Raw genomic sequence first — 70695 nt, 5'->3', positions numbered from 1 at the left:
GGTTAAAGCCTCTGCCTTCAGCTCGGGTCATGATCCCAGGGTCCTGGGATCGAGCCCTACATCGGGCCCTTTGCTCAGTGGGGAGCCTGCTTCCTCCTCTCTCTCTCTGCCTGCCTCTCTGCCTACTTGTGATCTCTGTCTGTCAAATAAATAAATAAATAAATAAATAAATAAATAAATAAATTTTTTAAAGATTTTATTTATTTGACAGACAGAAATCACAAGTAGCCAGAGAGGCAGGCAGAGAGAGGTGGGGGGAAGCATTCTCCCCGCTGAGCACAGAGCCCAATGTAGGGCTCGATCCCAGGACCCTGGGATCATGACCTGAGCTGAAGGCAGAGACCCTAAACCACTGAGCCACCCAGGCACCCCAATAAATAAATCTTTTAAAAAGAGAGAGAGCGAGAGAGAGAGTCAGATGCTTAACTGACTGAGCCACCCAGGTGCCCTGCTACTACTAGAATTTTTATTTCTAAACACAACATAGATATGAAGTGCTGGAGTAGTAGAAAGCCAAGGAGGAAAATGGGACTGACATGGTGAGGAGCCAGAGTTAGGGTTTCTTGGTGCTCAAGGAGCTGAGATCTCAGGCTATGTGCAGTATCTGAAAGCTCAGGGAACTTAGACAATCTCTGGGGCCAGCATGTTCCTGGCTGTCAGTGCAGATGCCAAGTGCTTCGCAGCCAGGGGCGTTAGGATGATGCCTGCCTGCGGCCACATCCCTAAGTCACGGGGTCCCACTGCTGAATGTGGACCCAGTGCTGGTTGCCCCCAGTCCACTGAGCAGCCGTCTTGATATTTGTCATTGGTGTGTGTCCCCAGACACTTCTTAGTCCTCCTTTCCTTTCTCCTGGGTCTTGTCCTAGTCAGGTGTTCTGCTTCCAGTCAGGTACCCGGTCTGTGTCCTATTTTGATTCTCAGCTTAAAGAGAGCAAACCTCTGCAAAGGTATTTGCTGACAAGGTGGGACCTGTTTATTTGGAAAAGAACTCTCAGAAACCAGAAGAATTACATATTCATGGCAGAGCGATAGGCAACAGGTTGATGTTTGACACCCAGGGGCTCTGTCTAATCTGGGTGATTAGAACACGTCATGATGCTGTGGCCAAACTTTCAGCTCAGAAGGCCACTAGTTGCCAGAAATAGTGTTTTTAACTCTCACCAGGAGGAGGGAAATGATCAGGGGAAGGCTTCAGTGCAGGGAGGTATGGGTTCATCACCTGTTCCCTTCCAGCCTGATGCATTTTGGGCTGACAGTGACTTTAATCGCAGAGCAAGGCGCTTGTGTGATGTACACCGGGTGCCTCATCCATCTGCTCAAGTCCGGAATCCCACGCAAGGGGGTATCATGTAAGGGGGTGTTCCCTCTGACTTCCTGACGCCTGTTGCTCTGCTCTGCTGGGAAGGTGCTGGGAAGAGGTGCCAGGGAAGTGGGCAAAAAGGATTCTATAAACACGAAAATACTACAGTGGGAGAGTCTTCTCGGGGACTGTTGATTTCTAGGACAATGTGGAAATTATATTACTACTACCTACATTTTTTGGGATCACTTTCTGGTTTTCAGGCTCTGTGTTGAACACTTTCCATGATGTACTACTGAACACCTGTTGTTTGTGCTTTCCCTGCATTCCTTGTCATCTTCTGGTAAAACCACCTGGGTTTTCCTCTTGGAACTCTCCCATCCCCCAGTGTATGTGATCTTTGGGCACCTGTTTTATTCCCCTCTTCTTCACCCCATTTGTGATGATTATAGGAATGGCCAGACACACCTGGTATGTGTCATGGGATTGTATGTATATATGTATGGGATTGACAGCAGTTTCTTAGTCATATATACTCAGGGGGGAGGAGAAGACCGCATGTCACACAGAGCCACAAGGAGGTTACGCTTGGGAGTAGAGTAAACCAGCAAGGGCTGTGGGAGGCAAACTTCATGGTATCAAGAGGACAGGGTGGCCCTTGGTTCTTACATGGAGATGGATTGGGTTGTTTGAGTAATTCCATGAGTTGGCAGGGAACTGAAGCCAGCTACTCAGGGATAAACAGGAATTGCACTACATAGTATCTGTTTGATACAAAGGTTCATTTGACTAGGGGACCTTATTTGCAAGAATGGAGTGGGTGGAGAATGAATTTGTAGTTAGGCCACTTGAGGTCCTCCATGTTTTCCCCAGATGTCAAGGCACAGGTAATATTGGATATTAATTTTATACCACACCTGTGAATCCAAGTTCTATGCCTTCCCCTGGTAATGAGGATGGATGTGTGACCTATTCTGGACCAATCAGGGTCTCTCCCATGGAAATACGAAACTTGAGTTCAATGAAACAAGATGGTAAAGATGAGTAGGGTTGATTAGTCCAGATAGGGCTGCCCTGGGGAAATTGTTCATTTATGGAACCAAGAATATTGGCGTTTTCCTAGACTGTACTTTTTCTGGGACCTAAGCATTCCAGGGTTTCCTCTTGAGTTTGGGAGCTGTCTCATTGGTTAAGTTGTCCAGAGTTGGATTCTATAGTTTTCAGCCAAGAACTGTAATGTTTCACATTTATTTGTCACAGTAGTCCTAAAGGATAGTGGTTTTTGTTATCCCTGTTTTAAAGATGAAGAAACTGAAGCAAAGACATTGTTAGGACTTGTGGAGTTCACAAAGCAAGTAAAGGGCAGTAATGAGGCTTGAAAAAAAGAATTAACTTGACAGTAGTTTGCAACTTGGTATCCTCTTCTTAAAGACGGAGAATAGGGAGAGCTTGTCAGAACCAAAATTCTAACTAGGTAAGGAAGTGCCAGTGAGATATGATGTCATTCAGTACCTTCTCACCCCACCATTGTAGGTACCCAGCCAGCCTTTGGCCCTACAGTTCACTAAGAGCTGAGGAAGCTGAGTGCCTGGGTTCTAAGGCAATTAGGTGAGAGGCGCCATACTGATGTGGAGACCATCATCAGACCATAAAAGAGAAATGTCATCCTTTCAAAGGGCTCTGGTGAGTTTGAGCCAAACATTGTGGCTGAGTGGGAAGAGCTCGTGTGTGCATAGCTCAGGGATTCTTGTGTCTTTTCCCTTAGTTAAGCACCATGCCTGGGCTTTCGTGAGCAAAGAGAGATGGGCTAGGAGAGCAACATTGTAAATGATGAGACCCTAGGGTTCCCCACTAAGACACAGACCCATAAAATGGGGATTTTGTAAGAGAGGTGTATGATGTCCTATAAAGTATAAAAAAAAAAAAAAAAACAACCAACAACACAGCCCTACAAGTACATAAAAGCACATATGCAAAAGGAGGAGAAAAAGCAGAAAAAGGATGAGCCACTAAAACCAAAAAAGAAATGAGGAGAAGGAGATATGTGGAAAACGAGAAAAGACATTTCCGTTAGGTCACTCTTTCTAGGTCAAAGGATGTCGGCTGTCCCGGCATTCCACACAGGTGATTCTTCCCTTCCCCGTCCTCTTCCTGTGGAGAGCTGCTGAGGGGAGCTGTGTGTCAGTGAGCAGATGTTAGGGCAGCAGTGTCTCCCTGGATATTCTTTCAGAGGTCCCGGCCTCAGGCCTGTGGTCAGACAGGAAGCGGTTTCCTGCCCATACATGGCTCTATCCCTTAGGGTGAGAGCTTGTGGTAGTCCCGAGCCCTCTTCGGCCCTGAGGCCCAAACTTTCTCCCCAGACTTTGCAGTCAGTGGTTCTCCGCGGGGTCCAGGAGCCTCAGAGCAGAAGGACATAATTGGCCTCTGTCTGGAGCCAGCCTGGTGGCGGGAGAGATGGAGCCGTGTTAAGACACGCAGAGCTAAAATTATCCGCCCTTATTTCTGCAGCTGAAAGACACATGCTGTGAAAGTCATGGGTATTGTGCTGTCAGTCCATTGATGGCTTCAAACCCCTTGTCTGAGCCATGATTTCGTCTCAGGGGTGGGGGAGCTCAGACACGCCACTGTAGAGAGGACTGCTTTTCAGCACAGGGCTAACCGTGGCTGGGAGCCAGGTCTCGCCTGTCCTTCATGCATCTCCTTGAAGGACACCACAGGGCCCACCAGGCTTTCCTCTCTACTACAGCCTGGGACATACTATGAGCAAAAATTCTTTTGGCAGGTCACATTGGGAAGAGATGAGGTCACTGGGTAGAAGACACACAGCAGGAAGCAGACTTTTCCTGGTTGACCTTCAACTAACTAGCACTGCTTCCCAAGAGTTGCTGCTGTCTCACCTACTGGTTATAAATTTGGAGTTGGACTGCCTTGGTTCAATTCCAGCTGCACTAGTTATAAGCCGTGCGACCTTGGCTTAGCCTCTCTCAGCTTCATTGTTATCACTGGGCAATGATAAACTTACTCACATGTTGTTGTGATGATCGTAAGAAATGATCCACATAAGAAATGTAGCACCATGAGGACAAATAGCAAGTGTCTAATACCTGCTACTTATTGATGATGATGACCAGAGAGTTGTCTTAGGTGCCTCTGCCCCTTGAACTTTTTTCTGACCACAGCATGAAGATCATTTTGGTTCCACATTAGAGGGTTATTGGAATGATTGTCCTGATGGTAGGTAGAAGTAGGAGTAGGAAAAGGAATAAAGATGGTTTGACAAATACTGAAATCAAATTCTTGGCATTTCTGGCCACATCTTACCCTGCTTCATTCTTGGATTTGGACTTCTAGGTCAAAACCAAGCTCAAATGCCCAATATTCTTAGAATGCTGGACTTCTAGGTTCAAAGCCAAGCTCAAATGGCCAGTGTTCATAGTTGCTCCAGTGTTTTTAGTGGGCAGGAGGCCATATTCCTCAGCTGGACCAGCTCCAAGCAAAAAAGCAAAGTAGAAAGGCTGACTTTGCCTCTCCTGCCATCTTTGTCAAGGCCTTGTTTACTATGGTGGTATCCTCCAAGACATGTGGGGTCTTCATGATCCTTTCTAGTTCCTATCAGCACCTTATTTTAGAAGATGACCTGAAACAAATTCACATTGAGATGTAAATGACTGACAATTTAAAGTGTTACTTCTTCAGGGGAATTTCTCCCCTATTAATTTTAAGAGATGGGGAGGCATTCTGGGGACATCAGGTCTTCCTACTTAGGTGGTTAATTACCTGCTTTATCTTGGTCCTCAGATCTCTTCTGTGTGGCTCAGCTTTCATGGGTGGCATGATTAGCCCTGGTTGAACAGGAGACCCAAATTATTACCCTGATTTATAGGATCTATTTCCAAAAAGTTTCTTGGGGATTCTAAGGCACTGGATCTCACCTTCTCATTCCCTGACTTGTTCCTAAAACTCTTCAGTTATAGGAGAACCTAATAATGTCAAGGGCTGCTTTTTCCTTGCTGAGTCAGGGGAAGGAGAGGCATTTCTGGAACTTGAATGTCTTCCAAGAATTGGAAAGGGCCAACAGTTCTCCTATACAGACTTGTTTTAAAAGAAACCTTAAGACTATACTTTCAGGGATCATTTCTATAGTTTGTCATAAAAGAAACCTCACCCTCCACATCCCTTGTCCTTTTATTTATGTTGTCATTTGCTTTTACATGTTCAAATATTTACTCTTACTGTAGCATTGATTCAGTGAATATTATGGGATCATTTCTAAGGCTTTCTGCTTCAACGCTCACCTATACTAATGGTGCATACTATAGATAGAGTTGCTTTAAAAAAAAAAAAAAAAGCATGATACAGAGTAAGAATACCCATAATATTTGTCATTTCACTTAACAATAGTTACCTTCACTGTCTGTGAGAAAAATGTTGTTTGACCTCTGAACTCCACTTCAGAGGTCAAACAACATTTTTCACAGACAGTGAAGGTGTGAAATGGAGTTCAGAGGTCCCTTGCTGTCAGGAGGCCAGGACTTACGTTTGTACCTGGCTTGCATGAGCATCAGTGGTGATGGGTATAGTGAGGGCCTCTGAAAACGATGCTAAAAATGTTGGCCCTTGGTAATCCTGGCTGGAGGTGCCTTCCATGAATTCTTCAGTCATTCGTTACATGAGGACACTCTCCTTGGAATCTACCAAGGATGTCTTGAGTCTGCGATGGGCTCCTAGAAATGGGGGCAGGAAGAGTGGGTCTGGGATTCACAGCTAACAAGAGACATGCACATAACTCACATAGCCATTTCCCTTTGGTGTAGTGGAAATGACAGAGAGGGAGTGGGAAGGAACCAGTTTTAGTGGGGAGAACCGGGGTGAAGGTTTAATTCATGGTGCTACACGTTTGTGCCACTTTCCCTGTGGGTCCAAGACAGCTCCCTTACTTGCTTTTCCCAAATTGGCATGCTTTACATCTGTGAATGACTGAATTGGGGAAGGCGGAAGGCCTCTGCCCTTTGAGGGGGAATGTAACTGATTCCAGGCACAGGGATATAAACCAGAAGCAAATCTGTGGTGGGGCTTGCCTGGAAATCGTTAAACTGAGGACAACGTGAGACATCAAGTATTTGCTTCCTCAGTGATTAACTTGTCAGTGAATTCAGACGTTGAGTCTCAAGGGGAAAGCTCTCCAACCCATTATCGTGAACGCTCATGTACTTTGGGAAGTGATTCCTGTGCTGTTTCATATAAGCTGAAATACTTGCATTTTATAAGCGGAGAAACCTGGAAATCTGTGTGGTTTCTGGAGGAATTACTATTTATCTGCATCCCACTAGATCACCTGGACCCTGTGGATATTTGGGTTAAAAACAGTGCTCTCTATGTGTGCCAGGGTGGCTTAGTAAGCTCAGCATCTGCCTTTGGCTCAGATCATGATCTCAGGGTCCTGGGATCGAGCCCCACCCCCGTATCTCCCCGCTTCTCCCTCTGCCCTTTCCCCTGCCCGTTCTCTCTCAAATAAAAAAATAAACTCTTAAAAAAAAAAAAACCAACCAAAACCATTTAGGCTCGTGTTTAAAACTATAGTGAAATCTCAGTTGTATAAATGCAGAGTCTTTACGCACTCTTGTTAAGAAGGTGGAAACTTCTTTAGGGCAGAGACTATCTCATTCCTACTGTGCATCTCCTGCAAAGCCAAGTGCCATACTATCCCATTTGTTACTGTTCAATAGATATTTGTTAAGTGAATGACGCAACTGGAGGTTTCATGCCTATAAATTTTTATCTCAAACCAGCTTTTCTGAACACTCAGCCCACGCCACGGCCCCCTTCTGACTTCTCAGTCAATGCACGTTGAGGGAAGGCCACCAAAACCTAATTAGGAAGGTAAATCGACTTTGAAATGGACACATATAAACAAATGTGGGCCAAAGCCAAATTGAAATTATTCTTCAGAATTGTCTGTGGTTATTATCCATGACCTGTGCTGACCCAATTTTTACAGATAATCAGGTTATAGTTGATATTGTTTCTGCATTTCTACTTTAGAACAGAGGGGGAAATGGGAGGATGCTGTAACATGGATTAGGAGAAAATAAAGTTAGAGAAACCCGGGAGTTGTGGTGAGTTGAAGATCCCAGATAAAAGGGTAGTATTTTTCTTAGCTGAAGTCTGTACAGATTTACTGTTAGGTCACCCCTGGATGATTTCTATTTGCTCTCTCTCCAGGTTGTTCAAAGCAGGGGGTGGAGTGCGGGGTATGGGTAGGATCCGAGAGACCAGAGTAGTTTGTCATTCGGACCAGATGCCGTAACTTTCCCAGCCCTCAGAGGACAGTTCTGGTTTATAGCTTCTGCTACTAAGCAAGCATTTTCCCCAGAAATTTGGGTGCAGGAAATAGTGTCCTTCCCTTTCGGAGGAAAGGAGCTGGGAGTTTGTAGAAGTTGAAGCCTAAGAGGGAAGGATCTGTTTTTTTTGTTTTGTTTTGTTTTTTAGCATTTTATTTATTTGACACACAGAGAGAGAGAGAGAGAGAGAGAGAGAGCACAAGCAGGGGGGCAGCAGGTAGAGGGAGAGGGAGAAGCAGACTCCCTCCTGAGCAGAGAGAGCCTGACATGGGGCTCGATTCCAAGACCCTGGAATCGTGACCTGAGCCGAAGGCAGATGCTTAACTGACTGAGACATTCAGGCCTCCCTAGAGGTGGGGATGTTTGAAAAAGTTATGTCAGGGCTCTGACTTGGAATTGTATGCTGAGTCTGGAGCATTCTGGACCCCTCTATCTTGTCCAGCATTGCGGAGTGCAGGGTACATAGCACGTTCTCTGGTGAATGAGTATCGGATGAGCTCATGAATGAACTTGCTGGAAACAACCAAGGTGCTCCTGCCCTTTTGTCATTTGCCTACTTAGTCAGTGACCTATGGCACTCACATTTAGAGGAGGTGACTTACTGGGCCATGTGCTTGAGCGGACAACTGTGATATAAGTAAACAAGATACCACGAGACAGAAGCTTTTATCTCTTTGAAAATATTGGGTCGGGGCGCCTGGGTGGCTCAGTGGGTTGGGCCGCTGCCTTCGGCTCAGGTCATGATCTCAGAGTCCTGGGATCGAGTCCCACATCGGGCTCTCTGCTCAGCAGAGAGCCTGTTTCCCTCTCTCTCTCTCTGCCTGCCTCTCCATCTACTTGTGATTTCTCTCTGTCAAATAAATAAATAAAATCTTTAAAAAAAAAAAAAAAAGAAAGAAAATATTGGGTCCTCACCATGCCTTTGACCTGGTCTAAAACTCCTATCACTGTTATCACTTAGGGGTTAGATAACAAAGTTAAAGAATTGAATTTCTTTAGGAAGTCACAGAAAAATGGAATATGTGCTTTCTTAGGACATCAAGATAATGGAAATACTTTACTTAGGATGGGACCCTTACCCCTCTCCCAGGTTAGCTTGTTGATTCCTTTGTTAACAAGTACATGACATACAGGGCAAGTGCTTTAAAGGCAGAGAAGCCATCAGTGATGGAGGAAAGATCAGAGGACAGGTGACAACTCAAGGATTTCAGCTCAAGGATTGACTGGACTTTTGACTCTGTTTACTTAGGTAGAAGAACCTGCTTCCCAATTTCAGCCAGGCTGTGCCCCATCACCAGCTGGAAATCAAGATCCTTTGTGAATAGCATTCAGTTTTTCAGGCTGCTGGATGTGACAGATGCTTCTAAAGACTAATCCTGAGGTCATCCCTGAAGTCGTAGCTCATCCTAGGAGCAGCTGCAGGAGCCTCATTCATGGTATGCTTTGAGGAGCAAAAAGTTGCATTTGTCCCATAGCAAGATTGGGCATGAATACAGCCCAAGAGAAGTGATAACTGTGATCTGCTTTTCTTCAGCATCTAGTGCCTTGCTCCCAGATAGAGTTTCCTAAAATAATGTTGTTACAAGGTCACAGTTCTGCTCAAGGACATCCACAGACTGTCTGTTGTCCATCAGCTCAAACTCCCTCTCTGCCACCACTTTCAGCTTTTTGCTTCATTTGAGATAGAGCTGCAGATAGAGGAAGAGGGGCCTGCGTGCCACGTGGGCACCATGTAACAGGTTTGCAAGAAAACATGACACACGTGGTAGGTAAACTTATATGACAGTTTTTTAAAATAATGATGCATGAACTATGTAATTTATTTATTAAAATTGGAAACTTGAAGAGGATATTCAGCTGGGATTGGGACAACTCGAATATGAATCCCAGCTCTGCTATATGACTACAATAAATCCTTCGATAATTTCGTTTTCTCTGGTGTCTCAATTTCCTCAAAGGCACTTAGCCCACTGGATTGCGGTGGTGATCCAATTAGTTGATTGCCAAAGAGTCCTTTCAAATATTAAATTTTAAATTCAAAGCAGTTTCAGATATAAAATCCCATCAGTTAGTAAAAATTAGAGATTGCATTAATTCTTAAGTAAAGTGTTGTTTCAGGTTTTGTTTCTTTTCTTTTTTTTTTTGGACTTAATAAAATGAGAATCTAATAAAAAGTATTCAGTCTTCCTGACACACCTATGACTTCCAGCCTCTCTGCTATTCCATGAAGACTATGGAAATTCGACATCTGGAGAGCAATCCCACAACTGCAGACAGAGTGCGCCTGAGGAGAACCTGGAGTCTCATCCAGGACACCGCCGTGGGCTGGCGTTTCCTTTTTCTTGTCAGAGAGGTCAGAACAGGGCTGCCCTCGGTTGCATTTTAGGGAAGGGATGCGAAGGGGTCAGAAATTGGCACGCTTATTAAAATGTACAGGGACAAAGTAACTCAGTCAGTTGTACAGTATACGTGGGGGCGGAGGGGGACATTTTGGGGGGTCAGGTTGGGGTGAGTGGTTACACCTGCTTCCTTCCATTTTCCAGGGCAAATGGCTTCAGCTGCTGCCCAGCAACAAGCCGGTTCATCAAAGCCTTTGAGAATGGCTTTCAAAATGTGTCAGCCAATAGCCAGTCAGGACCAGCCTGACAGCTGAAGGGTGCCCCCTCCCCTTCGCTGGAGCAGAGAATGGGGAAGGAGCAGATGGAGGCCCTTCTCCCCTTGGCTGGCTCTCAGGGCACATTGTTATGCATTCAGGACTCAGAAGCTGAGACCAAGGCACACTCTTCCCACACTTCTGCCCTGGGCCCAGAGCTCCGGAAGGAGTCTCACCAAGCCCTCTGCGGTCCTCTTCACGGGGGTGTGAGGTGTCGGATCTTATCCAGGGCACGCACCCTGGAAGGGTTTGCTCTCCTATTAAATTTGCCTTTTCATGTGGCATTAATCAAACAGCTGAACCATGCTGGCGGCTGGAGCACAGCATTCATTACAGGCCCCGAGGGATCCCTTTCTCCAGATTTCAGACCTTCAGCTTCTGGAATAGAGATATCCGTCCTGCCGGGAAGGCCCCTCGCTCTGCAGCCGCTCAGGAGATCCTCTTCCCCTGCATCCTCCCTGCAGTCCCCATGGTGCTACGACTCCCCTCGGACTGCTAACATTCCCGCAGCAATCAAGCTGACTTCGGGGAGCCACCGCACAGGGAGAAGAGCCTCCAACAGGGACATACATGAGGGTTTTCTGAGGACGCAGCCATCTGGCGCGTGCCTAGCCCCTCCTGTAAAGTCCTTTCCATGCTCCCTGTGGCAAGCGCTGCTCCCCAGAGGCTGGAGTGGGGAGTGCCTCCCTTGTCCTGCCACGGAGGGTTGGGTCTCTATACTCGTCTTCGCTCCCTGGGAGGTGTCTGAGCAGCTAGGGTCTGCGGAAGCCCGCCTCCTCCCTCCCCTCTGCACTTCCTGCGCACACACTGGAGGGAACTTCTCTGGTTTCCAAACACTGGGCCTTGCTGATAAAAACTCCCACTTGGCCATAGCTCCCTTTTCAATATCTTTAATGTCGGATGGAATAGATGAAATGAATGAGGGTCTGTTTCTATCATGATGTGGAAAACCCTCTGGCCCAGGGGTGGAGGAGCTCGGGGCGATAAACATAGAGCAGGAGGGGAAACTGCCGTATGTGTGTGTGTGTGTGTTTAAAAGATTTTATTTATTTGTTTGAGATTGAGAGAGGGAGCGCACAAGTGTGTGAGAAGCAGATTCCCTACTGAACAAGGAACCTGTTGCAGGGGTCGATCCCAGGACCTGGAGTTCATGACCTGAGCCAAAGGCAGACACTCAGCCGACTGAGCCACCCAGGCTCCCCTTAATTCCAGTGTAGTTACCATAGTGTTATATTAGTTTCAGGGGTACAATGTAGTGATTCAACACTTCCACACAACACCCAGTGCTCATCACGACAAGTACCCTCCTAATCCCTGTCACCTATGTCACCTATTTCTCCCATCGCCCCACCCACCTCCCCTGTGGTAACCGCCCGTTTGTTCTCTGTAATTCAGAGTCTGTTTCTTGGTTTGTTTCTTTTTATTTCCCTTTGTACATTTATTCCGTTTCTTAAATTCCAAGTATGAGTGAAATCATATGGTATTTGTCTTTCTCTGACTTCTTTTACTTAGCATAATACCCTCTAACTCCATCCATGTTGTCGTAAATGGTTAAGATTTCATTTTTTATGGCCAAATAATATTCCATTTTAAAGATAGAAAGATAGATTGCGCGATCGCTCGATCTCAGATCTTCTTTATTCATTCTTCTGTCTGCAGACACTTGGGCTGCTTCCATAATTTGGCTATTATAAATAATGCTGCAATAACATAAGGGCGTTTTTGTATTCTTCATGTAAATACCAGTAGGGAAATTACTGGATCATAGGGTAGCTCTATTTTTAATTTTCAGAGGACCCTCCATGTTGTTTTCCACAGTGGCTGCACCAGTTTGCATTCCTACTCATAGTGCACAAGGGTTCTTTTTCTCCAAACATCCTTGACAATACTTGCTGTTTTCTTGTGTTTTTGGTTTTAGTCATTCTGACAGGTGTGAGGTGATAGCTCATTGTGGTTTTGAGTTGCATTTCTCTAATGATAAGTGATGTTGAGCGTCTTTTCATGTGTCTTTTGGCCATCTGTTTGTCTTCTTTGGAGAAATGTCGGTTCATGTCTTGTGCCCATTTTTTTTTTAAGATTTTTTAAATTTATTTATTCATTTGACAGAAAGATCACAGGTAGGCAGAGAGGCAGGCAGGGGGTGGGGGGAGCAGGCTCCCTGCTGAGCAGAGAGCCCGATGTGGGGCTTGATCCCCTGAGATCATGACCTGAGCTGAAAGCAGAGGCCTAATCCACGGATCCACCCAGGCGTCCCTCTTGTGCCCATTTTTAATTGGGTTATTTGTTTCTGAGGTGTTGAGTTGTATAGTTCTTTATATATTTTGGATACTCTTTCTCAGATATGTCATTTGCAAAAATGGAGAGGCTGCTTTTAATATGAAAGAATAAATCAGAATGCACTAGTCCTGGCTCTGTCTATTCAATAACCCGTCTTCTGTTTAATCTTCTTCAGGTCTGTAAAAAAAAAAAAAAAAAAAAAAAAAAAAAGTCTAATTTCTTCCAAATAAATAGTTAATGTTTCTCTGAGTGTTTTGTTTTGTTTTCTTATGTTTTTGCAGACATACAGTATGTCTCTGAGCACTTACATAGACATGCTGACTATAAGGAACTACACATTCGTTATGAAGATGTGTGCACACAGTTGCTAATTCCTCCTGTTCCAATTTCCTCAGTAAATTCTGTGCGTAGGAAATAAGACTTACTTCAGGGTTAAATGAAATAATGATGGCATCTGACTCGGGCTGCGACCACTTGGTCTTTTCTCATTTAGGACTGGTAAAATTTTGAACACTGAAAAAGGACTTAGCCCCGTAGCAAATTCACCTTCACCTGAATAATATTGCTGTGGTTTTTTTTTCACCCACAAAAAGGAAAAGTCCTGGGGAAAGGTATATGTGACTTTAATCTTGGAAATAATTCTCCATCACGGAAGAATGTAAGTTTTTTCTAGGATTTAATGGCATTCTTTTTCAGCTTTCCAGAGAGAAGGGATTGTTTTTCTTTAAGGAAATTTCAAGTAGGAAATAATAACAAATGACCTATTGAGTGCTTCTATGTGGCAGACATTTCTGTAAGTGTAAAGGTATCAACTCATATATGATCCCCATTTAACAGATAGGAAAACTGAGGCACAGCTGGGTTCAGTCATGTGCCTAAAGTCACACAACTTTTAAGCAGTAGAGCGGGGATTCAGATGAAGACAGTGTGGTTCCAGGACCGTCCCTCTTTAGTCCTACGATGGATATAATAAAACAAAAATATAAACAAAGAAACAGACCCTACAATGACCCAGATGGTATCAGCTCCTTATTCAAAGTCTATCAGCTAGTTTCTAGAATCTGCATGCCTTTGGCTTCTTTCTTCTCCCTGATTTTATGTTGTTCTTCATTCTGTTATGCAGTAGCTCCTGTGCCAGAGGGTAGCAGGGGAAGGAAGAGACAGGAGAACTCAAATCCATTCACTTCCAATGATCATCAGCCCTTATAGAAACTGTCAAGTGGGGAAAATGAGTATTTATGCCATCCTTCCCAGTGTTACCTCTGGTTCCCTGAATTAGAGACATTATTAATGCATTAAAGATTTTGGAAACTCTACGCTTTCCCGTGGCTTTTCTTTTCTCCTACTTCAATTTCAGTCATTTTATTAAGCACTCACTTGGCCTTTGGCAATGAAGAGTCATGGCCCATGACATTTTCTCAGTTATAAGATTCCATCAATTGAAAGATGAGTTATGTTTTTAATACAGCTTTATTATTTGAGGGCCACTGACACGGATGGGGGTCACCAACCTTACCACATTATAAGTATATGCTGATTATAAAATGTCTTGCTACAGAAATGTTCAAATGTGAGGGAAAATGTGTTTTATAATTGAGAAAATGTATTTTATTTCCATCTTTCAAATAAGGAATAAGCCTCATTAAGGTTAGTAGTTTGTAAGAGTTCCTCTTACGTGGTCTGCCCTCTCTGGGTATCAAAATTTTGATTACAGTAGTCAGCTGGAGTTCAGCCTGGTTCAGATATCTATTTTTAACAATAGCTGAAGGGTTGCTCTTTTTCAAGACAAGAGAAAGATTATTTAAGAATAAGAGAACTGACTCATGGAAGGGTCAGAGCTTCCTTCTTGTTAGGAAGGGGCTAGCTTCCAGGGTTGCCCCTTAATGGGCTGGAAATTGAAATTGAGTGGAGATGCCTACCTAAGGCAGAAGGATTGGAAAAGTCAAGAGAGGTAAGGCAGGTTTGAGATCACCTGGGCAAGTAGAGAAATTCTCTACTTTTAGAATAAGAGTTTAGAATAAGAGACTAGGTTTAGAGAAACAACTGAAAAACAAAAGATGGGCTTATTAGGTCATCTTTGAGAAAGACCTTGGGATATTTATGAATTATCTTCAGGACTAGCTGGTGGATTCTGAAATTAGGTGGGTTTTGACAAAGGGATGAAGGCACAGTAGGGGAAAAGAAAAACTAGAGAAGAAGTCAAGATTATTTTTCTTCATGGGAGTATTCCTAGCAATGGCATCCTTGGCACAGTGCCTGATCCATAGCACAGTGTGCTAAATAAACATATGTTGATTGAATTAATAAATAACCCATATCTCATGTAGAGGTTCATTTGTTCATTCATTCATCCGTTCAACACATTTTATATTGAGTATATATGGTATAGATGCTCATAAGTGGGTAGATGCAGGTGCCCGATCCTATGGAAGTTTTGAAATTCCACATCTACCAAACACAGGATGTATATAAGTGGTTGACTAAACATGTATCTTAAGCATGTGGACAACATGTACCCTGAACTGGAGTGTGTTCTGCTCTTTGTGTTTAATGTCTCATATCTAAGGGCAGGGTACAGGCTGGGAAATCTCTCTTCTGTTCAGGTAGTGACTCTCTTATTCTTTCATTTGCTTCTGCATTGTCTAGTGACCACTTCTATGTACTGGCCATTCATGATCGATATTAGTCTCAGAGGGAATGCTTTCCTAAATGTGTATTTAAGAGTGATTGTAAGCCGTGTTGCAGTTTCTCAAAATTCAGACTTGATCCACAGAGTCCCCTCGATAAGATTCCTGATCTCCATTAGCTGTACCGTTCTGAGTGTGCTGGAATAAAAGAAGATCATTTTCCCTCAACTGTGTTCTGGGAAAATGCGAGTTGGCAGCTATTTGTTATAACATGTCCACTTTTATGGTGCTGCAAATTTATCTCACTTGTATCAGCTGCAGTGGTGGGAAGGGTCAGAATCTGCTCTAGTGTAGGCTTCCAGGTCAGTCCGGAAAAAAAACAACCCCTTTAGTAGAGGTTATGAATGTTAAAATATCCCCTAGGTGTTCTACCACGCAATTGTTTTGTATATGCAGTGTTGTAGGCTAGTGGTTCACAAGTCAAGTCCATCCATAGGTGCCAAAGGCAAATCAGTGGTCAGAGAAAAATGAAAGAAAAAAAATAGCACAGTGTACTGTGTGTGTCTTTGTGTGCATGTGCGTACATGGGCATATGCATCTGTCTGTGTTTAAATATTTCCTTATATTAATATTTATGTAACTAAATGTGGGTGCTGGGTTGCCAATTGTACTTTCATGGGAAGAATTATCTTTCATTCAGAGATTATGTCCTGTATGTTTTGGCATCAAAATTACCTTTATTTTATAAAATGATGGCAATGGTAGATAAATTTTTAATGTTCTTATTTGGAAAAATAATGGCCTTGCAGTTGCCATTTGGGAATTTTATAAATGTATCTGGGCCATGATTTACAGGTCTGGAAATCACCAAAAAGCTACCCTAGGGACTGTGATGGGCAAAGAAAGATGACTTTTTGCTCTCTAAGAGTAAGCAATTCCGGTGGAAAAATTAGACACTTTGGCAAAATCACCTGCACAAAGTTTACTTCCAAAGCTGTGCTTGATAAGTGGCTTCTGCCTTGATAGGTGAATAAATTTGTATATCTATTTATATATTATATAACCACCCTGAGGCAAAGAAAGATTGTCCAAGGTTTCAGAAGAAACAAACACAAATTGAATCTCTCATAAAGCCTGGATTTCATTTAGTTGCCTATGTCACTTTTTGCTTTTTAATGAAGTTGGGGGGGGTACAATAAAAAAGACTGATGTTCAGGAAATGGAGCTAGAAGTACCAGAATGGGCTTCAAAATATGGGCTACTCTATGATGTATCAGTGAGCTTTAACTGTGTAACAAAACCTCCTAAAAACTTCTTGACTTTAAACAACAATCATTTATTGAGGTCATAATGATGTAGGTCATTTGGGCAATCTTGGTTGGGCTGGCTTAGCTGATCTTGTTCATGTGTCCACAGTCAGCTGGTATATTGGCTGGTGACTGGATTATCTAGTATGACTTCACATGTCTGGCAGTTGCCTGGCTGTTGGTTGGTAGGACAGTGGTGACTAGATCACATGTTTCTATTCATCCAGTAATCTAGTGTGGATTTCTTTACATGGTGGCCACAGGATTCCAAGGTAGCAAGAGACAGAAAACTCCAGTTTACAAGTGCTTCTCAAACCTCTACTTGTATCATATTTGCTCTTGTCTGATTGGTTAAAGCAAGGTACATGGCCACATCTAGAATCAGCGCAGGAGAGAGTGTCCAAGGGCATGGGTACAGAGAGCTGTGAACAAACCAAGGGCCATCACTTCCACAGTCTACACTCCTGGTGATAGATAATAACTGAGTAGTGGTCTTATCAAATTACTAAGCATCCTTTGTCCAAAGTCTTCCAAGGATTTATTCCAGATGAGCAGGAGAAATATAGTACAGGATTGTAGAATTATGGAAATCGAAGAAAATGTATAGATAACCTAGCTTAGCGCTGTCATATAATAGAAGAGGAAATAGAGACTCAAAGAAGTTGGATAGTTTGCCCACAGAGAGCTAGTACAGATAAAAGTTTTAGACATCTATGCCTATACTCTGGGAATTAAATCTTGGGTAAGAAAGAAAACTCTATTTCATCTTTGATTTTTTGAACACATGAATGAGATTAGGTGAAAAAGGCAGAGTGAAACAAGATATAGCTTCTGCTTTTGTGGGGCTTATAGTCTAGTGGGAATATGCAGACAAGAAACCAGGTAATTAAAATTGTACACACACACGTACACATTTGGATAAGTATAAGATGCTATGAGCGATCAAGGGGGATCGTGAATCCTGAGGGAGCAGATAGGATATCCATTATCCATAGTCTAAACTGCTTACATACAAACCCATGAATTTTCATAACATCCTTATGAGGCAGGTGCAATGAATATCCCAATTTAAAGGAAAAGAAATTGTAGCACAGAAAGGTTAAGTGATGTGCTCGAGGTCACAAAACTGGTAAGTGGCTGAAGTGGAATTTGTATACAGAGTACCTGTTCTTGATGTACCAGAATCCATGTTCTTTATCATTTCTATCTGCTGCCTGTGGAAGTGGGGATAGGGGAGAAGTGTGTATGGTTGAAGGATCATTCAGACCTCCTACAGAATGATCTGGTCGAGAACAGAATTCCTGGATAGATATAAATCCTATTCTCTATAAATAACCTCCAGATACATGCACGTTTCAAACTCTGCGAGATCACTCGCATGTGCTCATGTGTGTGTTTGCACATGAACATGTGCAGGCCTGTGCCCTTATGCATCCAAGTATAAGGAGGGTTGAACTCTAACAGACCTCTATATAGATTGGCCCACAGGGTGAGGCTCAGCAGCTCTCTTGGCCCCTTTGACTAACCGTGTCTATCCATTCTTCTATTCTGTTTCCTTCCTATGCAGAATCTACTTCTCCTACCCTGGGACAGAGTTATTTTGATTTTGTTTCTGTTTGTTTACTTTCTTTGTTCAAGTTGGCAGCCTCTGCTTTCTCATTGTCAGAGGCTCTCCTCTGCTAAAGGAGGTGCCCCGCTCTCTACTTTTCTTCTCTTAAGCCTTAAGCATTAACTGTGTTTCCTTTGACAGGTGATACTATATGTGAGAGCAAAGAAGGCCTTCCTCAACAATGGCTCATTAGAGAGAGGTAGCCACTTTTGCCAGAAGTAGAATATGCCTGGGAAGGGGAGGGAGCCTAATGAATCACTTAAGACTGAGCTCAGACATTCACTTGTGGGGCGTGTGTGTGTGTGTGCGCGCGCGCGCACAGGTATGTGTGCACACGCACACGTGTGCTTATATTTGCACATGTGTGCGAGGATGACATACTCTAAGGGAGATATTTAGACTTTGCACCTCACTAAAATGAGGAGGTTATCTAATTTCTGATGTTGGTTCTTCCATGGTTTCTATATGTCTACACTAAGCAAGACATGTCCTAACTATGACCAAGGACAGCTCCTCTATATTATTTTCTACAGCTGCTGTAACAAATGATCCCATGCCAACTGTTCTGTAGGCTGGAAGTCTGACACGAGTCTCCCTGGGATAAAAGCAAGGTGTTCAGAGGGCTCTGTTCCTTCTGGAGGCTCTAGGGAAGGGCGTGTTTCCTTGCTTACTGGGGTTCTTTAGACTCATCAGGTTCCTTGCAGGGCAGGACTGAGGTCCCCTGGCCTTTGAAGCCAGTTTTCAAATGAGAGATTGTAGGGCCATTCTCCATTCCTTCCTACCCTTCCCTGTTCTGAACTCTCCCTTATCCCTCACATCAGATCAAGTCTAGCTGATCTAGCTGCCCCAAATCTCTGTACCTTGTTTTTTCCTCTTGGGTATACTGTTTCATGTTGGTGCTTGTCTACTCACTTGAGGATTTACAACATAACCTTGGCTGGATCCCCCCCCCCCCCCGCCCCTGCCCAGTCCTTCACTCAGTGTCTTGTCAAAGTACAGGTCTGATCATGAAAATGACTTGACCATCATTCTTTTATTTGAAGTTTTTCCCTACCTGGTCACAACGTGCCCCTTCAATCACATCTTCCACCGTGGCCTCCTCCTATCCCACCTCATGTCCCGCTCCAGCCTCTCTAGAAAGAACACTCACTATTCTTCACACCATACCAGGCACCTCTAGACTCCATCCCTTTGCCCAGGCTGTTCCTCTGTCTTGAGTTCCCCCCATTAAACTCAGGCTTGTCAAAATCCACAGGTCACCTTCAAGGTGCAGGTCAGATGAGACCTCCTCTGGGAGGACGAATGTGACGGCTCAGGTGGCTGTCTCTATTCCCCCGGTGTGGTGGTGGCACCGAGTCTTCCGCTTACTTATCCATGCGTTAGAGTCACTTAGGTAAGTCTCTCTCCTGTGGATCATGTCAGACCTAAGTCAGTTGTCTTCATTGCCTTTGCTTCCCCCCCCAACACGCAGTAGGCTCCGACGACGGCTTGCTGCATTGACCTGATTTTGTTGAACTGCTGTGATGTTTAATGCATCAGTGAGCTGGTGACTGTGACCGTCTGCAGAGGCAAGGTCCAGCTCCCCTGAGGGGTCACCTGGGGCAGCGCTTGTCAGGACTCTGGAGACAGGCCTGAAGAGCACCAGGGGTGGGCAGCTCGCTAGAGCAGCACACTAGTTCTCTACCCCCTTTGCCTCCTGTCCCCTCCCTCCAGAGAAGCCCTTCTCCGAGATCTCTCTTCCCCTCATTAGCCAAGCTTGTTGTGTGTTATCCCAGCTGCAGCTTCCTTTGGTCTTCTCAGGCTTCCACTGTTTGTTTATTTTCTTCCCTGTCAGCCTCTTCCTCTGCTGTGGTTGTAAACAGAGCAGATGACTGTCAGCTCTGGGGCCTGAGCAGTGAACCCCGCTACACGCCAGTGGCAGGTCAAGTAGACTAGCATCAGATGCTATGGGGTATCCCTCAGGCTCAGAAGCTTCCCCAGGCACTGGCCCAAGCTGCCCAGCAGATTTTGCTCGTGACCATCCAAATAGAACTTCACAGACAGAAGCATCCCAAGACACACTCCATCCCCTCCTGGGGGTGGGGTGGGGTGTGTGCTGCCTCTTTCTCCTGTTCTTAACACCACAACCTCCTGGTCAGAAGTTGGGCAGATGACAGAGGGGGCACTTAGACTTGCCTGCAGGGTAGAGTGACATATGACACCAAATAGTTCACGCATTACACTCTTTCATGCCAATTCTTTTTTCTTCTCTTTGAGAAAGTTGGAGCTGTGCTTGATCTAAAGTGTCTAGCCGTTCCAAATTCCCAAGGCAGAGTGGCCTTGCTGGTTGGCTCTGGAAGGGGATAGAGACCACCTTGAAGGCAGGCCAGGAATATGGTGCTCCGGTATCTCCCCCACACCGCCTCATGAAGGGATGTTTCCAACCTGGTCTGTTTTTGAGCCAAAGCAGGTCATCCTCTCTCTCCTGTGCCAGTTACCCCACGTCACCTCCTCCCCCTGCACAATCTGGGGACCTCCTCCCTCTCCACCTGCCGGCTCTGCCGCCCCCTCTGCTCTCTGCCTCTCCCTGAATTTTCCAGAGCAGCCGGCCCCTCAGTGACGAGCTGTCAGCGGGAGAGCCACACAAGGCAGTGCCATCCTGCTCGAGGCTTCGGTCCTCCCCCGACTCTGCGCATCATCTGTCAGAGTGCCCCTCTCCCTCCCCCTGCTTCCCCACCCCCTTCCCTCGCCGCCCGCTCTGCTCGCTCTTTCCCCGTTCATGAGATGCAAAGCCCCAGGCGAGCAGAGCCAGCGGGAGCGGGGAGCCACGCGAGCGGCATGGTGCGGCAGCTCTCCTAGGGGCGCTGAGGTGAGGGGGGCCGCCCTCCGCCACCTTCTCCCCTGTACCGGGAGGTGGCTGACTCTGTCACTCAGGGCCTCACCGAACCATGCCCAGCTGGGGCCGGGGCCAGCCACACCTTCCCTGCTGCGCTGCCACTGCCAGACAGGTAAGAGAGAGCTGCTCCTTCCAGCAGGGCCTGGAGGGCTCCCTGGACTGGCCATCCCCAGCCTCAGTCTTGTGAGAAGGGCAGGGCACCTCGGGGCAGAAAAGGCACTGTCCTCCCATGGGTCCTCCTCGTTCATTCTCTAACAGAGCTCTGCAGCAGGGGCAAGCCTGTCACCCCCGCAGGAGCACGAGTGCAGGACTTTGCCATTCTTCCCACTCAGTGGGTGCCAAGCTGCAAAGGTTCTTTTTTTTTGTTCTCCCTTCTCCTCAGTCCTAACTCCCCAGGTCCCCTGAAACCCGTTTTCTGGCCCTGGAGAGATGCCGTTTCTTCCCTCAGATCCCCGCAGGCTCTGAGAATATTGTAGTTTGCTATCTGGACTGTGACACTGTCTCTTTTCGTTCCATTCATGTCTTTTCTGCTGCTGTTTTCAGTGGATTGCCTGCCCAGCAGTCTGGCTGCCCACGGCATCTGTTTTGTTTTTTCAGCGTGCAGGTCTCCAGCGTTGCTGGTGACTAACCCCGGTGACACATGCCGGTGCACAAGGACTCACTATCCCAATGAGTGGAGGGAGATTTAAAGTACATCTGAGGTCACCAGTTTCTTCTGTGTCCCCCACCCCCCCAGCTTTATGGAAGTGTAATTGACAAAATTGGGAGATGTTTCAAGAGTACCATGTGACGATCTGATACACAGAGACATTGTGAAAGGCTCCCCACCATCAAGTGAACTAACAACCATCGGCAGGTCGCCGATTTCTTTTATTTTAACTAAAAAGATTTTTTCTATTATTATATACAATGCTGAAATAACATCATAGTTAAAATTTAGCTTACCTTCCGGATTGTTTTCTTAGACATATTCTTAACACTAGACTTGCTGGGGCAAGCGTTCTTTTTTTAAAAATATAAATATAATTGATATGTAACATTATATTAGTTTCAGGTGTATGACATAATGATTTGATGTACGTATGTGTTGCAAAGTGATCACTGCAACAAATGTGGTTAACATCCATTTCCATACATAGCTACCATTTATTTATTTGGGGGGGGGCAGGTCACCAATTGCTAAGCAGTGAGTTGAGGGCACATTTGCCACTTACAGGAGGTGACGAGTCCCAGGCATCAGCTAAATGGGTCCTTCTGAGGGCTGTGTTGGTAGTGACTTTTGGAAGGCGTGGGGGAGGAGAGCGGCTTTTCTCTTTCTGTGTTAGAGCCACTCACTCTCAATGCATTGTTTCACACATACAGGCTTTCAGGTCCTTCTAAGTCTTGATCTTGGGGCGCTTTCAACCTAGTGAAGTAAGGAAGGCCTACCCCAGCCTGCAACTGGGGCTGTTTTTGGATTATTTGTTCCTACAGATTTGGAAACCTTGAGGGTTTTCTTGGAAGATGGGGGGGGGGGTGCTAGAAAGTGGGGCAGCGAGGCAGCTGTTATCCTGAGAGCCTATACATGTTTGGGGAAATCTCAACACTGTGAACGCACAATGTGATATTTATGATGCTATTGATGGCTCTTATTATTTTGGAAATGATAGCCCCGTGAGCACCCAGTCAATCCAGTAAACTAGCTTTTATTAACCATTTGCTTTCTGCTCAATCTTCAGAGTAGGTCGATAGGTCTGGGGTGAGCAGGGATTGGAGTCTGTAGAGAGCCCTGTAGCCCACTGTGGCCAGGCATTGGTAAGCTGCCCCAAGGAACCTGGTCCGACAGGCACTTTTTTTCTTTAATTTCACCCAGTGCCAAACACACGAAGAATCTAAAACTTTCTTTTCTGCCCCCGCCTTTTTCATTTATTTTGTTTATTTGAGAGTGAGAGAGTACAAGCAGGGGGAGGGGCAGGCAGAGGGAGAGGGAGAAGGGCCCCCCCTTCCGCCTGAGGTGAGCAGGGAGCCCGATGCACTGTTCAGTCCCAGGCCTCTGGGATCATGATCTGAGCTGAAGGCAGACTTAACTGACTGAGCCACCCAGATGCCCCTGAAAACTTTCTCATGATCGTTGTCTAACTGAATTAAATCTCTTACTGAGGTCAAGATCTTTCTTTCATGGGTCGGTTAACTCTGACCTATAGATCATGGTTGCTTGGTTAATGATAACCATTTCCCAAGCGCGAGGTAGTCCCAGGGGATTGAGTAAGAATGTGGTTGGATGGCTGACCGAAACCCATCATATTTCCATTAAAAAAAAAAAAAAATCCTCCAAATGAGGATTTCAGTGATGGGTATGCAGCAGCAACTGAGTCTGCTGAAATGTGTGTAAAGTAGGGAAAACCCTGGGGGTCCTGGTTTCAAATTTCCCTAGGGCTATTACCTTCACTCAGGGCTGTTGGACAGCTTTGCTTTTGTGGTTTGTAAAATGGGCACAGGAACAAGCACTCAGCTTACCTCTAAAAGGAATAGCGGTAGCTCCATTACCAGAGCTAGGTATTTTCCCTGCACTATGCTGTTTCATCTTCTCAACTTCCCAGAGCAAACTGAGGCTCGTGGAGGCTAAGAAACTTGGTCAAATTATGCCAGAGAAGTGAAAGCTATTGTAGGTTGTGACTGCGCCGTGTAAACCTGAGTTTTGCTGTGCATAATAACTTTATGGCTTAGTGTTTTTGTGCTGCCCATCTGATCCCAGGCTCTCTGTTTTGTGCTTTTTAATTTCCTCTTTGTCCAAACACCTCCATCTCCAGAAATGCTCCTTGCTTCTGTCTCTGCCTCAGGGATCAGGAAGTTTTTCACTGTCTGGACAGCATCAGCCTTCCCATCAGGGCCTTTATTAGTGTGCTGTGTATGGAATTTCCAAAAGGCTTTTGAGGTTTTCAACAAAATGTCCAAGAAGGAAGAAGGCCTCAGAAAAGCTGAGTGGCTTAAGGTAGATTCCTACCTTCCTACCAGGCCTTGTCTCCCAAGGAAACATGTCAGAATTTGCTCAGCATCTGTGTGCATCAGAGCACACCCACACAGCCCCGGCCCCTCCCCCTGCCCCCAGTGCAGACATTAATGTGCACCCCGCACAGGCACAAAAGCGAGTCACCTCCACTCCCTGAGGGCTCTGTGCAGGGAGGAGCAGATCCCAGAGCAAGATCTGTCCTTGGAGGTGGCCCAGACTCCACTCCACTATTTCCCACCACTATCCTGCTGCTCCAGGGCCGGAGCCCATCCCTGGTCTGATGGCTATGGAGTTTCCTTTTTGTGTGACTCTAAGTGGCTGGCCAGAATGGAGCTGGGAGGAAGGCTAAAGTCGTTGAAAATGGAGGATTAGCAAGAGCTTGTTTTATATTCAGAGGCGGGGACAGTGCTGGAGCTGCTTTCTGCCCGCAGCTGTAGACCCTGATGGCAAGTGGTAAAGCTTTTGTGCCTGCCTCAGGAGGGGAAGAGATTGATAGCCAGTGCCCTGGCACTGTGAGATAGGAGAGAGCCACACTGCAATTATGATGGCCCCTCGTACTGACATCGCAGCCCCAGGGCTTTGAGAACGAGGTCCTGCTGCTTCATTCTCGGGCCTGCCGCCCCTTCCTCTGCAGCCTCCAGCCCCGCCCCCATTTGGTGCTGGGCCCCTGCTTTCTAGGACTAAGATGCTGTCAATATGACTTCATGTTTTCATGACGCTGAGTAATGCACAATCCATGTTTGCTTACGCAACAGGAGGTTGGCATGGCCTTAGGAATTTTGATTTCATAGATAAGAAAGCAAGGTCTTCAGCCAAGATGACCCAGCCATGAATGGGCAGAGTTGGAACTTGAACCCTTGTCACCAGACGCTGGAGCCTATGCCGTGTCTATGACCTTAAGTTGCCTCTCCCTGCCAGCATCCTGCTGTAAACATGATCTCACTCGCCTGTCCACCGTCCTCTCCCTGCCAGCATCCTGCTGTAAACATGGTCTCACTCATCTGTCCACTGGCTGGCTCAGTTATGTTCAACAAACATTTGTGGAGCATCTTCTTGGTACCAGGCACTGTGCTAGATGTTGGAGATGCAGAGATGAAAAATACAGCTTTCATGTATGCAGTGTGCATAGATAATGTACTATGCCTGGTACGCTGCTTGGCACTTAGGAGATACCTAAATGTTAGCTGAATAAATGTATGAATGAATGAATGCATGAGTGAATGAATGAATGAATCCACTTTCTTGCCCTGGGTGGGGTTAAGAGTCCAGTTAGGAGAAGAGAGTTGTGGGTACCTAATCACGGCATGTTCTGATGTAGAGAAGCATGTCTGGATCACAGAGACCAAAGACAATGGAAGTAGGAACCAGGAAGCATGGAGCAGAACATGGAGCAGAGCAGTACTAGTAAGGATGGAGAGGAGGGGACAGATGTGAGAACTGCCGGGGAGATTCAATCAGTGTGATTTGGTTAACTGGCTGACTCTAGGAGATGAGAGAAAAGGAGTCCAGTCTAATTACTCCCCTATTTCGGGCTTGAGTTACTCAGTGGATGGTGGTGTCAGAAACTGACACCAGGAATTCCAGAGGAAGAAGATTTGTATGTGTGTGTGAGGTGACAGGGGGCTGGGGGATAGAATGGGTCAGGAAAAGAAGGGACGATTGTGTTCTCGATTTTTAGATGAATGTATATCTGTTGTGTCTGTAGGATACCTGAGGGGGTGTGTTCAGCAATCCACGGGCCATGACAATTTATATAATTAGAAGACGGTCTGGAATTAGTGGAAAATATTCAGAAATGATCAGAATACCTGATACGGTTGGGACTCTGAGCAAGGATGAGATTTCCCAGGAGCATTTAAGGAGAAAAGTGCAGGAAGCCAAGGCTGGAGGGCAGGAGAATGTCAGCATTATGGGGGAGCAGAGGAGGGGCCAGCAAAAGAGACCCACGGGAAGACCAGTTAGGAGAGTGTAAGGCTAAGGAGGTCAAGGGGATGGAGGTGCCTGGCCTGAGCGGTCACCATGACAAATGAAGCTAACAGCCCCATAAGGGTAAGGACCGTTGGACCGCTGAGCCTCACAATACAGAGGTCGCTCTTTCAGCAAAATGGTAGGGATGGAAGTCGAAGTGTAAAGGTCTGATGAAAGGGTCGGAAGTAGGGAAACAGGAAATGTTTTGGGTAGTTTTCCTGACAATATGAGGACCCCTCCCCTACCCCCAGGGAGAATTCTTTTTAAATGAAAGTATTTTTATTTGTAAGTGTAGAATAACGTGGGGGGAAGGACAGAGTAAAGATAAAGGGTTGGTGAAGCCAAGCAGATGGGAAGAGGGGCTCAAGTGCAGAGGAGAAAGGATCTACCTGGAGTAGACACATCTGGGAGTGGTGGGTAGGAAGTAAGCTCGTGTGTAAATTTGGATAGACTCGCAGGAGAGGAGACAGGGAGAGAGGTTGAAATATCTCATACTTGAGGGCTTGATTATCTTGGTGAAACAGATCGGGCTGGGGGTGTGTGGAGGATCGTGCTTGTTGCTCTGTCTGTCCCTGTGCTGTGGCTTCCTGCCCCTCAGCTGCTGGCCTCTGGAAAGCTCGTTCATAAAAACCAAGTTTGCTGTTTAAGGCTCGATTACAACAGGAATGGAGAAGGCTTGAGGAGGTAAACAAACAGATCATCGTTTGCAGCCTCGTCTGCCGCCCGAGATTCCAGATGTGCGCGTGGGCAACTCGGGAGTGGGAAGAAAGGATGTAGTGGGATTCCATCCCTGGAGCTCTGGGCTGGAGTCCTGGCCATGCCTTAAAAAATGTGATCTTGGGCAAATTCTTTAAAATTTAATTTCTGCAGGTGATATCTAAGAGTCATACCCATTCTAAGCCTCTACGGATTTTGGCACCTGCTTCCTGGAAGTCAAATAAAAGGCTTTTCTGAAAATGGATTTATTCATGGAGAAGAGAACTTACAATACAGGAAATAAATACCCCATTCAAATTGCCTCTTTCTATATTTCAGTTTCCTTACACTAAAAGTTTACACTTTGTAGGCTCATTTTACTGAAGCACATATTGTCAATGGTCACACTATTTATAACATTTTTATGCACAATTTCAAATATACACAAGTCAAGAAAATAGAACAATGAGCATCTGTGTACTACCTCCTGCTTCCCAGCCTAGATGATTTTGAAGCAATTTGCAGACAGCATAGCATTTCAGTTCTAAATATTTCAGAATGTATCTCTAAGTAAAAAGTTGCTTAAGAAAAAAAAATAACCTCAATGTCGATATCATACTAATAGCAATATCTAATCAGTGCTCAAATTTCCCCAAATTATCTCATGATATTTTTTATGGTTTTAAATTTGAATCAGGATCCAAAATATATTCCACATACTACATTTGGTTGATGTGTTTCTTTAAATACATAGATATATATCCAACGCTGCTGACCACTGTCGGAGAGACAGGCCTGTAATTCCTATAATCCTATAATGTCTTCTGATTTTGTGTCGTTTTGCCCCATCTTCATGTGCCATTTAATTTAGGAGGCCTAAGGAACAATTTCCGTTTAGAATTCAAAGTCTCTGAAGTTTAATTTTAAAATTCCTTCTAGACACACTTAAAAAGAAAAGCATAAAGATAGTAAAGAGAGAAAAGAGGGAGAAAAAAGAAAAGGCTGCAGTGAGTAGCAAGGAGACAAATGACGGATTGAGAGGAACAAAAGACAATGAAGAAGGTGGCAGAGACACTTGTCACCCCTCGACGCCTAGACGCCTAGACATTTGAAAATCCTCCCAAACGTGTTTCACTTTTGTTTCACCTCTGCTAGCAGATAGTAAACATGAATCTTTAAATAATAACATTGTATTTATTTAGTACACTTTCCAAAGCAGTTTATCAACTAGTTGAGCAGGTGTCAACCAAATAATCTATGGGAAGTAGGGAAGGAGCAGGATTTCTAATTCCCATTTTACAGATGACGAAGCTGATAGCTAATATGACTGGCTCACACTAAACACTCATTTGCCATTTGCCAAGCATTGCTTGAATCCCTCAGTGAAGCTGTATAACAATCCTTTAACAAGCCTACGGCAGCGGTGCTGTGATCTTCCTCTTACCTGTGATGAAAATGACTCAAGGACAGTAACGTGCCATAGTCACAGATCTGGAAGATTACAGAGTGGGGATGGAAACTCAGCCTAGTCACTCACTCTTCTTTTTTCCAGGTCAGTCTACTTACCACTAACTCAGCAATCTCTCTCTTTCTCTTTTTAAAATTTTTTTGCATATACTTGCTTGTTGGCAAAATTCCCTTTAAAGAGAAGCTCAGAGCATCACAAAACGTAACACAGATTTTCCTCCATTTAGGATGGGGTTATGTCCCGAAGAACTCATCATAAGCTGAATATCCTAAGTTGAAATATCATAAGTTGAAAATGCATTTAATGTACCTAACCTACCAAACATCATAGCTCAGCCTAGCCTACCTGAAACATGCTCAGAAAACTTACATTAGCTATCGATGGGTAAAATCAGCTAACAGAAAAGGCTATTTTAAAATAAAGTGTTGCATATCTCCTGTAATTTATTGAGTATTGCACTGAAAGTGAAAAACGGCAGGGTTGTAAGTGTACAGGGTGGTTGTAAGGGTATCAGTTGTTGACTCTGGTGATCAGGTGGCTGATTGGAGTTGGGGCTCGCTGCCACGGAGCTGTATCACCAGAGAGCATCCTGAGATCGCCACGTATCAGCAGCCTGGGAAAAAGAGCAAAAGGCGAAATTCAAAGTGTAGTTTCCACTTAATGCGTATCACTTTCTCACCATGGTCAAGTCAGACAATCATAAGGGAACCCTGATAGGTGGAACGGTCATAAGTGGGGGACCGACCGTGGTAGGGTATACAGTGGACTAGAATTTGCAAGTCATTTTCCTTCCCAGAGACACTTTCATTACTTTCTTATAACCATTCTGAGAAATAGGCAGGTAATTGTAGGTTTTACAGAAGAGGAAATTGAAATTCAGAGCTCTTCATCATGTTAGTGATTGCATAGCTATCTAGTTTAGGTAGTTATTGTCACAGAGCTAGTTAAGGTAATTAGCGTCACAGAGCTAGTTAAGGTAGTTAGTGTCACAGAGCTAGTTAAGGTAGTTAGTATCACAGAGCTAGTTAAGGTAGTTAGCGTCACAGAGCTAGTTAAGGTAGTTAGCGTCACAGAGCTAGTTAAGGTAGTTAGCGTCACAGAGCTAGTTAAGGTAGTTAGCGTCACAGAGCTAGTTAAGGTAGTTAGCGTCACAGAGCTAGTTAAGGTAGTTAGCGTCACAGAGCTAGTTAAGGTAGTTAGCATCACAGAGCTAGTTAAGGTAGTTAGCGTCACAGAGCTAGTTAAGGTAGTTAGCATCACAGATCTAGTTAATGGCGGAGTTAGGACCAGAGGCCCTTTCTTCCCATTCCAGTTCCTGCACTTGTTCAGTTCTCTTGGCAAACCTCATGGGCCGACACCTTTGCCTGCTGACTTCTTTCCACTACCCCTCTGATGTTCCTTGTGAGAAGTTGAGCAGACTTATTACAAATTAAATATCCGGATGCTCGAACTGATGAGCAGGAAATGAGGCTGTTAATACTCAGAGGAATGAAATCGAGACTTTTTTTTTTTTTTAGTAGATTTTTGGGCCGAGTGGCCTCTTTCTGTCCTTCCTTTCCCTGTGTCCTTCCAGTCTCCATGGAAACCCCAAATCAATGCAGCATATGTTGATTCATGTTTCTGCTGTTACTAGGAAGCTACAAAGTGGAAATTGCTTTTAAAAGATTTGTGGAAGAGCTTTAGCATGCTGACCAGAATTCAAATCTAATATCTGAATGACTGTTTTATTAAAAGCTTTTAATATGGTACTGTCCTAGGTGGTATGTTGATTAAATAACCACACAGGGGGCGTTTGGCAATAAACCTCCACCTCTACTAACATGGCTTTTAAAAATATTATATTGCAGACTTTAATTCCCTTTATCTTCAATTTAATTACATTTTTGTGGCCTGTGTGACAATGCCAGGTGCTCCTTTTGCTCTTGATTAATTCTAGCCTGCCCTAACCGGGCTGTGGGGAACAATAGTTTCCAAATGCCTTAGGTACCCATGCTGCTGTCCCGAGAGTCATTAGCATTAGACCGATTTCAGACTTGACCCAGAGACCGCGGAAGTCTAACATGTTTCCTCCATAAGAAATCCTCAGTGATTTTTCAGATTTTTTTCATGAACTCAAAATCAAATGCAGCTGACATTTATTAAACACCTGCTTCATACAAAGCAATGAGAATTGATAGCAAGGGAGTAAGTCATAGAGTCTTCGTGGAACACGTAGTCATTTGGGAGGATCAGAAAACATAAATCACAAGGATAACCTACAGACTATGTTATGGGCTGTCAGAGAGTCACGCAGCAGTGTGGTGGTATTCGGATGGAGGGATTCCTTCTTATTGAGACCGTTCTGAAAAGCTTTGGAAAGGAGAATTTTTATCTCGAAGGTATTAGGTTTAGAGAAGGAATTGGGAGTTAAGAGGCAGATCGAGGGGGGCAGGGGGAACATTTTGGGCAGAGGGGGCAATGGAGAATCAGGTGTGTGGGTGCATGTGTGTATGCACAATGGGATACAAGACTGGATAGCTAAATGGGACCAAATTGTGAGAATTTCAGGCAGGACAAATCGTTACCATGAAGTCCATCAAAAATTACTCTATGGACCATTTATGGTACCTGATCGGTGGGTAACTCTGGTAGTAGTGTAGTGTGCCAGGAGGTTAATGGGGATGGGGAGGCCATGACATGGGGGCAGGAAAATCAGCTGCTTAGGAGGGGGTGGATGAGACATACACCATGGGAGGTGCCCGGTAACCTCTGAGGGGCCGTGTCAATTAATGGGGGGGGGGGCGGATAAAATTGAGAAGTGTTTCAGAAATATAAAGAAAAGTTTAAAAAATCAATTCAACAGGGCAATAGAGAAAAAGAAACCAGAAATACTTACACTCATTACCCCGAGGGACTAGGACAGTCATTTCATGAAGAAGCAGAGGGAGCCCGGCAGGAAGGGAGGACTCGGAGGGCAAAGTGGGTGTTTCCGACACAGTTGCATCTGCTGAGTCTGGGAAGGATGGAATTGTCTAGCTGTCCCCTGGAAAAGCCAGTCTGGAGCTCATGAGAAGCAGGAGTGAGCATCCGTGCCAGAGAGATGCTGCAGCCCAGGCCTGGGAAGGGTGGGTTTCCCAGGAGGAGCAAACCAAGAACGGGAAGGGCTGAGGTGTGCGGGGCAGCCTGGGAAGCCAGAGCAGGGCTCGTAATGCCTGTTTGGCTGGGAAAAACCATGTGTCACCGCCAGCGGAGATGTCCCGTGCCCAGTCTCCAGCCAGAAACTCAGGAGTAGTAACGAGAAAAGAATCTAGAGCTCTGTATTCCTGGGCCAGGGCTAGAAGTCCTGGGACACAGAGTCCAAGGAGACCAGTGCGTTTCTCACTAGCACTCCAGCCTGCTTGCCTTTGCGTATCTCTCTCCTTCAGGAAAGGAGACCATGCCAGAAAGCTCACGCTCTCCGTTCTGCTTCATCTCTGCCTCCCCACCCCGCCCCTGCCCAGCACCTGGAATTCCTTATGCACCTGCCTCTATGGAAAGGAAGATTTAACTTAGAGGCCTCCCCTGAGAGGGGGCCAGTCCTAGGTCTGTGCTTCTCAAACTAGGGTGCTGTGTGGTTACGTTGTGGTGTTCAGGAACATTTCGGTTAAAAAAACAGTCTTAATTTTTTCTTTCTACTCGTGCCGAATGCACGTCCACATACTCTTGTCTCTCTGCTCTTCCTATTCCTGCTCTTTCTTGAAACTTTGTTAATGATTTTATCTTTCCTTAAACATTCGGGTTGGTTTATTGACTTCCTATGACCATATTATTTCTCCAAAAGCTAATCGAAGATTCCAATGCCTTAATATTAGTCAGCCTCCATCTGAGACTTGGGTCCCTCTGCAGCCCTGCCCTATCTCCTCAATGCCTTTCAATCCTGCTTGCCAGATGGGACAGCATGAGACTTGGAGGGGCCCTTTACCTCACCATTTCAGCACCGGACAAGGAGTCCCGTGAGGATACCACCTTTGTGTTAAAGCAAAGGGCAGAGCAAGTGTTGGGAACAGGAAGCTTAGTAGCAGGCACCCGCTCTGCCACTGTAACTGGCTTGCCTCTGTTTCTCTGTCTGTAAAATGGGGTTGATAAAGATGTCAGTCTTGGAAGTTTGTTGCGAGAGTTAAGTAAACAGCGGTGCAAGTTTAGCCCCGTGCCTGGCACATAACGAGGGCTTGTTGGACAATGGCTCTGTGCATGAATTGGAGAGGCTCCACCTTACCATAGAACCTAATCTTGGATTAGGGAAGTGCTTGTCAGTGGGCTTTTATTCCCCGTTTAACTCTGAACCTGTTTTGTACAGTGCAGTGTATGAATAAAATATCCAGAAGCAAAGGATTCGCTAACATCAGCATGCAAAGCAGGGGTTCCAAAGAATGGGAAACATTTCTTTGGCGTCTCATTTCATAACACTAAGTTCCCTTTACCTAACAGAGGCACACTGTGGACACTTTGCGAGAGAGACAATGAGTCACTGTGGAGGCAGCATCAGACTTTTTATTTCATCCCCTCATCCCGCAGTGTGGGGTTGCGGCAGACTCATGTCACTGCGGGAATACAGGTCATGCCACCAGTAGATCTGCCAGGAATTCTGGGTCCCGGCATGACGTGGTGGGAAGAGCTCCGCTGTAAGAGTTCTGAGAAAACAAATCTGGTTCTTGAGTTGCCTCAATGTTCTCATCTGTAACTCAGGGATAATAATAACCTCTCCGGCTCTGGAATGGAGTAGTTGATAACAATACAAGAATATGCTTTCTACGTTATAGGAGGTTAAACAAATGCAATCTAATATTTTTAGTATCAAGCCATCACTTTCCCTGGAGATTTCTGATGCCTCCAGAAAATGTCACCTTCTGGGTATCCAAAGTGACTTGTGGTAAAGGTTAGGTGCATTTGGAGCTCGTTCCTGATTGGGAGCAGGAGACTAGAGTGGACTGGGGAGAAGGGATGCTTTGTCCCAGGGCAGGGGTTTGCAAACTTCAGACGCATCAGAATCACCTGGGAGGCTGAGCTCTGTCCCCGGAGTTTCTGATTCTCTAGGTCTGGGGGTGGGGCCCGAGAATTTGCATTTCTAACACATTCCCAGGTGATGCTGACGCTGCTGGTCCAGGCACCATACTCAGAGAACTACCGTACTAGGGCAAGCAGGAAGAGACAGCCCTCCTTCTGGAACTGAAACAGGCAGTGTCAAGATCCATGTGGGTAAGGTGGTTTGCAAGAAAAAATGGCAGAAGACAGAAAAATTAGGGATAATGTACCGATTGGGCAGAACAAAGGGAAAAGTCTCACTCCATCACGAATGCAAGCAGGGGGAAGTTGCTAGGTGATGGATGAGGGAGAGAGGTGAATTTCCACTGGAGGAAAATCCAGGAGCACAGAGTTGGAAATGTACATGTTTTGAGGAGGCAGAGGAGGTGGAAATTTCTCATTAAGAAGTGAGGAGTGGTGTGTTTGGTGCTGGGGGGTGGGAGTAGAGACAGACGGGGCGGGGGGAGAAATGCCTCTGCGGAGTCAGGGGGACAGCTGAGATGTGGCAGAGGGGGTAATTGCAGGGCTGTGTGGTTTGGCTTGGTAGTGAAGCACAATAGAAATTGGGAGAAAGGGGGTGGAATGTAGATGTGTGACCTGCCCCGTAGCTTTCTTGCTCTCTGCATTTATCACATCACATCACACCCAGCAAGACAGCCCCCCTCCTCCTGGCTCATTAGGAGATTTGATTCGGCTCGGCTCCTGCTGTCAGCAGCTGTCTGGGGCAAGATCTTTATGCTCCCTGCTCCCTGAGCAGCACCAGCCTTCAGCCAGCAGCGGAGCTCATTAGAAGAGGGCCCCCTGGACACTTGATTTTCAGCTCATCGGTGGCCAGAAAGAGTTAATACCTACGGCTTTGCTGCCCCCTGCATAGCCTCTGGGTGCAGAGGGAGGCAGCTTTGGGCTGTGGGGACTTCTCCCTGAGCTGCAGCCGGAGAGCAAGGAAGCAGGTTAGTGAAGAGGAAGGTACGGGAGGAGTGCCAGGCGAGCTCTGCTCAGGGGCACCTCCTGCATCCTGCCAGCGAGCACGGGCGTGCAGACTGTGCCCGGGAGCTGAGCCGCCGCCCGCTGGGTGTAGGCTGCTTCAGTATTTACTGGATGTGACAAGCAGAGAGAAGAGCTTTCCGCGGGGCCGCTTGCTGCCCAGCTCAAGGGGTGGGAGGTGTGTTGTGCATGCATGCGTGTGTGTGTGTGTGTGTGTGTGCACGCACGAGTGTGCCCGTGCATTCGTGCACGCGTGTTCTTCACCCAGCAAGGATCTGACTGCTAAAAGATAGATCTACTCTTTCCCCAGAACTCCTTAACCCGCAGCCTCTCTGACCACCCAGTTGGCAAAGACCCGCAGGCCATGAGGACTGGTCAAAGACAGTGAGTACTGCATTTGTTTTTCTCTTTGCTCTTCAAGGTGCCCATGTGGGCTGATTGCATTATCCATATTTAATTAACCTGCCTCTCCGTGCATATTGATTGCTTTCTCCCCGCTGAGACTCTTAGTTTCTCTTCCCCTCTTTAAAAATCTTTGCTCTTTGCTTTTAACCTTTGTTTTTTGTTTTTTGTTTTTCCTTGAGTACCCGCTTTCCATTATGTCCCATCCTGTCTGCCCCAGAGTCACCTGCCACTTGATGTCCACCTAACAGGGCACATTGCTATGGGCCTTCCCGGGTTCTGGGGACCCCAAACTCCGTCCCCACCAAAAGTCAAGGGCCAGATGGAATTAGAGCCCCCAAGGTGCTGGGATGAATGAGGAAGCTGGGGCCACAGTCTCCTGCAGACTCTGATTGAATTGAAGTCAAGGCTGAGCTAAGTGAAGGGATGGGGAACGGTCTGGGGGGCGGTGGTGGGCAGCACGGGATTTGGGAGGGAGAGAGGCGGCGTGCAAGCAGTCCCGGCAAGCCAGGGTGAGCTAGCAGTGGGAACGGGAAGAGCAACAAGCCAGTGACTGCAGGCCTGGTAATGCCTGCCCCAGATGACCTTGCCTGCTGTGTCTGTGGGGAGCCATCCCTGGTTCTGCTCAGCACCAGGGTAACAAGGGCCCCTGGTACGGGCTTTCCCTCCTTCCGGTGATAGACCCCGAGCAAGAGAAAATGAGGCATAGGTGACCCAAACAGTGATTTCTTGCAGCTGGAAGAGAACCTTAAAACTGGGAAAGGCTTCGATTTCCTGACTCCTGGGCAGGCAGGTGGATGCCCCGTTAGGACAAAGGTTAAGGGAATGTCAGTCTGAGCTCAGTCTCCTTGAGGATGAGCTTTGATACAAAGTCTAACTATTTTTATGTATTTGTTTATTAATCTTTAGTTTTAACAAAGCAATCTTTTAATTTTATGAATTTTGGTATTATTAGAGAAGGTATTTAAAAAAAAAAAGTTTTTGTGAAACATTCTGTGTAATAGCAAAATAATTTAAACGGAGTAGATCGAGTAGGGGCCTTATCTATCTAAATTAGGTTTCTTTTAAAATGGATTCTATGTTTGGTGTCAGGGTTCCCCGGGGGAGCCCTTTACGGATAGGCTGCTCTCTTCATGTGTTTCTTCCTATCATTTCTGTGGAACAAAGGGTTTGAAGCACTGAGAAAGGGGACGCTCTGGAGAGACAGATGATCAGTCACCAAGCCCTCAACCTCAGTATCCCCTTTCCGGCTGGGCTCCATGCTCCAGGTCAGGAACGGGCTAGTCCCCAGGCTGCGGAAGGAAGGTCGGTGGCCTCCATCTGGGCAGGAGAGAGTGGCTTGCATATTCATTTTTTTCCAGCATGGGCCTGGGATCCTGCAAAAGGAGCAGGCCTGTGCAGTGGCCAGGGGGCCTGACAAGTCTCCCTAGGAGTAACTCTAGCCTTCCCCCCTACTCACACCCTCCCAACGCTCCGGGATGGGTTCCCTGAGAGGGAGGCGAGAATCAGAAGAGCAGCCAATCAAGTAATTCTGGAGCAAGTGCTGACCCCCCTCCCCATCCGTGGCTGGCTGGTCACTTGGGCCCTGCTGGAATGAGACAAAGAGAACAGTAATTTTTGGCTCGCCGGGCCCCAACCTTCCTCCCCTGGGGCACGTGCCCCATTTCACTGCCCATGGCCAGTTCTTGGGGAACTAGATGCTCCTGACCCACAGGCAGCAATGCGAATCCAGCCAGCAGGTCCTCCCGGCTCACCCTTAGCCTGTCACCCTCCCTTAGGACAAGCAGGCCTGTGTGGGGAGGGGCTGTGTCGGGGGTGGCATTCTGCCAGCAGACGGCCGTCTGAGAGGATCTGTAGCACAGCAGACCAGAGAGGGCCACCCCCCTCTTACAGCAGATTCTTTGATTTTAGGTGAGAGGCCGCGAAAGGGTAAATCCCTGTGCCCCGCAGTCCTATCTCCCGCCCTGACGTCCCTGCACACCGGCCAGAGGGTTAACCGTAAGCGCGTGCCTGTATGGCCGCTTTACTGATGCCACGCAGGTAATGATGCTCACCTGTCTCCCCGCCCCTGCCCTTCCCCCCCCCCCGCCCCTTCCCCCCCTCCGCCTTGCTTCTCACCCGCGTGAGCCTGCCCCAGCCGTCCACTCCCTTGGGTGGTGCATTCCCTCGGGCCGTCGGTGTGGCTGGGGCACCCCTTCCTGGTGCCCTTCTTGCAAGGTTGTGGCCTTGCAAGCAGAACCTGCCTCAGGGCCAAACCCTCCCATTGACTGCAGGATTCAGGGGGTGGGCTCTTGTGTGAGCTTGCATTGAACCAGTTAGGGATGGCTGTAGGGTCCTGGAACAGGGAAGAAAGATGAGGGCAAGCTTGCTTCTTTTTGCTTTTCCTTCCTTCCTTCCCTCCTTTTGAAGGAACCTTAACCTTTGACTCTCACTTCTGCTCCCATTATTTCAAACCTAACTAACAAGGTTATAATTCAGATCTCAGCTACACAAGATGGAAAATCAAAACCATGGGGCCCCAAAGAATTTTTTGTGGAAGATTTTTCCAGACTACTGGGGAGAACCACCATTGTCTCGGTAACGAGTATACCCTTTACACGGGCCCCCGCGGAATGTCGTTAGATGGCGTGTGTGGATTTGCTGTTTTTTTTTTGAAGTCCTCTTAATTGTTCTTGGGGGCCTCGACCTGACTATTATGTTATTGATGATCCTGGGGCACCAAGGAGTGAACTGGCTTGCGGGAAGTTGGGTTTTGGCCTTGGTACAGCCCAAGCAAGACCTTGACTTGAATTCACGGAATGTGGTGACTCAAGGGCCCTTAATCCGTTGCTCTCACATGGCCTGGTGGCAGAGCACCCTGTGATTTATAAGAGTGAGTGGCCAGGATGCTCACCATCGCAGGAGAGAGAATGGCTATCACCAGTGTTTGGAAATGTCACAAAATCGATGGCTTCATCATGCGCCTGGCTGAGATAAGAGGTGGGAGCACAGGACGTGCAGGCCCGGTTTTCTGCAGGAGAGGGGATATTTCTGGGAACTTGGATGTTCCAGCTTTAAAAGGCGCTCAGAGACGGGCTGTGGAATACAAATGTTGTCCATCCTTGCCAAATATAATACCATCCCAGTAGACATTTCTTGGATAAGATTTCTGTGAATAACTAGCTTGGGTCGGGGATGAAAACCCACTTGGAGTGACAGGAAGATATTGAATTGGACGGCCTCTGGCGTCCCTGCCCAGGCCCAGGATTCACAAATCAGGGGGAGGGGAAAGTCAGGCTGGAAGGACTTCCTTTCCACACAGAGAATAACATCTCTGGGACTATTTCCGTGGCACATTGTTCCCAGTGTGCACGTGGCTGTGCCCTTTTAGAAGTCACGCTTCAGTCCTGATTTGATTACACCCAACTCTTCCCACTTACCTTTGCTCTCCATGCGAGGAGCTGCCGTGGTTAAAGGTCAGGGGTCAGTAAACTTACTCTAACAGGGGCCAGAGAGTAAATATTTTGAGTTCTATGGACCATACAGTCTGTGTTGCAACCACCCAACTCTACCCTCATGCTGGAAAGCAGCTTTAGACAGTATGTAAATAAATGGGTGTTGTTGTGTTCCAGTAAAACTTTATTTGCACAAACGGGCATCTCGCATGGCCATAGTTTGCTGATCTCTGGTTAAAGGCAAAAAGGGGCTAACGTTGGAAGTCAGAAAGAGTGTAATTCCTCATCGGACCTTCCGTAACAGATAACATGTAAATGTCTGGTCTTTAGGAAAATAAGAAAATATGAGAATTTTAAACATACATGTTAGAGTTTTAAACATGCTGATTGAGAGAAGCCGAAATAGAAATAGGAACATGAGAGCTTCGTTACGTAAATAAAAGAACGGAGAAAGGGGCCCTGTTCTTAACTGCTGATTGTGCCAGCTGCTCGGGCCCTCCCCTACAGGTGTTAGTCTGCTGCTCTGTAGCCGTTCACGCATCTTTATCCCCAGGTTTGGGGATGAGTAGGGAGCACCTGAGCCGCAATCAGTTTGCCTGAAAACTTCATTTGTGCTGGGAGGTTCTGTGATACGCACCCCTGTATTACGCAGGCAACCCTCTACTCTCCGTGCGGGCGCCACTTCTGGGGCTTTGCAATTAGGAGCTGCTGCTGCTACTCTGCCCTCCTGATGGGAGAGCGAAATGTGGATTGTTATTTTGTCTTCACTGTATTTCCTTTCCCTACAGAGAATCCTAATTTAGAAATTCTTCCAAGCTAACGACCTTCATTGACTTACTATCAACTTGAATGTGAGCTTTGAAAGAGCATGAGGCCTCTAGGGGCAGGGTACCTATTACTATTCTAGGAGTCGAGTTAGGGAGTGAGGATACATCCCTTGATCTTCTAGGTATTTCTCCTCTTGTTCATGAAACCTTTAGGGACCCCCCTGGGGAAGGATGGGGGGCGGGTCAGGGGAGGCGGCGCAGGCCCTGCAGCAGCAGCTCCTGGGGCCCTTTATAGAGCTGACAGCCACGATCGTGACAGTTCCGCGTCCTTCTGCCCCTGTGCTTGTTGCAGGAACAAAGGGATGAGGACCCGCCTGGGATGCCTGTCTCACAAGTCAGACTCCTGTAGCGATTTCACAGCTATTCTTCCCGACAAACCCAACCGTGCTCTAAAGTGAGTAGTTTGGCCACACGGCTCTGCCAGGGCGCTCCCCATGGGGCGCCCACCGCTGGGCTGTAGGACCTGTTCTTCTCTAGTGACAGGTTGGCCAGATGAGCCGAGTGACAGTAACCACCCGCCCCTCGGCGGCTCCTTTTATATCCCCAAATGCATGGATGAGAATTTTCCTTTTCAGAACAGGAACCCTCTTTTTTCCTTTCAAGAAAACCATACTATCCACCACTCTTACAAAGCTGTGGTGAACGACACTTCTTGGTTCTGCTTAGTTGTCAGTCTGAGCTCTCTGTTTGGAAACAAACACTCAAATACCTTCTACAACTCTGCTTAGGTTCAGAGAATCTGGGTTCAGTGCCTATACTGGGCGAGGACTGGGTTTGATGATGTCATAGATGCACCTCATTTAACCCTCACAGGGTTGGGGGATGGGGGCACCTAAATCCCCATTGCAAAGGTGAAGAGATTAAGGTCACGGTAAGATACGGAGTCGGGGTCGGAGCTCAGCCCACTTTTTCTGACCCTAAGGGCAGCTTCTTTCCGTTGTTACCCTGACATGTCTATAGCCTGTGCTTTTTCAGCTTGGTGTTTTAGACTGAAAGCCAATAAACAAATACCCTGAACTCCAGTGCTGAGGTCTGCCATCATTTACTTGAGTGTACACGGTTACGGCAAGAGACTTGCAGGAATGCAGGTGGTTTTCATTGGCACCCTGCCCCCCGCCCACCATTGTTGAGATTTGGTTTCCGGAGCAAACCCCAGGGGTCTGCTGATGGAGAGGGAGGGGCATTACAGAAATATTTAAGAGAGATGTTTCTTCTTTCCTAGGAGACTATCCACAGAAGAAGCCACGAGGTGGGCAGATTCCTTTGATGTGCTTCTGTCCCATAAGTGTAAGTAGAATTCAGGCTTTGTCATGCTGCAGCCAATCATTCGTTTAGCCAAAGAGGCCCAAATACCCACCATGATCCAGGTTCTATCCAGGTTCATGTCTGGGTCCCCAGACACGGGTCCAGTGTCTGCGCTCACAGAGCCTCCTGCTTAGGGCAGTATATAGATAACAATACGTAATTTAAATGTAGTGGGAAGAGGGCCTTTTTTTCTGTGTTCTGGGTTGAAAGGATGGTCCCAAGAAGCCTTCATGTTTTCAGCGGTTTCAGCAGGAAAGAATTTAGTTTGGGGAGTTGGATTGATGGGCTCAGTGGAAATGACGGTCTAGTACCCATCCTAGATCTTGTTTATAAAATTAAATGACTCCCCCCACACATGTCCCTGGAAAGTCTTGGTTTACTCATCCATCAAATGAATAATAATCTGTGCATTTTGTTAGTCACTTGAGTTGGCATAGTTTTGTGTTTGTTTGTTGCTTCTTACTTGGGGAGCTTACTACCCTGGCTGTAGCTCACTCCTCTGTTTCTGGCTGGGTGTGGGTTTTACTAGAATGCATTTCTGCTATCTCTCCTCTTCTGTTTTCCCAATACCCCTCCCCTCCCAATTGCAGAAATAATCATGCGTATTTTCCTGTGGCAAGGACACTTTGACACTGGTCAGACTTTTCAGTTCTTGCTTTTTTCTCATCGCAAGCAAGTCCGAATTCATCGGGCTTTAAAATCCTAGTACCATGAAACACATGGGAGAGGCAGAGCAGGGGCCAGGAAGACAGAGGGTCTTTTGCAAAGTAAAGTTTTCACGCAGACCTTCAGTCCTCCTTTTAAATTCTCCCTGTCAATACTAGAAATCCTGATTGATCTGGGAGCTGAAGGGTTGCTTTTAGCTTGGAGTCTCGTTTCTACTTAATTGGGGACATGATTCTGTACAAGGAGGTTAAGGGCATTGGCTGGTAGTCAGACCTATGTTCTTGATCTGGACCCAGCTCGGCTACTAGATAATTGAGTGGCCTTGATGGAGTCTCCCAATCTTCAGATGTCCTCAGAAGTGATTTTGCTTTCCTCTGGATCAGCACTTCCCTCTGACTAGGCCCCTGATCCTAATACCGGTTACCAAATGCTCTTGAATACATTTTAAAACGCAATACAAGATCTAAGAATAAGCGTACATTTGCAGCATGTAGTTTTGCGAGACAAATAGTCATTTTAGTGTTCTGCAGATTACACTTAGGAAGGAAAACAAGGCAGCAGAAATACAGCGTGTGTGACATGTGGCTTATGTCACAAACAGCAAGCTTATGTGGTGGCTTTGCCAAGGTAATGGCATATGTACAATGATAGTGAGGGTTTCCCAGTAAGCCTTGTTCCTTATGGGGCCATTTTTGACTTCTTTTTTGGAGTCCCAGTAGGCTAAACAAGGGTTGCTATTAACTTAAGCCTTCTTTTCTGGCTGCATTTGCTTCAAGGTCATCTTAGAGTTTGGTTTTTATTCCAACCTCATGACTGACTCACTTAGTTCAAGTCCCTGAGGCTGTTTCCTCGTTCTGAAATGGTGATAGAAATACCTGTGTGCTGCCTGTCACCGGGGTCAGGGAATCTTCATAAGAGGACACCTTCAGATGATTTGGGGTTCTCTACTTAAAGGTGTTTTATAAGAACATGGCGGTATTTGAGTGATGGTTTTATTTATAAAATGCAAAATAAACATGCCTGAAGAATAGGTTTGCAGGGACGCCTGGGTGGCTCAGTTGGTTAAGCGGCTGCTTTCGGCTTGGGTCGTGATCCCAGCATCCTGGGATCGAGTCCCACATCAGGCTCCTTGCTTGGCAGAGAGCCTGCTTCTCCCTCTGCTTCTGCCTGCCACTCTGTCTGCCTGTGCTCTCTCTCTCTCTGACAAATAAATAAAGTCTTCAAAAAAAAAAAAAGAATAGGTTTGCAAATTTCGCCAATTATTAATGCTGAGCCATTATAGACAGAGTTTACAGTGGGTCAGTCAACAGATGCAATCTTGGGGTATATTTGGAGTGCTGCTCTGGCAAGACCTGGAGATTTAAGGGCTTCCATGTTATGTGATTCAGTGACTTGTGACCTGAAGAGGCGTGCTTCTGCTTCTGTGGGGGATGGCTTCGGTTTCCAGGGACTCTTCTGAGACCGGGATTCCACTAAGGGGTTACAAGCTGACGCCAGATTGCTTCTTTGTCCCAGACCGCTGCAGAAATAGGTTTTTTGAACTGTGCGGTTCTGTGATCCGTCTTGGAGTCCGATGTTCTGTTTTGATTTCTGTTTCACACGGAAATAAAAAGCCAATGGAGTGCATGCGTTTGAGAAGAGAGAGACCTGTATTCATGGGTCGCTGGCAGAATTTCCAGGTTTTAGAGCTTGACCGCTCTCTCCCTGTGAAGGCTAAGGGTACAGAGCCAGGTTACCTTGAAGGGTGTTGACAACTTTCTTAAAGTCTAATTAATTTGGGCTAATATTGTGACTCAATTAGGGCTGATTAAGCTTTTCCAAAGGGATTGCATGTGTGCTGGTCCCTTAGGAGGGACAGCAGTTGATCAGAGGTGTGCAAGGCTTTCAATTAAGATAGCAAAATGTCCTCAAAAGTAAAGAAAGGAGAATCACTGAATGAGCTTCCAGAAAAAAAAAAAGAAAAAAACGTGCATTAGTCTAGAAACCAACCCCCTGGTAATCCTTCATACCTAGGCAACTGTCCTCCCTGAGTTTTCCATTTCAGATAATTCAGATCATTATTTTTGTTCCCATTCTCAATTTATAGAGCATTTTTACCCTCCCTGCGCTGCCTGGCTGTTTGGGGCCCTCATTTATTTAAAGAAAGGTGTACTGAGTGTTTATTATGTTCGAGGTCTGTGTGAAGCAGCTGGTTGGGGGCGGGGGCACCGAGAGGAACAGGACAGCACCTCCCTGGTGAAGAATGCAGCCTTCGGAGACGCGGACATGCATACAAATAACATAAAAAATAACCCAGTGTGCTGCCTACAGACAAGGGAGCTTCAGGATTTCAAATAGAATCTCGACATCCGATGCTCCTCGTCGTCCTGTTCTGTGGGTATTAGAAGTCCTCACCGGCCTGACGGCAGCAGGGCTGCTTTGGGTGTAGAGCCTGGTTTCTACTTAATTGGAGAAGATGCTTCTGTGCAATTAAGTTACGAACGTTAGCTGGTTGTCAGACCTGCGCACGAACGGTGCTAACCCGCCTCTGCTCCCAGAGAGCTGGGTCGCCTTGACGGAATCCCTCCGTCTTCTGGAAAATCTGGTTCTTCATCTATGCAATGAAGGATCTGGAAGAGGATGTCTCAGACACTGGATCCAGCCCTACCCTCTTGTTCTAGGATGCTGAGACGGGGCCATTAGCAGACGCCCAGGCAGGTGGTTTGAGTCAGCGCTGCCTGCCGGGTTATGTAAAACCCCTTCAAAGCGGAGATGGTTCAAGCAACCAAATGAGGGGCGAAAGCACCTGTGTTGGGAAGCTTTCTCTCCTTGACAGGGTCCTGCTGTGTGGGGAACACTTCTCAGGCTCCAGCCTCAGGAAAAGAAGAAAACAACCTTGTTTTTAAACTTGACAGTGAAAAGAAATCTGGAAAGCAAATATTTAGAGCAGTTTGGTTTCCAGTCACATTTGCTTATAAAGCTGAAGAGGCATGCATGGAGGTCTGGGGGATAGCCACCTGCTGAGGGCTTTTTTTTTTTTCTTTTTAAACTAAGAAATGAAAAATAAAATTGAAATTGCTGATGACTTTATTAGCTAGCGAAGGATTTCTAATGGGGGTTAAGTTGGCATCTTTCTCCTGCTCACCAGGGGACAGTTAGACGTGGTGTCTGAGCTGTGCACTTAAGCTGCTCCTGGGTGTGTGTGTGTGTGTGCGCGCGCACCGAGAGGCCTTCCTGTGTCTGTAGCTTATACCCAGGAGAAGGAAGGCTCCCAGCTTACGGGAGATGTGTTTTCTGACGGGTTGCGGGTGAGTGGGCACAAAATTGTCTTCTGCTTCGATTTCCTCATGAGGCTCAGGCATATGCTTGTTATTTGTCCTGCGTTTAGTGGGACATTCAGTCCTGAACTCTGATCCAGTTCAAACTCGGAATCTCCCTCCTTCTGTTCTTCCTCCCTCCTTCCTTTGTGGGATTTTTTTTTTTTTTTTTTAAACATAAAAGTTAGATTATTCCAGTTTGAAGAGGAAGCTGTAGACAGGTTCCTTCCCCTTCTTCTCCCTTCTTTCAGCCTGATCCCACACCTGGGTGACAGCGCACTTTCCCCTGGGCCTCCATGTGGTCCTTGGCTTTGTTTCGTTGTCTGCACAGAGCACGGAGGGTCTATGCTGAGCTGTCCCCACCAGGCCCAGGGACTCCGGATTAGTGGACTAGTACAACTGAAAGCTCGTTTGCATTCACAGAATTAGTATCCATCTCTGCGAAAAGGAGTCCAATAAGGAAGCTTTCAGTTTTTTAAAATTAGCCCCTTTGGGATAATGATTGAGATGTAGAAAAATTTAACAACTTGATCTGGTCACACAGCAACCAAGCAGAATACGTCAAGCAAGCAAAAGCATGAAAGTTACGAGCAAATGAAATTCCTTAATTATTCATCCAAATGGTCATTAGCTTTAGAATGTACAGTTTAACCATCTAGTTCCCACTCACTGCATAGCCCTCCCCACATCCTTCGCCAAGCCCCCCAAATCCTAGAACAGTGTTAGTGCAAGTGTGATCCCAAGAAGGCAGCAGCTGCTGGGAGCCTGTAAGAGATGAAGATTCTGGAGTTCTGTCTCAGACCTGCTGGGTCAACATCTCCGTGGCCTAGGGGCGCAGGAAATTTTTCTCAAGCCCTCCAGTAATGTTAAGGCCCACCGAAGCTTGAGAAGCCCTTCTCTAAAACCTAAGGGAGTAACGCGATGAATCTGGAAGATCTTGGTGAGGCAGGTGGTCTGTGCTTTCCAAGAAACCCACTGAGCTCTGGATTACAGCCTTCCAACGTCCCGAGGCAACACGTCCCTTCGATGGCCTGTCGTCCGTGTATCGCCAATGCCGGCTACGTAGCAGGTATGGTGGACGGGGGGCACAGTAAAGAAACAAATAGAGCAAGTGTGTTTTCTGGATAAATGGAGGCTGAGGGTTAGAGAGATGGGAGGTCTACCCAGGTCGGAAGAAGCTTCTCTTCCTCCTTGCCAACCTGTCTGCAGTGCTAGAATTTTTACTTGCCCCCCAGGAATGTGGGTGCATTTAGCCTTTGAGAAGGAGTGCCTGGAACCGATAAGACAGTAACTCTTCCAAGCCTGCTGCAAAATCGAATGGAAAGCACCCGGATGGGCCTCCAGCACCCATTCTGTCGCTTACCAGCCGTGTGACCTCCAGCCAACGACATCGCCTCTCTAAACCTTGTTTTCCTCCTCTGTAAAAGGGGCATGATAAGACCTGCCTTGCACAGTTGCTTCGAGGATTAAATGTGATTGTGGTTGTGAATTGCGAAGCATGATAATGAGACGGGAGAGGGAGGCTCCATAAAGGAGACCGGTTTTGGTGATTTGGGTTATAATCCAACATTAAATTCACTGAGAAAACATGGATTCCTGTTTGCTGGAGATGGCATCAGCTTCTTTCCCCAGGCAGCTGGATGTGTCAGAATCACAGGGGGCTTATTCAAATTCCATCATACCTCACCCCTCTTTGCCTCAGGAGCTTTTGTCCGCTCTCCCTCATCCCTTTCCCGTTGCCCCTCAGGCTATGTGAGAGACTCCCTCTGGGGATTCGGTTTTCAAAAGCCCTGCAGGCAAATCTGGTATGTTCCCTCTTTGAACCTCCCTGCCGTGTTCCTATGTTGGCTCAATTCGACAGATATTCCTGGACTTTTTAGAATCTTTTAGGTGATGGACTAGTGCACCTGGAGTTTTATAATACTTCTCTTGTATTGGAGGAGTCATTTGTGAATGCTTTTACCCTGCTGGGGACCCCTTCTCTTTTGTCTCCCCTTCAATAGAAAACTCCTTGCTAATTTCTCACCATAGCTGCAGATACAGATTCTAGTTTGACTTTTTGTGGTTGTTGTATGATAACATCTTCTGCTTGACAAAATAGGAACAGACATTAGAATAGGGGTTGTAAGACCCACGCTGTCCCCTGTCTGCTGCTACCATGTCCTAGGAATAAGAAGTCACCCGAACTTAGAGCCTTGTGTCCAGTGTAGGGCTTGATCCTAGGGTCTCTCATGTCCCTTCTGGCTCAAAGAGCCTAACAGCTGCCAGGTCCTACTACTATTATAACATCCCATCTTGCTGAATGTATACTAGCAAAGTGAAGATCATTGAAGAAAATTATGTTAATCATAAGACTGAAGTATAATTAGCATGGCAGTTGCTTCCAATAAATGTGAGTAACTGCAAATAGTTTGTTCTCTAAATAACCTCCTTACCTAAACCTTGCTAAGCCCCTGTGATGTGTTTAAAAACCTTTATTTTATAGATAACACACACACACAAAAGACTTTGATCCTAATGCTGTTCTCCTCACAATTTCAAAGTGGTGAACTCAGTTCTGAATGAAAGAGATTTTTGGCTTCACCATCAGTATATGTAACCTGGGTTTTATAAATATATTTTCCTTTCCTATCCTCTGTCTGACCTTGGAACCAGTTTATTTTTTTCCTATCGATCAAGGATGCAAGAGGACTCTGGTCTTTTGGGTGGCACTTTAGTAAACAGAGAGGTTTCCTGCCACTCCCCCCCCCCCCCACCCCCCACCAAATCTTTCCTGTGATCTGGTATTTTTCCAAGCCTGGGAGTTGATCGAGACTCAAGCCCACTCCCATGCCAGCTGAATCAGGGCTCCCGGACCTTGAACTGTTTACCTAAGCTACCCTCCCTGCTGCACCAGCTGCACTGCTCATTCATAGTGACCCAGTTTCTTCTCTTATGTAAGCACCCTGCATCCCAGAACCGAGAGGGAGAATGCCGGCGGCAGGCGGCATGTGCGGCCACGGGGATGTTCTTGGAGATTGTGTGCATGCTCAGGGGGATGCCAGGATTCTGCCGAGTGTTCCAGGAATTCTGGACACAAGCCTTTCCGTTCCCGTGACTAGATCGACACTAATTTCAAAAAATATGTAATGTTCATAGAGCCTTGACTTCTTAGCATGCCATACAAAGAAAACCAAAGTGAACTGAAAGAATGAAACTAAAAAAAAAAAAAAAGAAAAAAAGGAAAAAAAAGGCAGATCCTCCTGTCTCTCCTATCTCCCAGGAACCCTTCACCTACTACCTTTGAGTGACCAGGGTTGTTTCGGGGAATTAGGGATGTTTATTCTGAATGATGACTCCGTAAGCCACCAAAGTCCCAAACACGCATGGAGTGCTCCCTGAGGGTTGGGCCCTGCGTGTATTAACTCATCTCACCCCCAAACCCCCCCCGGAGCTGCTGGGATCTGCATTTCACAGATGACAGAACTAAGGCATGGAGAGGTGCCCAAGGAGACACTGAGCTAGTTTATGGGTCCAAGCCAGGACAGAAGCGCTTCAGGACAGAACCCCAGGCAGAATAGCATCAGGGATCAGAGACAGGTGACTCTTCCCAGCTTCTTGGAATCTGTGGAGGTGCTAAGGGGGGCCTCCAGTCCCCTAGGTATCTGGGAAGGAGCAGGTTCTGGGGCACCCAGGGGCCCAGGTGTTATGCCCCCCAAAATGGGTCCTTGATTAAAGGAGCGAGACTGGTGCAACGCGAAGTTCAAGCGAAGCTTTATTTCGCACCAAGCATCAAGAATCTAACCGAACGTTCGGGGCTGCGCCTCTTACAAGACAGAGAGACCCTTCCCTGTTTCATAGACTAGCTTTTAAAGGCAAAGGCCATGCGGTCGGGCCCGGCCACGCACAGGTGGCCAATGAGATTGTAACACACAGAGAAAATTGCACAGTGATGCTAGGTGACCAATTAAATTACAGTTTACCCTATAGTAGACATTTGACCCAGCCTATCACACCTTGGTTAGAATTGGCCCCCAAAAGCCTCCCAAAGGGCGGGGTCCATACTCCTTGGTAGCTAGGAAGACAGTATGCGCCCCCACACACATCAGATGTCTCCACCTGGCCTGACCCACCCTTGTATTTGAGCTTTGTTACCTGGGGCTGGTTTCCGGGACTTGTTTTTAAGTAAGTTCCCCTGGGTGGGGGGGCAGAGTCAATTTAAGTTTTACAACAAAATGGCAGTTCAGCCGGGTTGAGGCTGCTCTGGCTGAATAGGCCCTTACACAGGCAGAGGAGCGAAGCAGGTCACAGGGAGAGAGGGCAGCAAATGCTCATGAGCCTTTCAGAAATAAATGAGTATCCTTCGTTTTTAACCAGCCTCAGCTTATGGACAAGCAGAAGGGAAAGAGAGGGTCCTGGTGGAGAGAAGGAAGGGGGAAGAGGGAAGCAGGGGCCAAAAGGGACGGAGGACCGAGGGCTGAGCGAGATGCTGACAGTCAGAGAGAACCAGACAGAGAGTCCCTGGGAAGAGGTGGGAGGGGTTAGGAGGAGAAGGAAAGGATCTAGGCGAGAAGAAATGCCCTGGTTCTGGTCCCCTGGGATTCCTTTGCTGGGTCCCCTAAGCAGGAAAGGGGGGCCGGGTCTGGGCCAGGTGGTCTGCCTACAAAGGCAGCTGCTGTCACCTGCTCTGGGAAGGGAGGGGCTCCTGCAGCCTGGGGGCAGGGGGCTCCACCGGCTTCTCACTTCCACGTTCTCAGGTGAAGTTTTTCTTTCCCCCGTGGCCCTCCCCGCCCTGTTCCTTCCTCTGCAGGCCTGGGAATGCGGCAGGGTGGGGAGCGAGGGGAACTAGAGGGCAGGGTGAACAGAGGAGAGGGCTGTGGACGGCCACGGTCTGTCTGGGGCTTTTGTGAGCTTTTTCTTTGCCACAATCTGTTCTCGAGATGCTGCGGCTTTTCAGGTCCGGACCTTCCCAGGCCTTCTCCCACCCCCTTCCCCATCTCTCCTCAAGCCCTTCTTTTGAAATCCCGGACACATGTTCTGAAGCCAGCCGTGGAAATGCAGGTGACCACATCTTTGGGTGAGGCGCCTGAGAGAGCTCGAGGTCTTTACAGGGTCACTCAGCCATGCTTGATTAGAGTGTCCCCAGGCCACCATTGGGGAATGCGCCAGTCTGCTTTGTGTGACGCCCCTGTGCCTTAGGGAGGTGGCCCTGCCGTGGGAGAGAGGAGAGTTTTTGGCAGAATCCAGGTTGTTGGTAGCACCTAGTGGCCTCAGTTGTCACCGCAGATGAGGTGATGGCAGGTGTCCTCTTGCAGGAGAATCTCCAGCTCTGTAAGCCAGAGGTCACCTTTGCCCTCCTGTGATGGGTTTCCAGTGTGATTGCTTGATTTGGGGTTTTCGTCCATCCTTCCTTTGGAGGGAGAGCTAAGGTGGGGCTCTCCGGTGATCACGAGGGGAGACACAGGCAGTGGGCTCTGAAGTCATCCGGATGTGTGTGCAAATCCACTGTCCACCTCTTACTGGCTGAGTGGCCCCACACATTGAACTTGAGCTCTCCAAGTCACTTTCCCTCGTAGCGAAACAAATTTCTGTGAGAGCGAACATGTGTTGACTTCTGATAGTGAGCCACAGGGCACTTAAACGTGGACCGCTTCATTTCGTCCTCATAACAATCTGGGGGGAGTAAGTCCCAGTAAAATTCCCATTTTCCAGATGAGATGAGGCAGGCTTCAAGACATTAGGACCCTTTTCTGAGGTCATGCATATTTAGACCCAGGCTGTCTGACGCCAGGACCTCTGCCTTGACATTAGGTGGGTGTGAGGGTGGAAGGAGTTGATACACGTAGATTGGACAATAGAGGACTTGGCCCGGGGTAAGTCCTCTGTGTGTGGCAGTGACGATGTGGCTGGTGGGGAGGGTGGGAAGCAGTCGGCCGAGAGCTGTGTCTGACGCAGGCCAAGGGAGCGCAGAGCAGAGCGCTAATGTCCCCAGGGAGACTTAATCAGATCCATCCCCCTCACTTTGCAGTTGAGGAGGCTGAGACCCAGGGAAGTTGAATGTGTTGTCCAAGGTCATTGAGCTAATTATGGGTCTGACTCTGATCAGAACGGATGCTCCCAACTGGGACAGTGGCGCTTCTGTCCCAGGTGCACCAGCAGGGTTCCGCAGGTTGCCTCCGTGAAGCCAACAGGTGATTCTGGGCTGGGTATGAGTTTGCCACACATTTTACTTCAAAGCCCCACCCCCCGCCTGAGTCAGTCTCCACTGCCTCCACGGTCATTCAGTTGAACTCTGTTGCCCATGTCCATCTTTGTCTCTAGGTTGTTCTGCTACCCCAAGATACTCCTCTGCCTTCCGCGGTGACTTTCGATTTCTCCCCGCCTCATCTGTTGTCATCATTCCTGGAAACATCTCCATCCGTGGAGTTACTCATGGCCCCCTAGTCTTGGGCTGAGATGGACCCCCTGCCCTCCCCCTCCAGCCGTTGCTGGTGTAGGCATCCTTTAGGCCCTGCCGTCAGGCCCAGCCAGGGACCGGACCGCTGACTCCTGTAAGAACATTGGCTTTGTAGCTTGGTATCCATGCCACTTACTAACCATGTGACCTTGAGTGACTGATCTCACTTCTCCAAGCTTCCTTTATCTTCTACAAAACGACAATAATTCAGGGCCTATTGTATAACTTTGCTATCCGGAGCAGATGCCTGTGGCTCACAGAGCATTTAGTGTGATGTGTGGCCCTAAGTGTGCAGTCAAGGCCCGCAGTGGTCGTTTCCAAAATTCCTTCTCTAATGTCAACCTTTTTTTTTTTTTTTCAGCCTCCTGTTATCCTTCTCCCCTTTTCCCACGTTCCAACTTTTAGATCCTACATCCCTGCTGTCTCTGGGCTCAAGTTTCATTTGCCAGCCTGAAGCTGATGGTCCTTTCTTTGAACGTTGGGCACGTCCCCGGAGTAAAATGTCTTGCTCCCTTCCTGGTGCATCGTAGCCTTGTCCAGGAGCTGGAACCTAAGACTTCACAAGTCTTTGCCTGTTTCTCACCCGATTCCTGCTCGTTCTTCCAGAGTAGCTGTTCTGCACCCTTCCCAAACCTCTCTAGCACACACTGGACTTAGAATATTCAACTAATTATTTTTAAATTGTTGCTCAATGTCTGTGACAGTAGACTAGCTTTTGAGTTCTGTGAGGTGGTGACGTCATCTGATTTACTCATGCCATCTCCTCAAGCCTAGGGCATGGAGGTAGACCGTCTTCACAGGGACTTCACCCCAAATTAATGAAGATCAAGGTTGTTCAGCTTTATACATCTCGGAGATGGCCCTTCTTTAAGCAGTTCTTTCTATCTTCATCCACCCCACTTTCTTTTTTTCTACTTTTGACTTTAAAGAAGACAAGTTCTCCTACTTCTTCTTGGTCCCCCTCCTTGTCTAGGACTTGCCCTCCCCAGATATGTTCTTTTGATTCCTTCATCTTTCTCTTCCCTTGCTCTTTTCCTTCTGCCTGAAAATACGTCTGAAAAGATCTTGCTTTGGCGTCATATGGACCTGGTAGTGAAGCTTGGCTCCTCTTGCTCAGCTGTGCAACTGGGACACGTCTTCGACTTCTGTAAGTAAGACTTAATGTCTTCGTTTGGAAAACCAGGGTGCTACTATCTATGGATCTGCATTGTTGTGAAAATAAATTGAGCTGGTGTTTGCAAAATCCCTAGCAAAAAGTATGGCATATAGTAAATAAATAAAATTTCCTGCCCCAAATCCTAAATAAATACATAAAAATAAAACCCTGCCTTCCCTAGGTCCCACCACCTTCTCCAGCTAAAATCAGGCAGGAACTCCTTCATTTTCCTGCACCCAAACTAGAAACTTCCCTGTATCCACATGCAGCCCCTTCTCTTCCTCTCCATCATAATTCTTTTCTCAGGCCCCTTTCTGTACCTTCTGAGGGGCAGCATTTGATCAATTAAACGCTTTCTTTCCTTTAATTGCAACTCCTTCTAGAGGACCAGTCTTTGCTGATTAGGTCAGCTTTCAAACACACTCAAGACCATCTTACAACAAAACAAAACAAAACAACACAACACAAACACACACAACAACAACAACAAAACCAGAAAACCCCCAAACCTTCTTTCCTGACCTCCTGTTTCCTTCCAGTTATGCTGTCTGATCTCTCTCCTCCCCGTGTTGCCAGAAACATCTAAATGGACTCTTTCTGCTTCCTTTCCTCTTAATCACGCCCACGTTCACCCCGGTGCCCAGGGCTCCCCATCCCACCACTGGAGCCGCACCTGCCCGTGGTTGCTGAACCTTATCACCAAGTCCAACAACCGTGTCTCAGACCATAGCTCGCTTGACCTCTGGGTAGCACTGGACACATGGCTGTTTCCTCTTTCCTGAAAGCTTCGCTTCCCTGGCCTTTTGCAGTCCTGTGTTATCCTTCCGTCTCTCTGGCTCTTTCACAGACCTCTTAATGTGTCTTGTAAGTAGGCTCGGTCATTGTTTACACTAGTTTTCCTGAACTCTTTCTAACAACTCAGACATTCTTAATGACGGGCCTTCCCAGTATGGCTCTCCCTTCCTGTGATTCTCTTCTTCCTCCCCCCTGCCCCCCACTTCTTGCACAAAGCTTCCTGCTGCTCCACTTCCCGTCCCAGCCGAGAAGCTTCTCTCCCTCCTGCAAGTCTTCCCTCCCGTCCTCAGATCTGGCTCAGGCGTCCCCGCTGGGTGCTTTCACAGCAGCCCGTGCTTCCTCTGCTGTCCCACTTATCACGCACTCCGTAACTACCAAATTATGTTTTCTTGGCTCAAATGGCCCTTTCACTGCAAGTTCTGAGGGCTTCGTTGTGGCTGTTTCCAGCACACCTCGCGGAACGCCTGGTTCCCCTAATGGGCGTGTGAATGAGCGAATGAATGAGCGGAGGCAGCGTCATGGCTGTGTTGGGTTGGGAGTTTGTATACGTTGTATTTTTCATGTTACACAGTCTTACCTGGGCGAACTCTGTCAAGCCTGTTCTCCAAGCATCAGCTTCGTCCCCTGCCAGACTGGGAGAAGTACAGCGACATTCCTGAGAGGGCTTGCGGGCGCTCTTTCTTTTTCAATCCTCACAAAGGCCCAACAAAGCGGAGACTTCGATGATGGGAGATAATGTCTGTCTCCTGTCTTCCGTGGGGTTGGAGAGGTGCCCTAGCAGTGTTATCGTGACCAGCACCAGCAAGGGAGGCAGAAAGGTAGTTTTCTTGATCTGTAACTGGAGTCAGGTGGCTCACAAAGCGCCTGTTTCTGCTCGATGGAGAACAACACAAAAATCTGACACAAGCAACAAACTTCAGCTTTGCCATTCGGAGTATTTGCTCTCTTCCAGACAGAGGGCGTCCTGCCAAGTTACTCTTCCAAGCCACTTTGAATTTACTCTTTTCGATGAATGCACAGTGTTTTTGGGTTCTCCCCCCGCCCTTCCCACAGGAGACGGCTTTTGGCCTGTGGTCCTCATGTCCTCCCTGCATTCACTGGTCGCGTCCATGGCTCTTGTCATGTGTGAACCGGTCACCGCTCAGAGACTGCCTTGCTGGACCAGCTCCACGTTGGCTCTCGCGGGCACTGAGTCTCCTTGGAGCTTGCACAGCTTCGGCTGGTGTTCCGTCCAGTCACTGCCCTGTGGCCTCTGCTACAGGGGCCCCTTCTGCAGGCAATGGCAGTCTCCTGGCGGGCAGGCGAGCTCTCAGATCTGAGTTCCTCAGAGCCTGTGGAAACTTCTGGAGTCCATCTGTAAGAACTTGGAGGAGAGAGGTGTGGCAAAATAGAGCATCTGCAGGGCATTTTTATGGGCAGATTTTATGACCTGTTTTCTGATGTATTTGTATATTAGCAGTTAAAAAAGAAATCGTTAAAACTGAATGATTCTCCGGTCATCTCTGTGCCTCATCATCCCGTGTTAGTGTTTCACGCTCTCTTCAATTCCCCTTTTATCTTGGGTTTCTACTCCCTCCTCTCAGGGCTTTAAACCCAAGGTTGGAACGAGGGTACGTGGGGTCCTGAGCCAACCTCTCCTATGGGTCTAACCTGTGCTACTCTCCTCTTCCTTCGCTGGCGCAGGAGCAATTTTATTTCCATCCTGCCTGATGGGAAACAGCCTCACATCATGTTCTGCTTTCTCCATACTCCGTACCTTAGAGAACTATATGTCTTGTCTTTTTTTTTTTAAAGATTTTATTCATTTATTTGATGGAAAGATCACAAGCAGGCAGAGAGGCAGAGGGAAGCAGGCTCCCTGCCGAGCAGAGAGCCCGATGCGGGGCTCGATCCCAGGACCCTGGGATCATGACCTGAGCCGAAGGCAGAGGCTTTAACCCACTGAGCCACCCAGGAGTCCCTATATGTCTTGTCTTAAGGTGATCATATGTCCTGGTTTTTGTCTGTGGTGAGCATGGTTATGCTCATTGTGTCTGTGTAATTAATAGGCATGCCCCCCTTCACTCTCAAAAATGTACTGGCTTGGAGGGTAAACTTCATGGCTACCCTACGTCTGTTAAGCACTTTACACTCAGGCCTCCAAACTTAGATTTCTTTTCAATTTAAAGCTTAACGGTGGCAATTCCATCAAAACCCTTTTCTCTCAAGTTCCTGGCTCTTGCAACTAAGAGTCTTGGTTTTTTATGACGATTGTTCCAGTGTAGGGCACTACCACATCTATTCTGAAAGACAAAGATACCCAATGACTTTTTTTTTTTTTTTTACGATTTTACTTATTTATTTGACAGAGACACAGCAAGAGAGGGAACACAAGCAGGGGAGAGTGGGGGTGTGGGGCGGAAAGCAGGCTTCCTGCCCTGCAGGGAGCCCGATGCGATGTGATGGGGGGCTTGATCCCAGGACTCTGGGATCATGACCTGAGCTGAAGGCAGGCACTTAATGACTGAGCTTCCCAGGCGCCCCCTCCCCGTGACTTTCTAATTAGAAATGAAACTGGTTCACAAAGGTAAAGACAGACATTTAAATATGTTGATAGCAGGAGGCACCACGAATCCCTGGGGCGATCCTGGGCAGCTCCTTGTCCTGGGTCACACCTGTGGGCCTCGGATGCCCAGGTGATCCCCTCCCTCAGCATTTAGAACTGTTGACATTTTGTCCTCTTAACAAGTTTTAGAAATGAAAAACAAAACAAAACAAAAACAACATTCTTGACAGAGTCATTTTTAACCAGTGCAGTAACTTCCTTCTAGGCTGTGTCTGCCCATCCCCTGAGGACAGTCTGTAGAAGGAAATAGCTCTTATTTGAGTAGAGGAGAATGTGTTGAGGGTTAAGACAATTTATAACCTATATTTTCATATAAAAACCTTAGCTGAATGTATAGGCTATCAATGGGTGTTGTTTTCCGAATCTACGTGGTAACCATGCTCACCTTACTCTGATTGGAAACTCTCCTTGGCAATATGCATGACACGGATTTTAAAAAAAATGAAAAAGATGTGTTCACTGTTAAATCATTTGGGAGGAAAATTATAATTAATCTTAATTAAAACATGTAATTTGGTAAGCAAGATCTTTTAAAACAAAGTATCCAGAGGCTAAACCATTAAAACACAGCACCTCAGAAGTTTTTTAGAAGAGGCTAGGAGCCCTGTGAAGGTAACAGAATGGCTTTAGTGACTGAATTTCAGTGTGTACTTTCAGGCCTTCTTCTGGTAGTAGTGAAGGATTAGTCCTGAGGCATTCACCCCTTCCTGTAGTTTGTCTTATAACAGGTTGTTTTTTTCAGGGTGGTTAACGTGGATTAGGGTAGGGAATGCATTACAAATATTACTTTGGCCTAATTAGAAACACAGGTTCACCAGTGGACTCAGGGGACAGAGGACTCTACATTAAAGGACAGGCAGTGACCACCAAAGATTGGTGAAGAGTGACCAGGGCCCCCTATAGTCATTATTACTATGGCTTCCTCAACATTTCTCTCTCCTATCACTGCAGTCCTTGAGCCCCAAGTAGAGCTTGTCTCCAAGGGTACCTGTGTGTTTAAGAGGTAGGGTCTTCAAGCAGATGTGGAGCAGTGGGGCTTGGACAGTCAGGGCTGGTCTCACATTATGGCTGCCCTTCTCTCTTGCTTCTGCAGTTCATGAGCTTAAGTCCCTTCTTATCTGTCTTCCTTTCCCCCTCCCTCCACATCCACAGATGGGGTGGCTGCGTTCCGCGCCTTCTTGAAGACAGAGTTCAGCGAGGAGAACCTGGAATTCTGGCTGGCCTGTGAGGAGTTCAAGAAGACCAGGTCAACTGCAAAGCTGGTTTCCAAGGCCCATAGGATCTTTGAGGAGTTTGTGGATGTGCAGGCTCCGAGGGAGGTGTGTTGGTGGTGGCAAGAGTCTTCTATCCATGGCTCCTGGCCATCCGTTGCACTCCTTGTTGGGGTTTGAGCCAGTCTTGATGAGTACTGTCTTCTAAACTGAGCCTTACCTCTCTGATGGCTCTCAATGGGGGCAGGAGGAACACTTTAAAGGTGCAGAGCCTGGGACTTCTAAAAAATTGTTCTGTAAGGGAGTGTTTTAGCTGTCAAGCACGCGCCTGTAGGACCTGGGTTCTATAGGGATTCTGCAAGGATAGATGGCGTTGAATCCATGTTAGTTTCCTAGTGGAAGTCAGCAAGCTTTAGTGGGAGGAGCATCCGCTTGTTCCCAGCTGTGTTGTCTTGGCCAAGTTAGCTAGTCTCTCTGATTCATGTTTTCCCCAGTGTAGAAGTGTATAATACCCCGTATCACTCAAGACTACTCTGAGTATTAGGGATAAAGCACCTGGTCAACATCTGTCACTGCTCCTTAATGAGTAATTACAGTCATTTCTATTATCTTATGATAACTTATTAAAATAATAAAATGAATTTCTATGTATGGCTGCGCTGAGTTATAAAACAGAATTTACTTGGGAAGGTTTTATAGAAGAAAAATATTTGCTATCTATGAGTTTTGGTGCATTATATCCCTGAAGCTCTTCAATTATCCTTTGACTTGAAATGGAGGAGGACTTTGGCCAGTGGCCAGGACATTGTAGGCTCCTTATAATACTGCTTGGAACAGAGACGTCCATTATAACCACAGTCTCTCCTCTTGGGGCATTTGTTTCCTTAGTAGTTAAGAAAGAACAAGAGGGCAAACTTACTTTAGGGAATCCACATTAATACTTACCTTCAGTGTTACCCTTTACCTGGCATAGTGAAGTCTCCTGGCTTAGGAATTAAGTGATTTGGGGTTTTGCCTTGGCTCTGTTACCAACTCTCTATAGTACTTTAACCAGCTTTTCAGTATCTCCTTTCTTCAGTGTCCTTATCTGTAAATTGGGATGAGGAATATTGGGTCTTCGGACTTCTCGGGATTCTTGCTGGGATCGAAGGGGATGACCTCTAAGAAAACAGTTTGAAAAGTATGAATAAGCTTACATGTGTAAGACACTGTCATTAATAATTATTGTACAGCTAGGAGCAGCTGCCAGACACCTTGGCCCTTGAGGGCCTGTGACCATGCTTTCTGTTTGTGTCTCCAGGTAAACATAGACTTCCAGACCCGAGAAGCCACGAGGAAGAACATGCAAGAGCCATCCCTGACTTGCTTTGATCAAGCCCAGGGAAAAGTACACAGCCTCATGGAGAAAGACTCTTATCCCAGGTTCCTGAGGTCCAAAATGTACTTAGATTTGCTGTCCCAAAGCCAGAGGAGGCTCAGTTAGACCTCAGATGGGGACTCTTGGAGATCACTGGCTTTTCCCCTCCCTTTGCTGCCAAGACCATATTCTAACATGATATGTCATAGGTGTTCAAAAAGCAATGGCACTTAGGTTGGGAGCCTGGGGATGAGAAATGGATGAAAGGCCATTCCAAAGTAAGATCCAGTCACCAGAGCTTGGACTCTTCCATTTACCCATGTTTGTGATTCGGTTAGTGGTAGCACCTTGCTGCTATTACCCTTTTATTGGGTCAGCAAATTGCACTCCATAATGCCTTGGGTCATTGCCGCTGAGAAGGCAGATTTGCTATGCTGGGCTATGTGTAAATAATGCAAATGCAATTTCCACCACCTCCATACCCTCCTCAGTTAGGATTCCTGACTCTAACTTGTACCATACCCCTGTGAGGAAGAGCTTAAAGACTCTGGCTCATGTTTGTGATTTGCTGTCACAATGTAATGGCCAGTCCTGGGTGCTGGGACCTCACCATGGAGAGAGGTCTCTGGGGAATCCCAGGTTTCTAGCACTGTCATTAACAGGTGGCCTTGGGAGAAGAGGCAAACTCCATGGCTATTTCTTCCATTTCCATTGGACCAGTATGAGGAGCTGTGATCACTGCCCATCTTAGCCTAGGAAATTCACAAGACTTTTTTACCCTCACAATTCCAGGGAGGGTCTTGGGAGATGCCTTTCATGAGTTCTGGTGTGGATCTGCTTTTAAGAAGGATACAGCTTGCAAATCTTCTTCAGTTCTACCAAGAAATATTCCAGAAGTCAAATGACCAGGGAACATAGCACCAGTAGACTTTTGTGCAATGGGGCACCATATATCCTTTCCGTTGCTTACTATATTCTCTGCCCTCACCTCCCCACATCATGATCTCTTAGACTGACAGACAGCTCGACAAAGGGAGGTGAATTCCCATAGCATGGACAGCTCTCATGGTGCCTAATACTTTCCTTGTCTCTCCCTGTCCCCCCTTCCATGCAGGTCATGTAATTATGATGGGGGAGAATGGGAATTTAGGCTGTAACTCTCCAGCTTGCTTCCTGGGAGCATGCTTTCTTAGAAAGGTCTCTCTCATGAGGGCCACCCTTGGCTAATCAGCAACTTCCTTCTTGATCTCTGACTTTTTGGGATTGAACATGGAACAGGAGGTGAGGCTAAGATCACTGTGAACATCTGGCTGTGGAGAATCTTCCTAAAATGCTTTCACGCTACCCTGCGACTGCTTTTGGAACTGTGTCAGGAAACTCTTCCTTGGAGGACAAGCATAAAGCTCTAGCTGACTGAGGAAAAGTGGACTTTGGCACAAGTCTGTAATGCCCAAGATGTGACTCCTCAGCAGAGAGACCAGAAAGTGGAAGAGGAATCTAGAAGAGGTCAGTCTCCAGCTGGACCAAATCATGGAGAATATGGTGGAAGTACTATTGGGATGATTCACAGCCAATGGATTTGGATTCATTGCAGATCTCCAAAACTTTCAGCTTGACTCAATGGAAGAACTATGATTAGGCACAAACTCTGGAGTTCTGGTGACTGAGAACTGGGCTGAAGCATTCTCCCTGTGTGGGGCGATGGGCCTCTTTAGATGCACCAGATTCCAGCGTTTCATTCCTTTCCAGATACTCTGTGAAACTCTTCCTTCTTTGGCTGCAGCTAGTCAAGGCCAAGGGGGCTCTTGAGTCGCCCTGGTTTTAGGGTCCATTGCCCTGCCATGACACGTTATATCTGTAAGCGAGGGTTGGCGAGTCTGTCTAAACCACCAAGGAGAGCGAGAACACATGCCACCTGGCCCTCACACTGAAGCATCCTGTGAAATCTCACATTCAAGGACTCTGAAGCCTCGAACGGGTGTTCCTAGTTAGATCAGGTAGTGTCCCCCTACCCCCACTGGTAAAAAACCATTCTTAGCTAAAGCTGCCAGAATTAATTTAATGATCAAATTCTTGAACAGGGTATTTTAAACATTGTTTACACATGAAATGTGCAACTGCTGCCAACTCTACTGTTGAATATGAGGTGCATGTAAGTCAGAACAGCACAGAGCTCCCGAAAAATGGAATGTTTAAGAGGGGCCTTTTTACCGCTTCCACTGTCCCCAGAAGTCTGCACAAGAGTGTTGGGCCGTGGCCTCCCCTGAGGCCTGGAGTTCTTGCCAATGGAATGAAGGCTGCAGATGGCGATGTCATGGCTCCCGGTGACTCCCCCCCCACGATGGGGAGGCGTGAAGGACCAAGCTTGGGTGTCCTGAATTTTGCCGCTATGGGAGGGTATGTGGGCGTGTGTCTGTGTGTAGAGGAACGTGATAGCTCTATTTATGGTACTCCCGTGGAGTGTCTGCGTGCATGCGTGCTTATGTGACCACTGTGAGCGTGAGTCCAGTACCCCACAGAGATGGTCTTCCCATGCGGCGGAGCTGTCCTCACACGCTTTCTGTCCTGCTTTCCACAAAAGGCACGGAGCTCTCTGCTCCGATGCCTAAGTTCAGGCACTTAGGTCATGCCAACCCAGATTTTGGTCTGTGATGAAACAAAGAAAAATGTTTACAACATCTAGAGCAATATCAAAGCATACCTCATCCCCGACCTTCCATGTCTCCCCGTCCTGCCCTTTCTCCTAGTTCCTCTTCCTTGGGTCCTCGCCTGCCCCATTACGTGGGCATCTGCAGGGGCCCCTTCCGTGTAAGGTCTTCCTTTGGTCCTCATGCCGGGCTCGTGCTGTGGACTGCCTTCTGGGCTCAAGGCGTGCTCTGGGCCTGGGCACTTTGAAGACCCAGGGCAAGCCAGGGCAGGAGGCCAGGCAGAGCGGTGGATTTTAGGACTGCTCTCCACCCCACAAGTGGGTTTTCGGCCCCACTTGAGTGTCAGCCTGTTTCTAAGCCAGTGGGAGATGACCTGTTGCCTTGGGCAAACCAAACAGAACCTAATCTATGACAACCCTTCACAGTCGCAGGGTGCCTGTGGGGTGAGGACGCCCAGCATCCTCGGAGCGTGCCCAGGCCTTACTGGGAAAGCCTGTTACAAGTGCTAATTCCCAGGACGTACACCCAGAGATGCTGATCCGAAAGTCTTGGGGGGGGCACCCAGAAAACTGCAGTTTTAGTAAGTTCCCATGCAGTAGGCTTGGAAAGAAGATGGTCTAAGACAGTGGCTCGCAGCCCTGGCGGCTCCTAGGAATCCCCTGGCGAGTTTTCAGACCTAAATGTCCAGGTCCCACCCCAGAACAGCTTGGGGATGGGACCCACGGCAGCAGTTGTTTGTTTACAGCGACCCGGGTGATTCCGCGTGGATGAGGTCAGGAAGCCCCGGCCTGGGGAGTGAGAAGGAGCACGGCCGAGATTAACGGGGGGCTAGGCCTAGAGGGTAGAGCGCACGCAGAAGCAAACAGGCACAATAATGGGGAACCTGCCAGCCTTGAGTCAGACTCTGGGGGGCTGCACCCTGCGCTGTCTCAGTCCGACGTGCTCCTTTGAGATGAAAATGGTTTTGCCCCAGTTGCACAGGGCATGAGGCAGCGATTGGGTCGGCCGATGACAGGGAGCTCTGGAGAGGTTTCCCCACGCAGCCAGCCGAGTCTCTCATTCGCAGTGCTTCCTCCAAGCTCGCCTCCTGGGCCTCTCCATCCTTCGTGAGTGTTCATGCCCTCTGGTCATTAGCCTTAGGTCGTGCCTCTGTGTCCAATGCCCTCTGGTCATTAGCCTTAGGTCGTGCCTCTGTGCCCAAGGCCATGCGACAGGGTAGGTGGAACTCAGGCAGTGGGCGAAGGGTGTGTCCCATCCTGGGACTGTCATGCCCTTTGGGGCTTTCTTTTCCAAGGCCACAGTGGGGTTTCAGTTCCTGCGCTAAGCCCTCACGATTCCCTCTTCGGTCTCAGGCTGGATGGGCAGCTGGAAGATTCCCAGTGGATTTTCTTCTTTGGTGCTCGCCCCAGAACTTGCTGCTCGGAGCAAACCAAAGCTGTGAAATGGTGTTCTGCCCAGGCAGCTGGCCCAGCCTCTGGGTAGGGCGAGGGCCTGGGTCCTTTTCCTTGGCGGGGCCAGGGTGACCGCATCCCCCGGGGCCCAGGACTGTGAGGGAAAGTCATGAACCCATTGTGTCAAGAGGGTAGGCGTGGGGAAGACTGAAGAGGAAGGAACAGGACGGGAAAGGCAAGCGGCTGACATGGCGTCCGCTTCTCCACGAAGCAGAAGGGACAGTGAAAAGCGGCACGTTCAGGGCCAAGACGGCCCCCATCGACATGAGTGCCCAGAGCTCTCCTGACCCTGTGTGTGCCTACGCCCAAGCCAAGCAGAGGAATTCCACGTTCCATCTGACGCTGTCCTGCAGTCGGCCAAGGGTCACCCTCTCTAAGTAGGTGTCTCTCCGGGTCAGAAGCAAGGGAGCGGAGAGCCACCCCTGCCTCTGAGAACCTGTGCCACTCGGCATGAGGCTGTGGAGGAAGCCGCCGAGAGCAGCCATGTCTCCCGGTCCCCCGGCCTCTCAGGACCCCACAGGATGCTGTGGGCCCGGATGGGAGACGGCAGGACGGGGCCGCCAGCCTTCCCAGGCGTGAGGTCCAGGCCGGCTCGGCGCACGGTGCCCTTGGTGGTGGTTCCTCCCTTCGGACCCTTCTGCTGCCGTCCCTCTGCCGCGTGCAGGGAGAGGCGGCCGCGTGGCCGGGTCACACGGCGTGCACGGGAGATGCGCGACAGCTCATCTGCCGTAGGAACCGCTTGGCTGATGGAGTCCTCATTGAGTTGTTTCATTCCTGTGCAAAGTGGAATCCTGTCATTCGCCTCGACTATACACAAGGCTGTGAGAACATAATAAACAGAGAGCCTGAACACGCGGCCCTCCGCTCTCTGCCCACACTTCTGGCCCGCTGGTTCTTTGTGACGAGACAATACACCTGACACGTGGACTCCCCGCCGGGGTGGGGTGGGGGGTGGGGGTGGCGGCTGGCAGGGGGCTGCCCGGCGGGGAAAGCAGCCACACGTGGGTGGAACTGGGGTGGCAGTGGTTTGGGGTCGTGTGGGGGGTGGAGGGTGACTTGGGGCCCACGAGGCTGGCCCTGGAACGGTAAAGTGCCGAGCAAACACGAGGTGGTGTTTTTATTAGCACCACCTACTGCTTGACATGCAGGGAGAGAAAAGGCAGAGGGATGGTTTATGTGTTGGTTCATCTGGAGCCGTCTGAAAACCGAGTGGGCTGCTCTTGCTTCTAACGGCACTTGGCTTTCTACAATCAGCGTGTCCCCGAGGAGCGTGCTTTAGTCATCAGGCCTTGGCGTGTCTCTGGTGATCGGGTCCCGTGGAGAGGACCGGAGGAGAATGAGGTGTAGTGTTTGCTTGTGAGACTCATCTGTCAGGTGTGGGCATAACGTGGACATGCATCAAATCTTAGTGATCCAAATAAGTAAAATGTACCAGAGAGGGTCTATCTAGAAAGGAAAGCTGATGATTCTTTTTTGTTTGTTTTTGTTTTTTTCAAAGTATTTATTTATTTGACAGAGAGAGAGAGAGAGAGATCACAAGTAGGCAGAGAGAGAGGGGGAAGCAGGCTCCCCGCCGAGAAGAGAGCCCAATGCTGGGCTCGATCCCAAGACCCTGACACCATGACCCAAGCCGAAGGCAGAGGCTTAACCCACTGAGCCACCCAGGCGCCCCTGTGATGTTTCTTCAAAGGTGAATGCTTTGGGTTAAATGATAAAGCCTCTTGCAACTCAAATGTTGGCTTCTGGGTTCCAGTTTGGTGGACTTGGCTATGCATGAATGGTAGCAGCCCGGGCTGGTGCAGACTGGAGGCTGCCGGCGGGGTGGGCGTGGGACTGTCTCCTCTCTTTCCAGCGTTCCCCTTTGGTGCCCCCCACCCCTATTGCCACTTGGGCTTCTGACTCCTCCAGGACTGAGAAGAGCAGGGAAGGAGGAGAGGGAAGGGAGCCAGGGCCTCCCTGACGCACGTGCCTTCTGGGACAGGCCTCAGGCTCTCCGGGCCTAAGAGAACTCCGTTGGGTCCTTCCTGGGTTCACTGGAGACCCTGTCACTGAGGAGTCCTCCTCCTCATGTCCCCAGCTCCCCCAGACAGGCTGAACTCTTTCCTACTCTGGCTAGTGGCTTGTCCCGCCCATCCCGGGAAGTGCCCTACCTTCTCTCCGCTGCGGTCTGTTTTGGAGAGCTCCTCAGATGACCCCATGCCAGTCTCCTCTCAGAGCGCCACAGCGGGTCCATTGGGAGCATCTGGGGCTTTCTTGTCCCCAGAATTACAAGGCCACAGCTGCTCTGCCTTTCCTCTGCAGCCAGGGCCTCCCGGCCAGCCCATATAGCTCATGTTTTTGATTTTTCAAGCTGGGATCAGGTTTCCAAGCCTCCCTCTCGGAGGCACCCACTGTACCACTCTCCCTGGGGGGTAAGTGAGAGGCTCAGCCCCGTGGGAGGGGGAGCTAGACTCACCCTGTGCTAAAAGCTCTTTCCAAAAACCTTCACAAATTCTCTCTAGCCCCTGACCTTTTCCTCTGTGGGACAGGTTTTATAGGCCCCTCGCTGGGTTTTTTATTCCCTCCCTGCGGTGTTTGCTTGGTCTGGAACCCTTTGGATCTGAGATCTGTCTCTAGGCCTTGACAGATCCCCTTTCAGAGGAAAACACTTAACACTATGCTGAGCATCTCATTAAGCACAGTAAATGTGGGGAAAACAAGCCCAATCCCTTCTGGTCCTATTGTCCACATCAACAAAGTGGCCAGAGGAAAACAAGGGTACTCATTGATGTAACTCCCTCCTGAGGCTGCATTTCTTTGTTGAGGTCTGTCCTTGTCTCCTGTCCAGTTGTTACGGGACAAAGCCATTCCGAGGGCTAGAAGAAAAGTGTGGGGACCCGTCATGGGTGCTGCCTCCCCTGTCCATGACTGATTCTAGAGCACAGAGCGGGGGCCCAAGTCCCTACCCCACATCACAGTGGCTGCGTGTCCGGCCATCACAAGCCTGCGAGAACTGTCTTTGACCGGCGTTCCATGAGCGTTCCTGCTCATCTGGGCTCTGACGCTAGACTGCTTGAGTTGGAATCCCAGCTGTGAACTCTTACACGTGGTCGGAGCCTAGGAAAGTTATTTCCCTGTGCCTCCATTTCCTCATCTGAAAAACTAAACTAAGAACAGAGTCAACCAGTTGGGGCTGTTGTGCAGACAATGTACGTAGTAGGCACTGGGCAGGTGCTAGCTGCTGTCTTCTCTCTCCCCGGGCTCACAGGGACTCAAGCCAGCACCTTCATTCAGAGCTCACCTGCTTTTTGGTGAAAGCTAAAGGATACTACTCAAAGCAAGTGATGGTACACGACCGGTGTCTCCTCCTTCCCTGCTAAATCATCAACGTCCTGAAGATGGTCTGCCTTGTTCCTTACTCCAGTCCCTAGCTATTTCTAGAATATTATATCTACATATTTACATATCTACATATTTACATTTACATATCTACATATCTACAATATTTCTAGAATATTATATCTACAAATGTTTTTGAGCTGCCCTTATAGATTAAGCCCTTGGGTAGGCTGGAGGCAGAGACCAGAAATGTACCCCTGGGGCCCTCAGAGAACTTCCTTAGCTCTCCCAGGAACTTACCCCTTCACAACATAGGCATAAGGCTTACCAAATGGGGGCTATAGAAAGCGAGGCCGGACTAACGGACTAACTGTACTAACGGATGTGGCCATACTAGTAGAAGACACTTAGGGGCCAGGAACTTTGCAGAGCAATTTAGATGCTCCATCTAGTCGGAGGCCCACAATAGTGCTTTCAGGTAGGGTGTGGATTTGCTAGGCTTCCTATCACACAATACCACAAACTGAGCAGCTTAAACAACAGAAAGGTGTTCCCTCCCCATTCTGCAGTCCAAGATCAAGGTGCAGGCAAGATTAAGTTCTTCTGAGGCCTCTCTCCTTTGCTTGTAGAAGGCCACCTTCTTGCTGTGCCTCACATGGCCTTTCCCTGCAGACCTTACCCCTTGGTCTCTTCCTCTTGTAAAAGCACCAGTCAGGTTGGATTTGGGCTGACCCCAACAGCCTCATTTTAATCTAATCATCTCTCTGAAGGCCTATCTCCAAATTGAGTCATATTCTGAAATATTGGGGGGTGGGGTTAGGGCATCAACATACGAATCAGGGGAGGCACAGTTCAGCCCATAACAGGTAGATACTGTTTGGGGGTTATTATTCCCATATACAGATACAGAAACCGAAGCAGGAGAGCTCAAGTGCCAAAGGCAAGGTCATGCAACCTGCAGGGGGCAGAATCAGAGTTAGAACCCCAGCTCCGCGAACCCAGGACAGGTCCTGCTTTGTAGAGGGGAATGCAGGGCCAGGGTGGGGTGCATAGGTGCAGGGGAGAGGAACAGATGCCAGAGCTGAGTTCCCCCCGGGGTGGGAAGGATGCATGTCAATGTCAGCGCAGGCCGAGGGAGAGGTGCGGGGAGACGTGAAAACGAGGGTCAGTTCTTTATCTTTTGCTCGTTCAAAAATCTGGGCTCCTGGAGGAGCTGAAGGTGTGGTGGAAAGTGATGGTGGCTGACATGCACCACCAAGCCGGCTGGAAATTGGATTAGCCAATTATCTGCCCGAGCTGTTCCCGAGCTGCGCATTCAGGTGCAGCTGGGCTAGTTTGTTTTGTTTCTGCCCTGCTCTTTGTAATATCTCTCCATTAGGAGGGCGATCAGTTCACTGCCATCTCACAGGGCACCTTCTTCCAGGGGGAGGCTGAGTCACAGCCCCGCCCCCAACCCCCAGACAAGCATAGTCTTTGTCTCTTACAGCTGCGGGCAGAGGGGGTGGGAGAGCACGTTCTTGGGGTTCGGGCTCCCGGGGCTCCCCACCCCGAGGAACAAAGAGCCCCGTCCCTCCAGACATTAAGACCCATCTTGCAGGCACCCGAATGGACAGGGGCTCTCCTCTTAATACACGTGGCAGGGAAGAATATGGGGATTTGGATGCCTGAGATTGAATCCTGAAACTTACTTATTCTGGGTGTGTGACCCTGGGGAAGGAATTTGGCCTCTCCTAGTCTGTTTTCCTGTTAGCAAAAAGGGGATAATAGTACCCACGTTTCCAGGCAATGTGAGGTCTGGAGATGAGATGGGCAGAGCACCTGGGCAGGAGCTGGTCTGTGTAGGTGTCCTAGAATAGTAGCCACAACTATTGGAGATCCAAACTCTGGTTTGCAGTCATCCCAGAGCCTGTCCTGGGGTGGTCGGCAAGTTTATCACAGTAGGTAGAATATAAGCTGTATTTGAAAAACAGGACCTCTGTCCCTAGAAAGAAAACAAGGTGCCTTTCATTCAACAGGGGGTTTGACCCAGCCAGAGTACTAGGACCCCTCCTTACATGCCCTATGACCTAAATAGAATAGGGATCACTCTCACTTGTCATGCAGGCTTTCCAATGAGACACACAAAATGCAAACAAATTAACTGAACTTTGAGTTGGAAGAGTCTAAAAACAACATCCCACGTCGTGCAAAACCAAACCAACTGCTCGGCCCTTCTGGTATGTTCTGACCTAGTTTATGCCGGAGCCAGGATTAGACTTTTGACTTGTAGCCTTTGGAGAAACACGGGAAATGTAGCTGATGGTGGACGTTCTCAGTCAAGGTGCGGGGTAGTAGTGGTGCTGGAGTAGATCGAATGGAGCCGGCCTGGAATACAGAAAGGTGGTGTGTGTGTCTGCTGGGATATGAAGGGGAATTATTTCAATCCTGCGTTTTAAAAATGAAATGGTCAGGGTTTTCCAGGAGGTGCTTTCTCTGGTCAGTTGTAACCAATATGGGGGATGATTTAAGTCCCTAACTGTTCATGACCTAGGTCGGCAGCACCTCATGGGAAATGGCAAGGAAGGGGTGAGGAGCTAGGAAGGGAGCTTCTAGGACCTTCTGCATCATAATCACCTTCAAATCACAGAATCCCCCAGACGGTAGCCTGCTGATAGGGCAAACTTCCTCTCCCTTCGTGGAGTTGAGTCTTGGGGAGATGAATAGACAGCAATTACCTGTGAGAATATATTGGTTTGCTTTCCTGACTCAGGGCTGGCAGTTGCTAAGAGAAAGGGGTCTTGCGGGAGAGGAGGGGAGATAGTGCCTGTGGGCAGCCAAGGAGAGCTGTGGGACTCAGCCCCTCCCCCTGGCAAATGGCCCTTTTCAGGCAGCTCTGCCAAGGGACTTGTCTCAGCCAGGAGGAAACATTCTCACGCAGAGGGGTGGCATCTGGGCCTGCTTTGTAGCCGCGGAGACAGTCTTGCCCTGTCGAGGGAGCAGCTGTTGGCCACCTGCTCACCAGCCTGGGTTAAGCCCTCTTTTGAGGAGGAGTGAGGGAGTCCGGCCTCGAGAATAAAGGGTGCGTTCAGCATGGTCTGCCTGGGCCATCAGCTTTGGGAGGCGAGCCGTGAGCAGGGTGCGGCGGCCCAGATGCTCGTCACGTGTCCCCCCTCCCCCCCCCCCCGCCCCACCTCAGGCCCCACCCACAGGGCCCCCTCCACCCTCTGGCAGCTGGCCTGTCTGCCAGCCTTTTTGTCTTGGTAGCACCTGCCCCTGCTTCCACCTCCCTGTCCCCGGGGAAGCATCTGTCCCGGAGCCAGGCAGTCCAGCAGCGGCCAGGCAGAGGCCGGCCATGCCAGGCGGCTGTGGAGACATTCAGGGCCTTTGGCTTCCTGCCCTGGCCCTTGAACAGGGACCAGTCCAGCTTCCCCTCCAAGGCCCCCCTTTGGGGGTGGCAGGGCTGGGGGCTGGGGAGTCGGTGCTTGAGGAGGAGGGCTTGGTAGGGACAGGGGAGCAGGGAGATATTCTTTAAAGCTGTGGATGTACACATCCACAACCAATCAAGGAAGACAGGAAAGAAACAGACAAAGTGAGGAACTAGAATGTGTCCGATAATCGTCCGGCTGGAGCGGAGAACTCGGTGTGGGCCCTCAGTTCTTTATGGAGGGATCAGTGCTATTCACAGAGTACTATAAGCCCGTGTCCTATGAACACTTTCTTTTTCCCCCTCATCATCACAAGGCAGGGCTATCCTTATTTTAGCTTTTGTTTGTTTTTTTTTTTAATTGAGATATTATTGGCATCTAATATTTTATTAGCTGCAGGTGTACACCCTCATGATTTGCTCTTTGTATATATTGCAAAACGGGCATGAAAGGAGTCTAGTTAACATGCATCACCTCACATAGCGACACGTTTCTCTTCTTGCGATGAGAACTTTTAAGATAGACTCCCAGAGACATCGTTTTGTTAATTACAGTCACGCTGCCACACAGGCCATCCCCGGGACTTACTTTTTTTTATAGCTGGCACTTAAAAACATCTTATTGTTCAATCCTTACCGCTACCCCAGGGAGCAGGCATTATTGTCCCATTTTATAGAAAGGCACATGTGGCTCTGAGGGCTTATTGCCACGACCCCAGGTGAATGGCGGGATGGTTCTGAAGACTGAACCCGTCCGATGAGCACCGAGCTCCTGGCCACGGCCTCCCGCTGCTCCCTGGGGCTCTGCTTTGCCTTCCTGAAGCAGAGACCTCTCTAGATCACTTCTTCTACAGGAGAGCTAAGCTATTTATTTAACTTTTCATCTGTCATTCATTTTCTTCCTCTTTTAACCCAGAGTATAAGCAAGGGCAAGAGTCAAGTTCGAACCTTCTTGGAAGGCAGCCTCTGCTGTCCAGGGCTCTTAAACGACTCACAGTGAATGAATGCCTGGATGCTCCCTGATGATCCAAGGTGACACGGGGCTGTCCTCCCTGTGCATAGATATCCCTGACCCTCTATCTATAGGGCTTCGATAGGAATTTTTCAAATTTGAATCTTCCTTAAAACGGATTGCAAATTCCATTAGAAGTTGAAGGCGTGGGTGAGGGCAGGTCTGTGGACTTGGGAAAGAATGAGGCCTCTGTCCAGAACAGGATCTGTGCCTGGGGGCCCTCTGGGGAGGGGTTTTATAGGTCTTGCCATTACTTAAATACACGCAGATCTGGGAATCCTGTAAGCCTGAGGCCTGCGAACAGCTGCTCTGCCAAGGGTGTATTTGCCTGGTAATTCTCATTTTTATTTGAGTGCCCATCTGCCCCATCACTGACATCAGAGCACAGCTGCAGGTCCTGTTTTCCCTTCCCGGCGCCTGTGCCCGCGGTGTGGCCTTGCACTCAGGATGATTAAATGGCTCTGTGGGTGGCCTCACTCTGTAGTGTGTGTTTCAGGGTAGAGGGGGCAGGCCGGCGGCCCAGGGCGGCTGAGGATTGAGGCTTCCCATCAGGAAGGACAGGAGAGGCTCTGGCGGAGTCTGGGCGCCGTAGGGGAGGGTGGTGCTGGGCAGGGGCAGAGTATGGGAGCGCCTTCTGTGGTAGGAGGGAGGAGGTGCCCTGGGAACTGGAGGCTTCTGAACCCCAGAAAGGTTTGCCACTTTAGTAACCAAGCAGTCAGCCCTGGAGATTAAAAGGCAAGTGGCTTCACCCAAAACCAGGGCTGGCTGCAACTTCTGGAGCCTCCCAAGCCCAGCACAGGCCAAAGCCATGAGGACGGGTATGCAAGGTGCTGAAGACATTCAGTAACTATAAGTTCTAGTCTCACGATGACAAAATATAGTTTCCTTGTTATTCCTTTTGCCTCCTACATCCCCTCTCTCCCAGCGCTTCCTTGCTTCTGTTCTTCATGGCAGTCCTGGATTCAGATCCTGGATCTGGTTATCAACCAGTTTGTGTAATCTTGAACAGTTTCCTGAACCTCTCTGAGCCTCAGTTTCCATATCTGGAGAATGGGCCCAGCTATTTCCATTACTAGATATATAACTGTCAGAAATATTTTAATATGTGAACATTAAAAGAAGTGCCCAAGAGTGTTCTTAGTAGCACTAAGTAGCAACAGTAGCACTTAGTAGCAATGGTAAAAGATTGGACACCACACAGAAGGCTCTCAAAAGAAGAATGGATAAATTGTGGCACAT

General features: G+C 47.9%; 1 protein-coding gene across 7 annotated transcripts; it reads left to right on the top strand.

The window, feature by feature from the left end:
* Positions 1 to 20723: 20723 nt before the first annotated feature.
* Positions 20724 to 62600, top strand: RGS8 (regulator of G protein signaling 8). 7 transcript variants are annotated; one of them, XM_032319212.1, is made up of 7 exons: positions 21083 to 21101; positions 34445 to 34518; positions 36448 to 36576; positions 39090 to 39191; positions 40020 to 40084; positions 56209 to 56375; positions 57568 to 62600. In XM_032319212.1, the coding sequence occupies exons 3-7, from the start codon at positions 36551 to 36553 to the stop codon at positions 57748 to 57750; spliced, it is 543 nt and encodes a 180-aa protein (XP_032175103.1). In that variant the 5' UTR covers positions 21083 to 21101; positions 34445 to 34518; positions 36448 to 36550; the 3' UTR covers positions 57751 to 62600. The 7 variants fall into 7 exon arrangements, with proteins under 7 accessions (XP_032175100.1, XP_032175103.1, XP_032175101.1 ...); XM_032319211.1 differs by lacking the exon at positions 21083 to 21101 and adding an exon at positions 33739 to 34100; XM_032319209.1 differs by lacking the exon at positions 36448 to 36576 and having other exon boundaries at positions 20724 to 21101.
* The last annotated feature ends 8095 nt before the right edge of the window (positions 62601 to 70695 follow it).

Source organism: Mustela erminea, chromosome 17, assembly GCF_009829155.1.
Source record: "Mustela erminea isolate mMusErm1 chromosome 17, mMusErm1.Pri, whole genome shotgun sequence".
NCBI classification, from domain to species: Eukaryota; Metazoa; Chordata; class Mammalia; order Carnivora; family Mustelidae; genus Mustela; species Mustela erminea.
The sequence above is the reverse complement of the archived record's forward strand: the minus strand, read 5'-3'. Positions and strand labels throughout refer to the sequence as shown.

What these genes read in the sequence shown, in the direction of transcription:
- RGS8 (XM_032319209.1), top strand. Translation starts at nt 21,042, where the DNA reads ATGCCCAGCTGGGGCCGGGGCCAGCCACACCTTCCCTGCTGCGCTGCC. An exon ending in TGTGCTTCTGTCCCATAAGT is followed by an intron (nt 40,085 to 56,208) that starts GTAAGTAGAATT and finishes CCACATCCACAG; the next exon opens with ATGGGGTGGCTGCGTTCCGC. An exon ending in ATGTGCAGGCTCCGAGGGAG is followed by an intron (nt 56,376 to 57,567) that starts GTGTGTTGGTGG and finishes TTGTGTCTCCAG; the next exon opens with GTAAACATAGACTTCCAGAC.